General features: G+C 48.1%; 3 protein-coding genes and 1 long non-coding RNA gene across 5 annotated transcripts in view; all 4 read left to right on the top strand.

Moving 5' to 3' along the window:
- Positions 1 to 2,214, top strand: part of LOC144159214 (uncharacterized) — a 7,296-nt gene extending 5,082 nt beyond the window's left edge. The window contains exon 2 of the mRNA XM_077690575.1: positions 2,063 to 2,214. Coding sequence (XP_077546701.1) covers positions 2,063 to 2,214 — 152 coding nt within the window. The remainder of the gene's footprint in view (positions 1 to 2,062) is intronic.
- Positions 2,215 to 2,649: 435 nt separating this feature from the next.
- LOC144169977 (uncharacterized) lies at positions 2,650 to 5,380 on the top strand. Its single transcript, XR_013322548.1, has 3 exons — positions 2,650 to 3,109; positions 3,652 to 3,835; positions 4,960 to 5,380. It is a non-coding gene; the product is annotated as an uncharacterized LOC144169977 (long non-coding RNA).
- Positions 5,381 to 41,836: 36,456 nt separating this feature from the next.
- LOC144148538 (retinoblastoma-binding protein 5 homolog) lies at positions 41,837 to 64,927 on the top strand. Of its 2 annotated transcripts, XM_077680061.1 has the most exons (15): positions 41,838 to 42,062; positions 42,636 to 42,661; positions 43,934 to 44,106; positions 44,240 to 44,380; positions 44,772 to 44,859; positions 44,957 to 45,028; positions 53,102 to 53,211; positions 53,292 to 53,411; positions 54,028 to 54,181; positions 55,178 to 55,249; positions 56,716 to 56,897; positions 57,060 to 57,156; positions 58,170 to 58,278; positions 61,554 to 61,688; positions 64,732 to 64,927. In XM_077680061.1, the coding sequence occupies exons 1-15, from the start codon at positions 42,044 to 42,046 to the stop codon at positions 64,773 to 64,775; spliced, it is 1,542 nt and encodes a 513-aa protein (XP_077536187.1). In that variant the 5' UTR covers positions 41,838 to 42,043; the 3' UTR covers positions 64,776 to 64,927. The 2 variants fall into 2 exon arrangements, with proteins under 2 accessions (XP_077536193.1, XP_077536187.1); XM_077680067.1 differs by lacking the exon at positions 57,060 to 57,156 and having other exon boundaries at positions 41,837 to 42,062.
- On the top strand, positions 45,841 to 47,542 carry LOC144169970 (THAP domain-containing protein 1-like). The gene is made up of 3 exons (XM_077699449.1): positions 45,841 to 45,975; positions 46,693 to 46,891; positions 47,065 to 47,542. Exons 1-3 carry the CDS (start codon positions 45,905 to 45,907, stop codon positions 47,530 to 47,532), a joined length of 738 nt encoding a protein of 245 aa, XP_077555575.1. The 5' UTR covers positions 45,841 to 45,904; the 3' UTR covers positions 47,533 to 47,542.
- Positions 64,928 to 71,045: the final 6,118 nt, after the last annotated feature.

The raw sequence follows: 71,045 nt of genomic DNA, 5'->3' as shown, positions 1-71,045 counted from the left end.
AGCAAGACGCACGGCGCCCGAAATGCACCATACGTGCCGAACGACCGCACACCAATTATAGGGGAGTGTCCTAGATAAAACGAGGCGCACAGCGCACGAAACGCACCAGAGGTGACGAACGACATCCAACTTGAACCAGTCGAGCTGACCACGGCGAACGAAATGCACAGCGCATGGAACGCCACCAAGCCAGCACACACAGAAGAAACTGCTATTCGCGACATCCTCCGCTCGCGCTGCTGCTATCCCGACTTGGCCAGCGAATGTTACAACCTCAGAAATCACGTGGCCACAAGCAACAAAAGACCCAGCGCACGCGGTTCAACCCTACCGGAACGTACGAGCTCTCCGACACCCGCTGCTTGAGCCCGAGTCCAGCGGACGAACGACATCACACTCGTGCAGGTAGGTCCGTCGACGAGCAACGACACGGCCAGCGCATGCGGCATGTCCGAGCCAGAACGAACAAGATCCCCGGCATCCGCGCTCCGACCGAGACTCAGACGATAAACACTATTTCGTACAAGAGGACGCAACCGCGAGCAAGCGGACTCGGGACGAACGGAGCCTGCTTGTATGGGAGATATAGCGATAATAGCATTCTCGAAACAACGGGCAAAAGACGAGGGCTTGAGCGACGACACGGACACAACAAAAACGACAACAAATGAACCCGATCCAGACGAAGGCATCGAATGCCCTAACAATGAAGTCACGCTTGCGACGCCAAGGAATGTGGGACCGAACGGACGGCACGAACTACCCCCGCTTCCCCACCACAATGGTTTCACTTCCGAAACAACCACGGCAACTGCGAGCACAGAGCCGCAATGACTTTGACCGATCAGCCATGCCACCCTACGAAAACGCCACGCTACCGCACACTAAACGAAAAGCCAATCGGCTCCCGCATCATACGCAACGCACACGTCAATTCAAGCAACGTCCTCAACACGCCGAACTATGCCATCCCTACACAGCGCAGCTCGCCACCGGACGTCTACGCCCCCGCATGCATCAAGCACGCGACGAGTTACACGAACACAACTCTCTCTCGCCGACGGAAGCGGCGCGACTAACGCAACGCCGTAAACACTGTCAAGTTCAGGTTTGACGAAGTGAATCCCATGGCACACACACAATAAAAGAAAGCAGATTTGAAATTCACCGAAGCTCAATGAGACGAACACCCTCCTAATGAAGTTTCTAGTGTCCGGAACAACAAAAAACAAACGCCAGCATCGAGCATCTGTGAATAAGCGGACAGTGATCTCGATACGAACGGACGTTAATCTACAGAAACGCTTCATTGTGCCTGGGGGAAGGCACAATTCTGATTTGGAGCACGATTAGGAGAGTATCAGCGCGCCTGGAAACGAAAACGGACGACAAAAGCTGCCACCCGAAGACACGCAGAAAACAGCAGTTTACGGCCACGGCCACAGCGACAAGCCCCGAGCTCCCCTGAGCCCGATCCTGTGTTTTTGTAATCAATTAAACATTTTATTTTTTTCTATTTAGTCTTTCATTCGAGATACGACCTAGCTAACAGTGCAGATAAGTTGATTATTCGTGAGTAATACAAATTAAGTACTCATGAGTACAGATTGACTACTATGAGTGCATAATGAGTAGTACTCATGATTGCAGAATGAGTAGTACTCGTGATTGCAGAATGAGTAGTACTCATGATTGCAGAATGAGTAGTACTCATGAGTAAAGAAGATTGAGTACTCATGAGTACAGATTGAGTACTCATGAGTACTGGGTGAGTACTCATGAGTACAGATTGAGTACGAATACTCGTGAGGACAAATGAGTTTGAGTACAAGTGAGTATGATTACAAATGAGTATTTGATGAGTGAGTACGAGTGATTTTGTGAACAGACCAGCTTTTTGAGTCTGAGTTTGATTGAGTACAGCGTGAATAAAAAAAATTGTGATTGAGTTTGAGTGAGTTCTTTCTGTTTTGCCGACCTATGACGAGAGGTAGACATTAGTGTCTCGATTAGAGACACACATTACAGTACATGCCCTAACTCAGGTCACTTTGTTGTAAAGCTGTCCACCCGCCACCCCAAGTGTCCCCACAGGCTGGCTGCCAGGCGCTGGCTTACCACAATTATGTGCCAAGCCTGGACCCGCCTCTTTCCCCACCAGCGTCGCCAGGTGAGGGCTTCACGTATGTAATACCCCCAAATGAAGCATGCTAAATGCTTCATGTTGCTACAGTTTTTCTTGGTGCTAGAGATCTACTCAGTGATGACAGTGCTGTTTCACAGGCAGCAGCATAGTGACCGTGCATGTATGCAAGTTACATTTCGCAAAATAAATTACCATTTCCTATGGGTGAGTCAAAGGCAGTCTGAATTCCGCCCTTATCCTTTATCGCACATTGCACTTCTATATATTACACTTATTCTGTACATTGCGCCAGGCCAGCCTAAACTCATGCTCGTGGGGACACCTCCTTTTTAAACTGGCAAAGCTCCATTCAAAAACTATCGGTACCACTAAGGCACGAAAGTAACCTTTCAATAAACAGAATTTCAGCAGTAGTGCTTGCCGACTTGCAACCATGAAGACTAATCAAAGTTCACGTAAGGAAATGTTTGGAAGCCAGGAGCACTTCATACTTTTGCGGGCGATGGAACTTTTCAAAACCACTTTTTTTACGGGTTGGGATAACTGTGTTCACAAATTTTAGTACATGAATGACTGTGGGAGCACACACCACAAATGCACAGTTTTTCATTTGCAGCCCTGAAGCAACCTAGCACCAGCCGGACACGGTGGCTGCCTTCACCAAGTTCACCGACAAGCAGCAGGCAGGCATCAACACCCTCGCCACGGACTCCACCGAACCGTGGGCTGCCACCACAGCTCCGCACGCCATCGCACCGCTTCACGCCGCCACGCCGCCGCAGACCCGTTCCTCGGGCTGTAGCAAACCGCCATGGTGGTGTAAGGACAACACGCTTGGTGGAGAGCCTGCACGATGTTGCGACCACCTTGGCAGCAGACCAACGGCACTTGATTTCGATCCAGCGCCAGCGGCTTGCTGCCGAGGAAGAGTGCAGGGCGGCACTTCAGCGGCACCATGAAGCAGTTGCGTACCCAACATTTTATAATAGACGCATGTTGTGTTCACAAGGGCGCAACTGGGCACAGCAAAATGTTGTGACATTAGTTTTTAAGTATGAACATGCCTTAGGTGTCACGTAAACATAGAAATGTAACAGGAAAGCACGCACAGGGAGGCAAATGGCAGCCCCACTGACACTAAAGGTACAGGCGATGAAATACGCGATTTCACATCACTTTTCCGCAGTTGGGCTTTTTGTGCTGAGTTAAATAGCGAACATATCATTTACAACGTAGAACGCCTCACAGGATGCTATTTCATTCCCGTGCAGGTTAATGGCAAAACTGGAGCTTTGAAACTGTGGAAAAACAAGTGCCTTCTATTATACCGCGTGAAAAATCATGTGCTAGTTTCGTTGTTCTTGCTTCGCGCTTTATAAAAATGAACAATGGGACAAAAAACTGACAAATTTCTGTGAGCTACGCAAAGTAATATTGATGTTCAAAATAACAGAACTCTGATGCCTCTCCTCTGTTTTAAGTTGTTCTTTTCTGTTCCTGAACAGGAGGCGGTGCGGAGTGACCAGCTCGCGCGGGCCATTGAGCTGTTGGCCGGTACTCAGGAATGCCTGGCCCAAGCGCAAGAGCGTCTCGCTGATGCTCAAGCGCAGCAGACGCTGGTGCTACAGCAAATGCTGCAAGAGCTACGGGACAGCAGGCAGCCACCGCAAACAAGTAGCACCCGCAATGGTAAGAAAGGTGCTTGTGTGAATGCTAAGGCACAGGACGAGTGCTGCCCTGCCTAGGACATTTATAAATTGGCAATATTATGAATGCAAGACCCCAAGTAGCTAGGTGATAAATTTGTGAACCATCATCGCATGACAGAATGTGTGCAGGTCGCTAGCACCATTCAGGCCTACATTTTGTGCAGAATACAATAGAATCTCGTTAGCATTAACTCAGTTATGATACACTTCATTAGCCTTAACAGGAGATCACTATTTTTATGGCATAGTAGATTCATTGTCTTTTGATAAATCCTCATCTGTAGCGTGATAGCACTTCACTAACATGCCAAACAGTTCGAAGCAAAGTTACAACTTGTAGGAAAGTGCGTGGAAAGAACCTTCACCCACCGTATCTTGCATTGCACATGCCTGCAAAGAAAGTATCTCCACATTTACATAAACTGAAGAAAACTAATCTGTAACTACGCATTGGAAGCCCATTCAAGAAAAACTGGAATATATGTAGAAGTGAAAGCCATGTAATGTGAGTGTGCCTCCCATAGGGCATCACACTGCACATGTTGCTGAAAAGGTATGGCACAAACGTAAATTTTCATTGCTAGACTTGGCATGTGGACTTTGCGGCAGACACTGCCGCGTTCGGAGCAACCTCAACCTAGGAGTATATTATTGCATTCTATCTGCAGTGCTGTAGGTGGTGCAATAGGTAAACCTGGCCCATTTGGATATCACCCCCCCCCCAAAAAAAAAGTTCTCGTAGCCGAAATTGGACCATATATCCCATTTATTAGCTTTCACATGCAACACAGGCAGGGGAATCACAAACTACAGACCTTGCAAAGCAATGTCACATAGTTAAACAATTAGAGGAGTTGCACGTGCCAAGCTAGATCTGGGCCATCAGGCGTACAGTAGCGAAGGGCTTAGGGGTAATTTTTGACCACGTTGGGAGCTTGAACGTGACCCAAAATGTCGACACATTGGTATTTTTATAGTCTACCTTTATCAAAAGTAAGGATACCATAGCAAAGCTGATCATGCTGATTAAACCTCTGCTTGCTCTCGCATTAATAGGAGACACCAACTATCTTGCGCCTAACAAATTATTTTTTGTACTTTTAGGTGGAGACTGAGTGACGCCTGCGGCTACAGCCCACGTCATTCCACTGGACCTTGATAACGCACACAGACCAAGGCACCAATACTTGGCCGTGCCGAAGACGGACCAGCATCACCATTCCCCAGCACCACTTAGTCGTGCCGAAGGTGGAGCAGCCACACCAACACCGTTCCCCAACATCAATGGCCGTGCTGAACACAGGGCAGCACCACCGTTCCCCAGCACCACTTGGCCATGCCGAAGGTGGAGCAGCCACACCAACACCGTTCCCCAGCACCACTTGGCCGTGCTGAAGACGGAGCAGCCACACCAACACCGTTCCCCAGCACCACTTGGTCGTGCCGAAGGTGGAGCAGCCACACCACCACCATTCCCCAGCACCACTTGGTCGTGCCGAAGATGGAGCAGCCACACCAACATTATTCCCCAACAACACTTATTTATTTATTTATTTACTCTCAAGGCCGAAGCATTACTTGGCCGCGTTGAAGACGGATAAGCAACACCGTTCCCCAGAACCACTTGGCCGTGCTTAAGACGGATAAGCAACACCGTTCCCCAGAACAACTTGGTCGTGCCGAAGATGGAGCAGCCACACCAACACCGTTCCCCAGCACCACTTGGTCGTGCCAAAGATGGAGCAGCCACACCAACAAAGTTCTCCAGCACCACTTGGCCGTGCTGAATACGGAGCAGCCACACCAACACCCGTTCCCCAGCACCACTTGGTCGTGCTGAAGACGGAGCAGCCACACCAACACAGTTCCCCAGCACCACTTGGTCGTGCCGAAGGTGGAGGAGCCACACCAACACTGTTCCCCAACATCAATGGCCGTGCTGAAGACAGGGCAGCACCACCGTTCCCCAGCACCACTTGGCCATGCCGAAGGTGGAGCAGCCACACCAACACCGTTCCCCAGCACCACTTGGCCGTGCTGAAGACGGAGTAGCCACACCAACACCGTTCCCCAGCACTACTTGGTCGTGCCGAAGGTGGAGCAGCCAAACCAACACCGTTCCCCAGCACCACTTGGCTGTGCTGAAGACGGAGCAGCACCACCATTCCCCAGCACCACTTGCTCGTGCCGAAGATGGAGCAGCCACACCAACACTGTTCCCCAACAACACTTGGCCGTGCTGAAGACGGATAAGCAACACCGTTCCCCAGAACCACTTGGCCGTGCTGAAGCCGAATAAGCAACACCATTCCCCAGAAAACTTGGTCGTGCCGAAGATGGAGCAGCCACACCAACACTGTTCCCCAACATCAATGGCGTGCTGAAGACGGAGCAGCACCACCATTCCCCAGCACCACTTGGTCATGCCGAAGGTGGACAGCCACACCAACACCGTTCCCCAGCGCCACTTGGCCGTGCTCAAGACGGAGCAGCCACACCAACACCATTCCCCAGCACCACTTGGTTGTGCCGAAGACGGAGCAACCACACCGAGAGCCTAGTACGAGTTGCGGCTACATCAGAATCTGCAGAGCAACTGCTCCCGTTGTTCCCTGCCACATCGTGCCATTCCTGCTGGCCCTCCTCGTTCCTCAGCATTGGCAACTTGCTCGTCATCGGTACTTTCCTCATCGCTGGTGCCTTCCTCGTAATCCCCAGTGGTGTCGGGGTTCGGGGCACTCATAGTGCAAGCAGAGGTTGTGGAGCACTGCACATGCTGCTACAATGGTCGATGCCGTGATAGGTGCATAGTGCAGTGTCCGGTACCTTTGCAGGCCCCGAAACCTAGCTTTCAACAGCCCTATGCAGCGCTCCACAACCGACCGCACTGACGCATGAGCGGTGTTAAATCTGGCTGCTGGAGTCCTCGCTGCGTGGTCACCAGGCACTGGGGTACGAGCCATGGCTCCAGGGGGTATCCACTGTCACCTGTGCGACCAACAGATTAAGATGTATCACAAGAACTGCAAAAGCAAAAGTCAGCCTGCCACAATTTCCCGCATTACCAGGCAAGCCGGTGTGATGGCACCATGGGCAGTGTGTGCAGAAGGAAGAGAAGAAAATCGGCCCCTGGGGCTCGGTCATCAATTTGCAAGTCTCCCAATCAGTACGTGAGTGTGATGTTCTTTCAGAGAAACCGCCGCCTGCCATGTAAGCGCCAAGGAGGCCGCTGCAGGCAAACTGGCGACAAGGATATCCCCTAGACTGATTAGAACATAAAACTATTGTGTACTAATGCACAAGCAAAGCTGACGCTAGTGTTAACATGCTAACTGCATTATACGCAAATGTTTCAAGGAGTACACTCTTGCTTCTTCTTGGTGTGCAGGCGTGACGAGTGCAGCCTTCTGTTCTTTATCTGAGCTTGCCTAAGAGCTTCACGGAGCAAGTCAATTTATTAGCGCTTCACCAGCCCACGGTGACTTGCCTCGCAACATGCTGCCTAATCCAACTGGATAGGCTCATCCACATACTTCGTGGTAACTTGGAGGTTGATATTTAAATAACTGTAGTGTCAGATACACTATGCCATAGAATTGCGTAAAAATGTCTTCTGAAAAGTTTGTTACTGAGCTAGTTGGGATACAGGCACAAAAGATGAAGTCCTTGCTGTAAATAGACATAGATCTAAAGAGCACCGACTGCCGAACTACCTCACCCCTGTGAACGCATTTTATGCAACCTTTTTGTAGCACATGTTCTGCCGTGAAATAATAGGAACTGAGGCAGCGCCACTACTTCACCAGGGGTGTGGATGGCACCTGCGCCAGGACACAACTGTTACCCCTCAGAAACATCCAGGATTTTTGAATGGTTGCATGTGAATAACATGACTGGCATGACGGATATCTGTACTCCCAAAGAAAACTTGGTAGTTTTCCCATGTTTGTTCATTCATTCATTTATTTCATATCAGAAGGAGCTTGCTGCGATAGGACTGGAGTTTATTCAGGCTAAAATGTTGGCCCGCAGTATGTCTGTGACCCTTATCGACGTCTGTTGCACCAAAAACAATTGCCCGCACCGATACACCAGATATGCACATTTGCCGAGATGAAAACACCTGCGCCGTGAAGTTCGTTCAACGCCAAGTCGGTGGTAGCATACTCGAGAGACACGGTCACCAGCCATGCCCACAACTGACGCCACCACATGAAAGCGTCTTTCCACCGGAAGATAAAAATAAAATTCCGGTAATTCATGAGCCTAAGCTATACCTTTGCTACGAGGCACGCCGTAGCGGAAGTTTCCCGAATAATTTCGACCATCCTGTGGTCTTTAACGCGCGCCGAAGTGTCGACACACGGGCGCTTCAATCTTCTACTTCCATTAGAAAGATGGCAGCCGGGGCCGGGATTCAAACCCATGACCTTGGGCTCATCATCGCGGCGCCTTACCCACTGGGCCACCCTGTCGTGTTTCCACCTGGACTAATGCCGGCACGAGCATTGGGTCACCTAACTAAAACCGGGGGCAAAGGATGACCGCCAGTCTCTCAAAACTCACAGAAGGCATTGGTTATGAGTAGAAACGAACTTAAATAAAACCCAAGGGTCTAATCACATGAATGGTCAAACTACGCTACAACATACCCGTGGTTCTGTCTCCGCTGCAAGCTCCGTTTGGGAAACGATGGAGGGCGCTACGCAGCCAAGTTAAAGATCCCCCTCAGATAGGTACGGATGCCCTTCCAGAGAAGTCACGTAAGGGTGCTCGGCGTGGCTCTAGAGTAAAGTGGCAGAGACAAACTAACAATCGCCTAAAAAGAGAACATCTGTAACAATTCCCCACATTATAAAACGCTTAACCGAAAGAAGAGCAGGAAAGAAAGAAGTGGCAGCACTCATTCAGCCACTGATCATGAGCTGGATTTTGTAGAGCTGACCATACCACAAATTTTCCCGCACCAAAGAAAATGATAAAAAAAAACACCATCCTCAGGACAGATTATAGGGCAGTCCTTAACCTCGCAATTTTGACCGTGAGACGAACTGACAACCGGTGGTCCACCAGGGTAACAGAATGAACAGCCGGACATGGTTCTAGAAGGAAAGGTCATTAACTGGATGGTGGGAAGAAATGGCAACATTCGGAGGCAAAGAATGGACTCGGGCAGCGCAGGACAAGAGCGGTGAACGTCAAAAGAGGCCTTCGTCCTGCAGTCGAACTAAATAGGATGTTGATGATGATGACGATGAATAGGCCCTCAAATTGCGTCTTCATAACTGTCTTGAAGAAATCAGAGAAACCACTCTCTTAGCACCAAATGAGCGGCTTAGAAAACAAGATTTGGGTGGGCCATCGTATGGAACACAGGTATTTCTCTGAAAAGAAACGACTGCACGCCTTGATAGACAGGTCACACATTCAGCGACTCCGCATGAAAACTCTCCTTTACCAAAAACGTGAATCCATACCTACACAAGAACAGACATATGGCAGGATCCAGTTCATTTGATGCGCTGCTGAGCACGAGGTCGCGGGTTCGATTCCCGGCCGCGGCGGCCGCCTTTCTGATGGAGGCGAAAAGCAAAAACGCCCGTGTGCACGAGATTTCGGCGCACGATAAAGATCCCCAGGTGGTCAAAATTAATCCGGAGCCCTCCACTACGGCGCGCCTCATCGCCTGCGTTGCGTCGGTGCGTTAAACCCCACAATCAATCAATCAGTTCATTTGATGTTAGTTTCAAACTCATGAGACGACAGTATACACCGACTCTGGCACGTACGAAAGTACGAGGCAGCGGTTGTCGTAGTTGACTACTTAGGGAATCTATGTCATTGGATGGCTCTTCTACGAACGAGAACCGGCGTATTCAGCATGGAAGATACCCAACGACATTGCCAGACAACTGGTCGTCCCACCGCTCCCGCGCAACGTCCACCCGGACCGCAACAATGAGCGGAGGCGAACCAGAGCCCGCGCACTCGCGGAGACGTACGCTACAGACAACACGGCGGTATACGTGGACGTCGCCCAACTCCCGGACAGACCCCACACCTTCATGGCCGTAGTGATCCGCGCCACGGACGGAAGCATCCTGAACGCCTGCAGCCTCTGCGCTCCCGGCGCCGAGCAAGCAGAAGAGGCTGCCATCGCACTGGCGCTACGAAGCGACCCCGACACCACAACCATCCTGAGCGACTCCCGCTCGGCCATCACCAACTTCGCCAGAAGCAGCATCGGGGAAACGGCAGCCCGCCTGCTCCCCACGTGCTAGTCGACCACAACCACCATCAGATGGTTCCCGGCACACGTCGGACCCATCGCCGGAGGAGCGGCCAACCGCAACGAGACAGCAGACGCCGTCGCACGCGAGCTCGCGCACTGTGCGGCGCCCCCCTGCGCCTCGACCGCGGAAGACGTCGACCTCCAAGCGGAACCGCTGACCACGTACGGCGACATCCTGTCGTGGTACCGAGAGGGGCGCCGAGCGCTGCCTCCGCCTCACCCGAGGTTGGGCAGACGCGAAGGCGTCCTTCTCCGACAACTACAGACCCGCACGGTGCTCACGCCGGCCCTCGCCCGACACGTGTGCCCCGGATACTATGTGCAAGTGCAGTGCAGTGTTTGTGCGCGTGAACCAGCAACTCTAGCCCACATCATGTTGGGCTGTGAAGTGCAGCAAGACGGTGCCGAGCCGGACTCACTATCGCCAGACATTGTGGACTACATCAGCTCGCCCGACTCTGCGGCGCAGCTGCTCGCCATCCAGCGGCTCGAGGACGCCCTGGCCCGGCAAGAGCGAACGGGGGACCCTCCCGCGGGAGCGGACTCACCTAGTAGCCGACGTCGCGGCGCAGGCCCACCCTCGAGGTCTACATAGCCACGAGCTAGATAGGGTGCGGAGAAGCCCTGCGTGGCCTGATCCGCACCCGCACGCCGGATATTCTCAATAAAGTCTTGTTCTCTCTCTCTCTCTACGTACAAGAACAAAGAAACGAAAGTTGGAGACATCTTTTTGGCAATCCGACTAGCGGAAGTATCGAATAGAAGCGTAAACACTATCACGCTCTCTCAAAGGCTATTAGACTGTTTTCGGCAGGCAGAATACCTAGACGCTTCTGTAAGATAATACCTTCCACAATTAAGGAAATTAATAACGTCACCTGGACGCCCAGGCACAACGGTCTGGAATAAAACGGGGCACCGACCAAGAGGCACGGGAATTCACATACCGCACTCCTTGCGACGACGACTACCGGGCTCACCTCCAAGAAATATGTGAAGAAAAATGCGAAGAATGTGTCTCATCGTACGCCTAGAAACGATTTTTTCACTCGCTACAAGGGGATCTCAATGGCGAAGAATCGCATACTCTGTCGAGGATAAACTAGCACAGGTATCTACAAATCTATGTGGGCGAAGATGTTTGGTGGGCACATCACACTCAACTTAACTATACTAAAATCAGAGAAACGTCTATCCTCTTCCAAGCAACCTAGCTATGTCCACGGGTATGCTTAGGGGAGAACAACTCAAACATTACATATGCCACTTCTATCAAGACACGGGAGGCAGCTTTGACCACCTCCTTACCTCAAGATCAGCGCGAGCTGATGAGAGGGCAAGGGAAGGAGCTGCTGGATCTGGCGCCCTAGACTTCAGATTCCACTCTTGAGCTCCCTAACAGCTCTTTGCACTCCTTGATGAAAGCTCAACTATTTCTTCCGTAACAAAGATCATCATACACACACTCTTTCTCACTCTCTCTCTCTTCTCAACAAAAGCAAAAATGTTCCGTCCTGTTTAAGCATCAGAGAATAAACACTTTGAGGCACTGACACTGACATTTTCTCACTCAAACTGACAAACAATAAATCCGAAGCCGCAACCTTTTACGCTTACATATAAGCCACAGAAACGCAGAGGGACTTCGTCCCTCCTGGGCCACGGCGATTATAATCTTTCCCTGATAGTCTCTCTTTTCGCTGACTTTCAGTGCTCGTGAAGCTTAGGTCGTAAATACAGACTGCGTTCTAAAACGCTCCCTGGCAGTCGAGGTAACGCTACCGCGTCTTGCATCTTAAGACCCATACGTAGATGTCACCTGCAACTTTTTTTCTTGCGCATCATTTGAGCGGCACGGGCATCAGAAATGTTTACGCTGCTTGTAGGTACCGTTGGCGACTAGCAAAACGACCTTCGCAAAAAGAGGCAGGGGGTGTGTTGCTCTAAGGAGAACAGCGTAGCAGACGAAAATCCTACAGCAGAAAGTTCTATGTGCATGCTCTCCCCTTTTCAACACTGGACACCGGGATAAGGCGGCGACAGGGATCGGTCGTCACTCCACTGATATTGAAAATTTGGGAGGGTGTACCTGGCGTTTTCATAATGGCCTTTGGGGGGCATATTGTCTGGATAACTGGTGCGCCATTGCAAGTAAGCTTTGTGCACCATTTACCTTATTAGGAAGAATTTCAAGAAAAATCGTTTCTATTGAAATTTTCAAGAAAAAACAATTTTTTGAACTCCAGTTTTTTCCCGCAGGGGATATTTTACTCGCCTTTTTCGTCAGGGGAGTTCCCGCCGCCCTTTGTACGGTGCGCAACACCCTTGTCTATAACACTGAGTTCAACTTCAATTGGTTACATCTCAAAACTGCGGACACAAACTTCTCTCAAAAAACGTTGAGGTGAAAATATATGGTCAAGACTTCAGAATGACACAATTGTTTTCATCAAATGTTTTTCGGCCGAGGCAAGATAAGGCTTTAAGTACAAAACCTGTGTTATAGACAAGGCTGTTGCCCTCTGTACGTGCTGGGTTAATGGGCTCATGCGGCAGCGGTCGCTTTGTTCGCATTCGTGAGTGGGGGGCTGGATGCCTCAGGCGGTGCGGGAGGACAGAATTGGGTCCGGAAGTGCGACAGGGTGTAGCCCGAAAGAACCCATTCCCGTTTGACCCCTTCCCGTTTGAACCCATTCCCAAAACGCCCTTCCTGCTTGACCCGTCCCGTGTGCGCCCGTTCCCGAAACGACCTTCCCGTTTGGGCGCTTCCTGTTTCAGCCCGTTCCCAAAACGCCCTTCTCATTTGAACCCGCATCGTTGCAACCCATTTGAATTTCTGAAAATATGCGTTACCGTCTTCGAAACTGTTCCCCAAAATGTGCTTACAAGCAACGGGTCATCACTAAAAACTTGTATGCACCAAATTTTCCGGAATCGACCGATATTTACGGCCGATAAAAGTTTCCGAATGCCTTAGGCCGATACTGCCCTCTTGACACAAAATTTGTAGCGGCGAAAGTGTACTAGAAAGATACCCAATATCTTGAGGAATGCACGCATTGGATTTTTCTGCAGTTGGTGTTGGTACGTGCGGCTGAAATTTATTTATCAGCCGCTCTTATGCTCATTGTTTGGAACGGAGCTTTGTCTTCTGGTTGGAGAGATCTATAGATCAAAGATGTCCGTAGGAGAGACTTTAAAAAAGGCAAAAACGTGCAGAAATCTGAGAATTGGCTACAAATGCCTTTCCTACGTGAGTATATGTATAGGACCAGGTGTAAGACTATGGGAGGTATGAGAGGAGGTGTAAAGAGGTAATACTATCACAGTCGCGTCGACTCGGCCTTTAAGACGTGCCTATATAATGGGCAGATATTTTTATTTATTTACTGATACTTTACGGCCTGGTCGGGCTCATGCAGGAGGGAACATATAAACACATCAGTATTGGTTGGCGTAGTTTAAAAACGCCCCACACAAATAAGTAAAAGACATAAATATGTAATAGACGCAAAGGGTTCCGAACAAGGATATGCATTCGTAATGTATTCCAATTTTAAAATACGACGATTCAACCAGAACACATATTTACAATACGTGGGGAAAATTATTCTAACAATACCGAGTTAACTTAACTGTTCATTCAGTTAACTTATTCCAGTAAGAAATTGCACGAGGAAACAAAGAGAACTTTCGAATAGTAATTCAGCTGATTGGCTGCCTAATAGTCTTACTATGATGTCTTCTCGCTGAACGTCTGAAAGGCCCTTGGAGGTAGTATTCCCGCGACAATTTTAAGTTTCTCTAGTAAAGAAAATTTAGGCTAGATACGACCCTGCGCTGCTTAAGTTTTTGAAGGTTTTCCCTACTATGCAAATTGAGTACGCCAGAGTGACGGGAATAAACAGAATCAATAAAACGCAAAGCTAAGTTTATATTTTTCGCCGCTTCTCATGACTGCGATTTTTTATAGCCAGATGTGGCATATGTATCCAGATACATAGGGTTACTTTATTTTTATACATCTTTTTATCTTTTATAGTTTTCATCTGTTTCTTTTCGACTTTGATGTACACTTGCGCTATTATAACGATTAAATGTGTTAGTCCGCCAAATACGATTTCTTTCAAAGTGAGGATGTTTTTGCGATTTTTTATTTGTGCTTCCGCGGCGCTTTTCTGTTCTTTTTTATTTTATCATTTTTTGGTTTGTTAGTTTAAAAGACTTGTTTGTTAATTTAAAAGATTTGTTTATTAATTTGTTAATTGTTACTTTGTTTGTTAGGCTTTGTTAATTTAAAAGATTTGTGAATTGGTATGACGAATTGTAACCAAATGTCGTCGTCTTTAGATTCAAAAAGTGAAGCCCAGGTCTTAAAAGCAGTCAAGGACTCTGGATGTACTAAGCATGCTATCGCAGCGGCTGTGAACAAACGGGAATAAATGAAAAACAATATGAAAATTTTTATAACATTTCATAAACTGGGTACGTTATTCCGGGAAGGGGCTAAACGGGAGAATATGAAACGGGAAGGTTCTTTCGCCCCGGGTTGAAATGGGAAGGAACAAACGGGAAGGTTAAAATGGGAATGGGTTCAAACGGGAACGGGCCAAGTTGGAAAGGGCGAAACGGGAAGGTCGTTTTGCGCCGGGTTGAAATGGGACGTAACAAGCGGGAAGGGTGAAATGGGAATGGGTTCAAACGGGAACCTCCCGTGCGACAGCGTGCACCCCGAGCTGCGAGTGCACTTGCCAGACGCGGAGGAGCGGGCCGGCGGGCGTCTGCTTAGAGAGCTGAAAATCCGTTCACCAAACGCAGTCGTTTCGCGATGTCTAAGGTGGTGAGACCAGCCAAGGGTCGCCTACAATATTCTTGCGTGGTCGGCTGCCACAACAGTAGCAAGAAGACGAAGGCTAAGAATCTATTGGTGCGATTCTACAGATTTCCTAGAAAAGCTTACCGAAAGGAAAGACGGCAAGCATGGATCACTGCCGTTCGAAGGGCCAAGTAGGTTGCACATTTTTTTGTACTTCCGCAATTTCAGTTTACATTTCCCGTCTTGGAAAATGCGAACTAGTGTTCTAAAATTATTCTGACTCCCCGGCTCCAGTTTCTTAAAAAAATGCGGGCTGCCAATGATTGTTTCCCGATATAATAAGTTAACTTGGGAGTTCTTTAACTGGTGCCGTTCGATAGCGTACATATATGGCGAGTTGATTGCTGTTCGTGCGTTTTTTTATTTTTCCTACATTTGCTAATAGTAATTAAAAGAGCTGTAAACGGCATTGCGAAGGTTGCGGGGACGTCTTTGCCTACACCATGACTCTCGGAAGGAGGCTCCCTCAAAATTCCTTCAATGACAAACAAAATGGAAAGGCGAGTTTGTCAGCGCACCCCTTTTATTGCATGTGCCTCTTTAATGTGTCTCTCATATGAGGCAGCTGATCATTTCAAGGGTTTCAAATAATTCATTAACGGGAATCAATCACGTCTATGTCCCATTTCTGGTGAGCCTCAATGTTCCTGCAGTCCATAAAATCCAAATGTTCAAAGTGCGAACACGTGAAGAAAGTACAGGTGGTGAAGAAAAATGCGCTCTGACAAGTCGCACAGCTGCCGCCTGGACGACAAAAAGACGGCAGCCGACGACCACCCAAGAGCACATTTCATCCTGTGAAACCGCCGGGGCACTCGGCCGTTCGACTGCGCGTAGTAGACGACGCGTCTCTAGCAGACGACAAGACAAGCGCCGGTAAAAATGGACCCAAGTAGCTACTCTCCGTGCAAACCGAACTTGCTGGGCACGTGCTCACGTGCATGCTTTCATAAGTCAAAAGAAAATTTTACCCGGACCTCATCGTAGCGCGAGAAATGCAGCACGCGCGCAGCAAAAAAAGCACGTGCCGAAGCGGCGGCAGCCCCCGCGTACGCCCGCGTAGGGTGCGGAGGGGAGAGTGCGGCGCCCTCCGGCGATCGTTCCGTAGCCTGTTGCTAGAGTGTACTAGAAGTTTTAGAGTGGCCCGACCGGCCTCCCGGAGAGGTGCTCGTTTCGCGCAGAAAATAGCGGCGGCGCTGTAGTCAACGACAACTGAAAGCGAAAGCGGCGGCTGGACGCGTGCACGGCCGCGCGCGGGGCAGGAAACGCTGCTTCTTTAAGCGTGGAGCGCTCGAAATTTGTTCTGCGGGTCGTCCAATTGCTTAAATATACTGTAGGTACAGTGGACTGTGGGTAACGAAATGAAAAATAAACGCTGCAGCTCATTTTGCGTTAGTTTTGCCTTTCCCGCTCGACAACAACACGGAAAATTACGGATTTTCCTTTGCAGCATTCGTAGCGGATTGTAAATAAAGTAATTGCAGCGACATTTTCGCTATTCCAATTTCCCATAAAAAAGTATTTTGCGTGAAATTGCCTGATATGAACCAGTTCATGGTTGCTTTATGATTGTGTCCTTATTGAGCTGCTTGATGGACTTAGTTGGTCGACGCAAATGACATGAAAAAATATATGAGGACTGGGATGATAGCTTCTCAGAAGAATTTTTTATTGTCTTGCAATTTACTCTCGGAATGCAGTTATGCGGGTTAATATCATAAGTTGCGTTTGTTTTTTATTGCGTGAGTTGTTGTTATAGCAGTATTGAAGCAGTGGCCCGCTTGGTATCATTACGGCTCACCGTAGTGGCCGAACAGAAAATGACACGCGCAAGCGAAATAACTTTTTAACTAAAAAGGAGTTAACCCAGCGGTTAGCTTAGTTGTCCCAATGACCGTCTTTCATAGAACTATTCCCGCAACGTTCTATTAATCACACCACCTTTCACCTGATTAGGTCCCAATGGAGTTCAATCAAATTAGCGCAAATTTTATTCACAACTATGCTGATGGTACAATTACACGCACATAAAACAAATGCAAAACATAGATCAGAAAATATATTGACCGCGACAAAAATGAAATATACCACGTCTACTATAGAGGTAACGGTTCAAGAACGCTAACATGGAGGTTCAAATAAATGGAACTGGAACAAAATACATATTTTGTTTTAATTTTTCATAGCCCAGAAAATGAAATGTAACCCGGGAAATAATGCACAAAGTATACACAGGTAAAGGTTTAGGAATAACGCTAACATGGAGGTTTAAATTGACATTTTTGGCCAACGCATTTTCATAACTCGCCCTCGATCATTAGTGACGGCTAAGTTTAGGGTGTTGCTGCCATCTTCGCATGTAATCACGGAACTTGATTAAACCTTTTATATAGAAATGAATCCATAACCACATTTGCTGTCAAGGTCTCACGTGCTGGTCGCAACCAACGCCGTTAAGGTGTTTACTGTGAATAAGGGCTGCGGCACATCCATAACGCTGTCATGGTGGAGCTCCTTGCCGCTGAAGCAACTGGTAAAAACGTCCTAGAGATCGCTAATAAACTTTCAGAAATTCACGGAAGGATTCAGAAGCCCCCCCTTCCCCCCCCTCCCCCCCCCTCCCCCCCCCTCCCCCCCTCCCCCCCCCAAAAAAATACAAGAGGTAGTAAACACAGCGGCATCTTCCCCTGGCATGCAGGATTGGTCATGCAGACTTGGAACTTCATTTTCGGTACACACTTCCTTACCAAGTGCCTGCGATATGCGACATAGCAGGTTAATAAAATAAGAAAGCCCACTAACGACAGTACGAGCATCAACGGCACGGGTAGCCCAGAAGAAAACTCTCGGTATTTTCGTTCCAAATAGGAACGTAAAAAAACAGTAAACTTTTTGCAGCCTATATAGAATGTGCGCCCGCCGCTTTTGCTTCATGCGCAGAGTCAAGAAGGGGAGGGGAAGAACATTCCTGGTGCCTGTCCGTTAAATTAATCCCTCGTTAACTCGAACTCTGCTATCTCAAAATATCTTCTCGAAACTTTTTCTCACCGTATGTTTACCTCCCATAGGCGCTACGCCTTTGCCTTCTTTATCTCGAAACATTTTTTCGGAGGACCACGGAAGTCTCGAAATCTTGACAGAGAGGACACAAGGCAAAGTCCGCTGGTGGCAGCTGATAAGGTCCCCGTTCGAATGATTACTCCCGCCGAACGCGGTCGTGAAGTGTAAGTTCACGAGGACTACGCGTCCCCGTTACCGGAATGCTGTATGGCGCGTACATCATTGCTGTGGACGACGCAGCTGATCATGCGGACGAGGAGGAACCTCCAGAAGTGCGTGCGTACAACGGCAGAAACAACATACATGCTGCGTCTGCTTTGTAACAAGGTAAAATGTAGCGGTGGCGACCACCAATCCATGCGATGCATTGAGGAGCTCGGGTACGCTTTTCTGGGGTGCAGATGCGAACGCGAAACAGCCGAACGCAACACACTTCTTTCTTCTGCAATAATAAAAGTTTCTTTTTCCTGCGAATTATTTTGTCTTTATTACGAAATCTCCCCTGTGCAATAGTGCTTTTGTTAGCACCACTAGTTGTTATGTCAGGGACCTGGCTACAAATTTTCTGCATTTGACTTAACTCGAAACTCTGCGCTTATCTCAAAATTTTCAGCTAATTTTACGACTTTGAGTTAACTTGAGGTTACTGTATATCAGCAATTAACGTTTTCAGAAAACGCATAAAAAATCAGAAAGTATCGTTGGGGAGGGGGGGGGGGGAGGGGGTCAATAATTTTATGTCGGGTCGTACTAGTTTAAAGTTTGCTCAAGCGGAGTTTCTGCGTCTAGTTTCTAAATCAGCTGACCAAAGGCACAGGTTCGATTCCCGGCCGCGGCGGGGCCGCTTTTGTGATGGAGGGTAAAAGCGAAAAACGCCCGTGTCATCGAGATTTCGGCGCATGTTAAAGATCTCCAGGTGGTTAAAATTAATCCGAAGCCCCCCAGTACCGCTTGCCTCATTGCCTGTGTAGCGCCGGCGCGTTAAACTTCATAATCCAAAATAAATCACCTTCGCAAGCGCAAAACACCGCCGCGAGCAACGCAAATATTGCCACGCGCAGGCTGGGAGCTGGTGCCGCGGAGCGCCGGCTGTTCAGTTGTCGACGACAGCAGCGCCGCCGCTATACCGGTTTTATTTTCTGCGCGAAAGTCGACCAGGCGGAGCAATGGGAGAGGCCGCCGCTCGGGCCACTCTAAAACTTCTAGTACACTCTACTGTTGCAGCCTGGCACGGGCGCTCCGATACCGTTGATTGCGGTAGGCGCTGTTCGCTCATAAGCTGTTTGGGTTGCAGCGAGCGAGTAGGACCCCAAACATAGCAGATGTCTCCTCACGGCTGCACGTACGGGCACGTTCAGGGTTTCTTTTCGTTTGGTCTGTTTTATTTTGGTGTGTTTTTGGATGCGGGTTGTTTGCCGAAGTGAGTGACCCGAATGCTTTCACAGCCGGTCCTCCCGGAGAAAGGCACGACGTTGGGGACAACGCGAGGGCGGCACGGTGCGCCCCCTCTCTTTTGTTGGTAGCCTCGCGCGAGAGAAAGAAAGGAACCTCTCCCGCCTCAGGAAAGACTTGCGTTGATCCTCGCGCTGTGTGAAAAACTCCTTTTTTCCGCAGCGTAGCTGTTTTTATTAGAGAGTTTTAGCATAGCGGCTTCCGTACGCTACGCTAAGGTTAGCGGGTAGCGGGACCGGACTGCGCATGCGCGCGCGGGGGGAGTGCGAGGAGGTTGCCCCTCAGCGGAGGGAAAGAACGGGCACGGCGAAGGCAGGCCGCGCGGAACTAATCCACCCCACCGTGACGAATTTGCTCTCCCCAGTCGCGCCCCGCTACCCGCCGCCGTAGCGTTAGCGGACGGAGCACGCTATGCTAAAACTCTCTATTGTCGCGTCACGTAGGCAACGGGATTGAAGGGGTGCCTCATCCTTGCCTGTTTTTCACTGACGGAGATTCATACCCGGGAAACTTTGTGCCCGCTAATTGTAACGCCGCACGAGCCCTCTTGTTCGGCTCGAGAGACTAAGATCTGTTCACGTCAACTAAGCGCTAGTGTGCCGAAACGTATTTCAACATTTTTACGCAAGCGGTGTTCATGTGTGTGAACATACGGTTGTCGTTGGGAGTAAATAGGGTTTCCGCGTTCATATGTGCTACTGATGCGAGTAAATACTGCTTTCGCATTTGTGTGGTTAAGCATCGCGCTGGGTGGTCGATGCGATCGTAAGTTATTTGTGCCCTGTACGCTGCAGGGTCAGAACAGGTTCTAGCTCTGTTGACATTTCCAGAGCGGTTTCATTGCTGGAGGAGGAATGCCTTTATTATCAGAGGGGGCATGAATGCACTGTTGGGGAAGGAGAGGACATGAAGGAAGGGGGGGAATAATCGAAAAAAGATCACTGTTCAAGGTTCAATCACCTGAAATGGTGGATAGCATTTTAAAGTCCGTGAACATATAGTTCGCAAAAATCGTGAAGAGATAGGTGCGATTTTTTATAGGTATCGGTCGAGCTTATTACACCAACTTGTAGAGACCACTGGTTAGTGCGTATTCAATAACTTTCGCAAACACTGAGGGGTCCTCTCGAACGCGTTGCAGATGCGCTTCTTCATCTCCGGGTGGAGAAACGAGGTCCAGTAGTGGCTCGCGACCGGTCCTGAGGTGTGCACAGTGCCATATCAAATGATACAGGTTAGGGATGCACTTCTCGTCACAATACGGGCAGCGTTGGATGTGCGAGCTGGCTCCGTGGGTCCATTTATGTAGTACATGAGGGGTTAGGGCCGTGTTAGCGTAAATCTTATTAGCTACCACCTCCCCCGAGCGTGTGAGCGTCTTGAGTGGGCACAGTACACCCACCGGAGTGGTATTTTGAAGCCTCTTGCGACTCTCTGCCTTGAATGTCCGCAGGTAAAGTTGCCAGTCTGGTGTGGGGCAGTGGAAACCACTGGAGGTGTGTCAAGTCTCTCCCGGGCGGCGGTGTGAGCCGCGTGGTTGCCATGCATGGAGGATGTTGCCATGTGCCCCAGGCGAGTGTCCCGGGGACCAGACGTTGCGGATGGTGATGCCTTCCAGTTGAAGGACTCGGATGGCATGTAGTATATTCGTGGCCGTATAATTAGGTGAAAATGTTCGGTTCAATTAACTTAGCAGCTGAACCATCGGATTGTGTCACGCTATTGATGCAATCGAGTATGCATTCTCCCTGCCCTACACGCTGCAGGGCTAGGACAACTTGTCGTGGTTTGTTGACGTTAACAAGCTGGTAGCTATGACGAAGCCATGGCAATTGTGATATTCGACGTCGAGCCACGTGATCAATGGGATAAAAGGGCTAATGCAACCTGTTTTTACATTTTTTTGGGCTTTGTTGACATTAACAGAGCGAAGGCAATGCTGACAACTTGCCAATTTCATTAGGATCGCGCCACAAAGGCGGTGCGATCGGAGAGCTATTTTTCTGCCCTACACTGAAGGTGCGGGGAGTTTCTTTGTGCAGCTGAACCACCCAGGCTTGGACCACATGATGAAGCGTATTTATGCTGCTGACTATTGTTCCGGACGACGGGTCGTCAGCAGCTGGCGAGCCTGCTGAAGCGGCGCGGTGCAGCATGCCGCCGCCAACCTGGCCGAGGGAGTCGGCAGTCTCTGGTCGCTTTGCGGCCACGGGCCGTCACGGATGTACCGTCACTTGGGCAACGCTTCCTTGGGCTGGCTGGTGCGATTCTTCCCGGATTTACCTCCCTGCAGACATCAGCTGGTGATGACCGGGCCTGCTGTTAGATTACCAGTGGTGGCATTGGACGAGCGGAAGCCGGTGTAGGCAGCACGATGCAGCGACTAACGGTTTAATCGACGAACGAACTTCCATCGCCTCTAGTCCTGTAGTCAGCTCTCACCAGCGTACGCAAGGAATTTAGGACGGAGGGATGTGAGGATCGCGACTTTCACGGGAACCCCTTTCTGGCTAGCTTTCCATCACGGCCGGCGTTGCACAGCGCGCCTCGCTTGCGCGACGGGAGCGCGCCAGCAACCGGACGGTATGTTGTCGCTGGGGTGAAGTCGCCCCTTTTCCCCTCTGCCTTACCCGAGAACCAGTTCTTCCTCCGCACTAGCGCCATTGTTCAGCGCGGTCTGGTGGGATGTAGCATAACGAGACGGCTCTCTTGTCTTGGGATGCAGTAGCGCGCGGACGCTTTGGCACGCTGGTCCGGACCTGCAGAACCTGCACAAAGGGACACTTCCGGGCGAGCTGGGAGACTGCACCCTTGCCCGCACGTGCCGCGCCCCGCTAATCCGGTATTCCATTGGTGAGTCGAACCATGTCGATCGCTAGCGTTGTTTAATTCCTCGCTCCCAATGTTACCGTTATGGCCTAGGATTAGTCTGTATGCAGTATATTTGATTTGCACGTTGCAATAAATGCTGCCATTGGTGTTTTGCCCTTGTCGCCTTCTACATTTGTGTCCCCGCAAACAACGGACCCGTCCGCAGCCGGCGCTCTCAAGGCATATTTGTTGAGCGCGGATGGCTGCGGGGTGGGAAATAACTAGTGTGTGAAATGTAGAATCCCACACACTACACATAAGAGCGTTTTTTAAATGATGATGCTGTCGGTCATAATAACAAAAAAAAAAAACAATAATCATTTCCCTTCTCTTTCAGGAAGTACCGCTACGTTGCGTACCGGCAATTTACATGATGGATTTGGGGAAGACTCAGGAAAGGCGAAAAAAAGGTCATACCTTCTTGTGCAATTTGGATTATCCGGAAAATGTTTCCATCGGAATCTTATACAGGTTTCAAATATCCTGATCTTTTAAGTTGAATGCCTTACAGAAGAGGGGCATGATTGTAGACTTGTTTCCGAATAACTCCTGCCTTTCAGGCAGATGAATGCTAGCACAATTCACTACAATAAGGACAAATAAATTTTGAACAGTTGTATCCGCGCATACTTTTTCCGGCATAGATTCACCTCCACACTCTCACTGCACAGTACAATATTTGAGCAAATTTCCCTTTCGAGGTACACACCACACAAAGATCATTTTGAAATAAAAATACACGGCTGAGAAAAACTAATTTTAAACATTCTTAAAACAATGAAGAGCCAGATTAACGCTAAGTGGCTAAAGCGTGATTCTGAGCTCAAGAACCTGGGTTTGATCACGGTTGCGACAGGCCAATGCTTGGACCACTTTAATTTTTTTTCTGAGCGAACCACTGCTCAGTTCGCGCTCAACCTTCCCCCGAAGGTCTCAATTTGTGGTCTATTTTGTTTAACATAGGAAACAACGACTGCACTTACCTGTTTATTCTGAAAATAAATAAAAACTATTTTCGCCTATGGGAAAATGGCGGCCGATTTGGACGTGCCAGCCAGTGCGAGGTGATCTTGGAACGACGGCGCCACCTGGTGTATGCAGAGTGAAACGGACGATGGGGATTCACGGTAGGAAGGGGCCAAATGAGGTAACAGACGATCAGAAAATCTCTTTCGTCTCTAGTTTAGGATGATCACAAACAGTTCCGTACTAACTGATACCAATCATAATAAAAAATTCCCAGGATTCATCATTGCCAGTAAACGTTGGATTTCTTTCCTCATCGAATTTCATATTTTCTGATGGTCTGCTACCTCATTTGCTTCTTCCTACCGTGGAAGGAGCCAAATGAGGTAGCAGACGACCAGAAAACCTGCTTTCACATTTTCCGATCGCCTGCTACATCATTTGGCTCCTTCCCGCCGTGGAAGGAGCGTGAATCCCCATCGTCCGTTTCGCTCGGCATACACCAGGTGGCACCGTCGTTCCAAGATCACATCGCGCTGGCTCACCCGTCCAAATCGGCCTCCATTTTCCCATAGGCGCAAATTGTTTTTATTTATTTTCAGAATAAACAGGTAAGTACCGTCGTTGTTTCTGGTGTTAAACAAAATAGACCGAAAATTGCGATTTCGTGTAAAGTTTGAGCGCGAACCGTGCTGTGGTTCGCTCAGGAAAAAACTTAGTGTTCAAATTGTCGTCGTAGCACCCTGTATTTAGTACAGTCGGACCTCGTTATAACGAAATAGTATCGGGACAGCAAATTAGTTTGTTATATCGGATATTCGTTGTAACAGTACAGGTAAAAATCGCCTCCAACAAATCAAAAATATGGCTGGCGCAAAAATACTTGTTAAAAAAATCTTTTTTCAGGCCTCGAATCCACTATAAACAAGGTAACCCTTACCTTTCTCCTTGTTCCATTTGTACCTCAATTAACCGAAACACGAGTACGTGAAATTACAACAGAACAAAGTTCACTTGACAAAACAGGTCTCCGTTCTTATTTATTGAATGAAAGATGTGATCTTCGTCTGGTGGCTACTCACGGCACTGAGCAGGATGAAGTTATCCACAGGGTCTACGAACAATGGACCTTTACACATAAGCAGTTTCGGACGACAGTTTTTTTTTTTTCACGTAGTTTCTCAGACTCGTGGTCAAATATTTCTTCGTTATATCCGATATCGTGCGCGGCTGTCTCGTTTTAAGTTTCGTTATAAAAGAATGGGTGTCACTGATACAAATCGTGACCAACCAAAATTTGTATTTAGTTCACAATAGCCTGTAATTCGCTATATCAGTGTTCGCTATAATGAGGTTCAAGTGTAATCAGCTTGCGTTTAACACTCCAGTGAATCCTTTTACTTTTTAACGTCGGTAGTTGACGTTGAGCTTTCAACGAGAGCACAGCCGGACTCGACTCGCCTCCTCCCGCGCTCCCTTTAAGGCCTTCGCATTGGGGCGTCTTGCTGCCTGCCGCCGCAAGCGGGGGGCGGCGCTGCTAGGCCACCGTTTTGTGAAGCGGAGAGTGCATGGTTGCACATACTGAGATGAATATGCTGCCATGCACTGCTGTCCAGTAAGCTGTCAGCATCTAACCTGGTAACGTGGGCTAGCACTCATAGCTGCGAAAACTAATGGTGATGTCATGAAAAGAAACGTCGGTAGGTGGCGTTGAGGGACTGGAAGGTGTCGGCACCTCACGCCAGGCAGTTTCGGGCCCCTTTCACCAGGATGTCGAACCAGAACCGGAACCATACCGAAAACTGGAAATGAACCCGAATTTTTTCCGACATTTTTCAACTGAAACCAAACCGGAACGAATCCAAAGAACCGTTCCGCACTGGTTCCGGGGCTTGAGAACTGTAATTTCTAGTTTTTGTTTATGGTTCACTACCTTGGGCCTGATGATATTTTTACCACTCGCCCGACAGCGCCACCAAATATTATGCATAGTTTGTGGTCCCACAACCCACTAGTTTTTCTTCGTATTATTACCCTCAATTTAATGTAAAGTTGTCCGTATATACTATCAGTTTGTGTTATATACTGCCCACTTCCCCCAATTTTCATTCACACTTGCATCATCTAAGCTTGAGCGCATATTCCGAGGCAACATATCATGGCTTATTCATCGTGGTTCCCATGTACCTTGGGTTTAACATTGTGTAAAGTTTCCGATGATTCGTTAATTCGAATGCATCCTTGCCCCCTTTTAAAGGCCTTCAGAGACACCATCAACTGCTGAAGTGTTTTAAGTTGGGCTAATTGGTACTGTTCCTTGATGGCTAGCAGCGCACAAACTGCGCGAAGACACGAAAGGGGAGAACACAAACAAGCTATGTTGTTGCTGTGAAATTCTTATGCACTGCTCTTAAAACCTGCTCAGAGAACATACCTTCCGGTAAAACAATGCATTGGTCCTCTTCATCCGACAAAAGCAATTTCAGGTTATTGCTCACAAGGCAATCCACCATATCATTCTACTTGAAGCTTTTTTGGGGCCTAGGTGTAGACCGCAAGACGGCATCCACGCACTCCCCGATGCAGCGCTACTTGTCACCCTCCGGAACACGACGAGTGATGTCACGGGCCAAACTAACCTTTTCCACTTTTGAGAAACGGGGCTCAAATGCAAACTTTGGCCTCAAATGCAGAACTTGGCTATGGGGCTCCGGAATCTGCACGTGCACCCAACGCGACCACTTGTTTTTGCATTGGTGGGGATGTTTTCCTGGTTAGGAGGGTAGGCCGGACGATGTACCAAAGCGCTTCCATTACTTGGTCAGCGGAAACTAAAGGTACCGTATAAACCGGATTATAGGTCGACCCGGTATATAGGTCGACCCCCTACCTTGAGGTGGGAAAAGTTGAAAAAAAAAAAATAATTCGGCACATAAGCGCACTCACAATGTCTATATTTTCGACGCCTGTCCGTCACTGCCACTCACTATGCCTGCCGAAGTCACTCGTCCGAGCTCTCAGAGTCGTCCAAAGATGACTGCTTCGCACTGTCATCTTCCACGCCATCAGGCGAGTTGCTGATGGAGCACTTCCTGAACGCTCGTGTAACCATGTCGTCGGGCAGCGACTGCCCAGAGAAGGACACCCAGCTTGACACGGTCGCAACCGGCCCGTATAGGTCTTTTTGTTGTCGCCGGCTATCCACTCATTGTACAGTTCGCGGAGCCTGTCCGCGCATGGCCTCCGGAGCGATCGTGAGCGAAGTTCCCGGACGAAGTTCGCCACTTTGTTCTCCAACTCGGGGTGCACCGCTTGACGTCCACGGAACGATCGGTTTCGGGGGTTGCACGCGCACAGCTTAGCTTTCTGGCTCCGCAAGTAGCGCACACTTTTCTCCGAAACGCCTAACTGGCGTTGCACCGCGATATTCCCATTCTGCTCGGTGACTCATTCGCCGTCAGCTTAAACGCCGCGGTGAAATGGCGTCGACTGCCGCCACTCATCTCGGAACAGAGACGTACAGAAATGTACGCACGCACCCACAATAAACGAGTAAAAGACGAAAAACTAGAGAAAAGCGAAATCAAATAAAGGCGTGGTAGTGCGAGAGAGCAGTCCGACACATGGAGGAAAAAAAAGCTTAGGAGAGGCCCCCAGCTATCCCCGCGCATTGGCAAAAGTGTGGAGGAAGTCACGTGTTTTCGGCGGCCATTGGAAGTCGCGTAGCAACGGCGTCCTAGCAACGGCCCGCCCGCCGTTCGCCAGTCATGGAGGAAAGGCAGTGCCTGCCTTGTCGTCCGATTGCGAAGATTGCTGCTTCGCTTTGCTGCGCTGTGGTCTTGCGGAACTCGAAAAGGATGCTGCGAGTAGCGACAGCTGCGCCGATGTGAATATGTCATTTAATTTCTACTTGCAAGTGCACCTTGTACAGCGTCAAGCTTTTGCTCCGGTCGCGATCACGACGCGCCTATTGAAGTGCAGATATCGTGAACGCGCCGTCCCGTCGTACGCGCGGACACCCGTCTGGTAGATTTTCGGGAAGTGATACACGGTGTGCAGTACGTAGGCGACTTGCAACCGAACGATTCGCAACTCAATTGTTTGGTTATCGCCGCTGCAATATATAGTTTGCTAGGCCGGCAATGCGCGGCAGTGCTTTTGCAACTGTTACAAGGTAGATTCCCAGTTGATATAATTGCATCGTCCTATTACCTTAGTAGGTGTCCGTCTGTTGACTGGAAGAGTGCTGGATCTGGAATCTGGATCTTTTTGTGGTCTCGCTCTGGATTTCGCTTTTCAACGCTTCATACTGCGAGGTTAGTGTATGAACGTTTTCAACTGATATCACCTTGAATTTATTGACACTGAGACAAGTTGAAACTTGGCGAAAAAAAGTTTATTGACGCCACCCACCCTCTCATTTTTTTTTTACTCAATAAAACGTTTTGCCTCCTCCTCCTGCTCCTCCTCCTCCTCCTTCGCAAAAAATTCTATCGAAGGCACGCGAACAACGGTAAAAACCTTCCACAATTTTTTAGCGTGAAATCTGCATGAAGTACGCTTACCTATATATATAGAACGGCCGTTTAATTGACTAGTCATCTCTGGGATTGCCAGTGAAACTGCAACGCAAACTTGGGCACTTTCCAGTCCGGTAGCCGCACGGCGTTCGCCCACTGTTTGCGGCGTTCTCCATCGCTTGGGAACCTATAAACGGCGGCGATTGCAAACAAAGGATGAATGCACACCAATGTACAGCAATACTTGTCAGCGGAATGATGCACTAACCGGTGGAAAGTGACGCCTAATTCCTTGGGTACCGATCGCGACTTGCAGCCTGGCACCGAGCATTGCGGCATTGTTAGAGCGAGCCGCTTCGCAAACCTGCTGCGGCCACACTGAAGACGTGTAACAGTGTAACCGCGCGTTTAGGTTCACGGTCACGCGCTGCAAAACGGCCTTCTACCTGCCTATCAGCTGATTTCCGCCGGCTCGGCGCTGGCAGATGCAGACGACAAGAGAGGCGATACAGGACGGAGGAGGCGGAGAAGGTGCACCGAGAGAGAGAGGCAAAAAGAGTCCGCCAATGGCATGGAGGGCCAATGGTCCGCCATTCGACTTACAGAAATGGCGTTTCCGGCTGCGCTGGGTGTGACGTCAGGGCCTCTCCTAAGCTTTTCTTTCCTCCATGAGTCCGACACGAATGGCGATGGCGACGGACTGCGCTTGCACATTGTTGCCAGACAACGATTTACATTCTGCCAATGACCGTTATATAAGACGAGGGGTGACTTTTGTGCGGATTTTTTTGGAAAAAAACTCGACATATATTCCGGTTTATACGGCCGTCCACTCTTGGTGCGAACATGGCGCAGCGTGGCCGCGCTCCGCGGAGCGCCAGCGCGCAAGCCGCGGCCGCGCATCGAAGCTAGGCGGCGCAGGCGCACAGGGGCTTGGAGGTGGGGCTTCGTGTCGTCTGCTAGCGCGTGAGCACGCTGTGCTTGCGTGGCTGTGAAGCACGCCTATTTTAACTCTAGGCATGCTTGTAGCGTCTTAGAGCGACGCGACCGCGTTGTGTGAATGCGCCGTTTCCCCACTGCAGCACGCGGTGTAGTTTCTACGTACAACTGAGCGCTTCCTCTTTTCAGTTCCACGGTTCCAGTTAAATGCATGTATTGTTGAAGGCATTTCAGGACTTGTTCGGCTCGGGTTGTAGGGTTTAACGCCGCAAAACGATTCTTGCTACGAAGATGCTGTAGGGAAGTGCTCCAGATAACCACCCTAGGTACTTTACCGTGCACTGATACCGCGCAGCAAACGCGCGTTCTTGTATTTCTCCTCTTGAAAAGCGGTACCTGCTACTGGGATCGAAGATTGGCCTCCTTGCTCAGCATAGCCAAGAATCCTAACCACTGAGCCACCGTGGTGGGCCAGGTCAATTCCTGGCGGGTTTCTAAAGACTTCACCGCACCCCAGAAGTAAAGAGGGTCAAGGAACAAAGCTTTATTTTTTGCGTGTGCTCTCTAAAGCTGATGGTCATATGCCCGGATATTCCGTTCGGCGCGCTCTTTTAACAACGGAGATTATGTTACTGGCCGTAAGTTCGCCGTTGCAGAAAAAAACGCCAACAAAATTCCGAACGCTCGACGGCGCGTGCCTCGCGGCGACGGCCGAGCATCCCCGGCACGCGGAGTTGATTTAGCGAAAATAAATAAACTTGCAAAAAACCTCGAGCGTCGAGAAAATGCCGAGCACTCGTGAGCGCATGTCTCGCAGAAACCACCGAGTCTCCGGATCGCGCAGTGGCTTTAGCACAAAAAAAGAACCTCCAGCGCTGTCATCAACCGCTACCACGCATGTAAAAGAACTCGAGCGCTAATGCTAAAGTTGAAAAGACACATTGCTTGGGAGAGCTTACCGCGATCGCCACATTCTCTGGAAGCCGTTATGCATAACGGGAGACATGGCTCCGAGTATGTCAATCCGTCCGAGATGACTTGTAGATCCCGCCACCACTGCCTCTAGTCGACGACGAGGAGCTGGTGGAAGTCTACAATGCAGAGGATGACTTTGCATCCTCTACTGGCCGCGACGAAGATGACGACCCCTTCGATGCATATGACGACGATTACTAGCGCCGAAACTATGCAAACAAACAATGACACTGAAACTTAACTGTATCCGGCAATGCTCACCTATAACAGCTTCGCCATTGAAGTCTTGCGCGTGAGTGCAAGCTTCCCTAGTTTTTTTTGATCGGAGTGTTCACATGTTCGGTCTAGCTCGAAGACGCTCCGGGATTGCTCGAAGAGACTTCGAATGTGATCGACGAACTCATCGAAATCGACAAGAAATATCGTAAATATGAAAAGAAATCAGAATATGTTCAGTCCACGATCCAAGTGTTTGTTTATATGTAAGCCAGTGCTTACATTATTAAGCATATTGAAAACGGATTGAACATCTTGGAGATTTTCTGTCCTTGGCGCTTGGCTAGGCCATGTGTGTGGGTATGATAAAGAGAAGATTGCAGAAGTTGTGGACCTCAAGAACGAAGAAGCTGTTCCACAATTGTGTAGCGTGGAACTGGTGATCAAAGCTTCATTACTCAAGTACGCCAACGCGAGGAAGTTCGGCTCGTGATAAAAAGGAGGATACGTAGCAGGTGTCAACAAAGGGAAGGGCCGCTGTCTCCCAATAACTGGCCAGGTAGGCAGCGCAACGAATGGCATATGCATTATTATGTAGCAGACTAGAGTGGGACCAGTCCAGGACTCGGCCGGAGACTAGGAAGATTGTGCTGGGTGCGTGACCCGCTGGCTGGGCGACTACTTGAACCATCTCGACGATGCGCGATATTCTAATATATGAAAAAAGAAAGGGCCCATCTCCCCGCGAGGGTGACTCGAGTAAATGCGTCGCATAGGGGGTGGGTGTATTGCGTTAACGTTTAGTGTTTGGGGAGTTGGTGGTAGTGAATGCGTTGTATCAGCAGCTTCTTGACGTAGTTTGAATGAGTCAAGGATATAAGGCTCGTTCGTAGCCTTTCATTCTGTGTCGTTTTTGTGGCGCAGTGGGAAGAGCACCATGTACCTCGCGTTCCGCCCACAGGTAGTGAATGCGTTGTATCAGCAGCTTCTTGACGTAGTTTGAATGAGTCAAGGATATAAGGCGCGTTCGTAGCCTTCCATTCTGTGTCGGCTTTGTGGCGCAGGGGGTAGAGCACCATGTACCTTGCGTTTTGCCCGCAGGGTCGTGGGATCGAAACCAGGCGCCGGTAAGTATTATTTTTTTATATAGTGTAGGGGGAGGGGTGCGAACCTGTTGTTGAGAGCGAGGAGGGTAGCGTGATGCGGGAGAGGAGGAGTGGGGGAGAGGGCGCACCTGGAACGGCTGTTGCGGACGCCGAGGCACGCCGACAACGCCGGGGGACATCGTGAGTTAAAGAAATGCTCTGCATTTAAAAGCGAACACACATCGAGACCAATGTCGCGAGATCGCAACTCAGTCTCTGTGACCAAAATACCGCGGAGGAAAAATGCACAGACACCCATGTGCTGCGTTAGGCAAGTGCACATTAAATAAATCTTGGTGGCCGAAATTATACGGAGCTTCCCTCTACAGCGTCTCTCATTAAACCATACGAAGCCAGTCCTGAAATGTTTGCAACAATACATGCACTTAACTGGGAGCGCGGAACTGAAAAGAGGAAGCTCTCAGTTCTACGCAGAAATTACACAGCGCGCCGCATTGAGGAAAGTGCGCTTTCACGCAACGAGGTCGCCGCTCGCCAAGACGCTACAAGCATGCCAAGAGTTATGCATATACTTAACAGCAGAGCGAGGGACGGCGCGCTCCCGCACTAAGCAAACGACACGAAGCCCCGCCTGTAATCACCTATGCGCCCGCGCCGCTTAGCTTCGATGCGCAGCCGCGGCTTGTGCGCTGGCGCTGCGCGGAGCGCGGCCACGCTGCGCCGTGTTCGCACCAAAAGTGGACGGCCCGGTACATCAAAACCATAGCAAATAAACACTTTTTTAATGCGAAATGTTTTGCCTTAGTGTGCAAACATACGTGTGTGTGCGCGCGTGCTTGTGTAGCAGTTTGATGGTATCAAACACGACGGCGGTCGGGCAGACCCTCTGCTACCGAGAGAAATTGCCTGCCCTGCCAAGAGGGCGCCCCCTTGCCAGTAAACTACTTGTCTGCTTGCATTCCTCCCAGCCAGAAGATTCCGGCGAGGATGCGTGATTGGAGACGAGAGGCGGCACGTCACCAGGCACACAGGGGGAGGAAGACGCAATGCCGCACCGCTGCGGCACTCGATACCAAATGGTAGGCATACGGTCGCCTGCTAAGTGGATGGACGGGGCAATGGGAAGCCTGTAGCGAAGGTGCGCTTTGCCAGAAGCTTTAGGCGAGAATGCCACAAGGGAGGAGGCGTAGTTGGCGTCTGTGGCACCAGGGTAGTGAACACAAGGCGGTACCGCGGCGGCTCCGTAGAGTCATGTTCTAAAGTGCTGCTCTTAAGCACCCGCTGCTCACGTTTTGTGTAGTCCCTCAGTGTCGGCCTCGTTTTAACCGAGACAACGAAGAGGCCACCGAAGATAGAGCCAACAGGGAAGGGGAGGATGAATGTATGGCAGAAGTGTGAGGGGGAGGGAGGTATGCCGAAGCCGCGCGAAACATGCTCCCCGGCGGTGACGCGCTACGAGATAACGCCAAAGTATAGCGCGAGCCGTCGTGCGTTCGCTGATGACGAGATCACTTCCTGAGACGCAGGAGCTATACGCCATGGCCGAGAAGACGGCAGTTCGTGCTTCGCTCAACTTTCACATTAGGGAGTATCATAATCGCCAGTCAAATTTTTGTTTACGAAACTGCGGGTTTATGAGCCAAGAATATAATCAAATTGAATTAATTAAATGACCTAAACTAAATTAGTAAAAAGAAAGTTGCGGCCATAATGAGTCATTCTTTCACATTCACACACAAGCAGCCTTAAGTGTCGCTGTGAGCATTTTATATAGCTCCAGTTAATGTTGTAATTGTTGACCTCCCATGGAAAGCATTTTGCAGTGGATTCTGCAGTTAAAGTAACTCTGCAAAACTTCCGATAAACGCTTTCACTTTTTCCTTTGTGTCTGGAAGCACTGCGAAAGCTCTAGCGATCGCAGCACAGAGTGGCACTGCCTGCATTGCTCGTCCCAGCAGACACGCCTTCCGTTCTTGCATTGCTTTTGTGGCTTTGTTTTAGCAGCGGAGCTGTTTGAGCTTGAGCTTAGACCGGTGGCATTAGCAAAAAATACCAAGAAGAAAACCTGCCACAAACACTAAACGTTAACGCAATACACCCACCCCCTATGCGACGCATTTACTCGACTCCCCCTCTCGGGGAGATGGGCCAAATTTTTTCATGATTCTTCGTTGACGACGTTGACCAGCTGTACTGCACTGTGACTACCTTGTCAACTAGGGACAACTGCATCGCCCGAACTCTTCCAAGCCTTACCTTCTCCTTCACCACAATGGGTTCACCCAAATCTCAGAAGGCTTCACCTTTCTATCGTTACATGCTTTTAGGTATATAGCCCAATTACTTTTCTATTCCCCATTTCCAAGTTTGCACTTTGCACCTCCACATTGTTTCTAAAAAAAAACATTCAATTCTCAAAATTTTTTGAGATATAAGCATGCTTGGACGCTCTGAAATAAACACTTGGAAGTCAGCGCCCGTCTACGTCGTTTGTGTCTCTCGTCTTTCGTCCTGTCAGTTCGCGCTGTTGAAGTTTCTAGATCATGAACCAACTAAATCGCACCAGAGCCTTGTTTTCTATGGCGTCACGGAACCTTGTTTGTGCGATTGGCGGTCGCCTAACTGACCTGTCGCGACCACACATGACTGGACGTCTGTAACGGGTCCTCTAGTTCCATTTGACCGCATCATTGATTGATTGTGGGGCTTAACGCGCCGACGCAACGCAGGCGATGAGGCGCGCCGTAGTGGAGGGCTCCGGATTAATTTTGACCACCTGGGGATCTTTATCGTGCACCGAAATCTCGTACACACGGGCGTTTTTGCTTTTCGCCTCCATCAGAAAAGCGGGCGCCGCGGCCGGGAATCGAACCCGCGACCTCGTGCTCAGCAGCGCAACGCCTTAGCCACTGAGCCACCGCGGCGGGTCATTTGACCGCATCACTTGAATGCTAACATGCAGCTAACGCACTGAAAATTATATTTTATTGTTGGCCCGTATGACATCATTCTTGCTCATAACACGTCATTGTGGTGCAAAATTTGAAAGTTTTAAATACTTCTTGCTTTTTTTCGTTAAAAAACAACTTTTGTGGCTGTAATGGAGCTGAGTGAGATACTGAATCCTAGTTCTTTCAAATTAAACGAAGTTGTATTTTCTCTTCATGGCTCCTTTAACTATTGTTGTGAACAAATGCTGAGCGAAATCAAGGAATGACCGCTTTAGTAATTACACACAAGCTGTGCGTTCACCTTTATTTTGTTTTTCGACTTTAACAAACAGCTGATCACTCTGCGAACACACTTTTTGAAGTATACAGTAAGGAAGTTCACAAGCGATAAAAGGTGTCCTTGGAAGAGTGTGGTATCTGATAAGGCCCTCTGATTTCACTTTCGTGCTAAATTCTGCAGGCTCCCTGTGTCATATGATGATGATTCGAAGAAGCGTTTAGTCACGGCCGCGGATATAAATAAGCGGGCGATATATGTAACCGATGACACTTTGGGAAAGCTCCCCTTGCGACAAGACGACCCAGCCGTAAATTCTTTGTGCTGACTCCCGCAAGTAATTTTGCATTATCCATCGTACTTATTGCGTAGAATGTCCGTGAAATTTATGCCACATTGGCTTGTTCAGGGTAGTGATCAATATCCGAGATATGAAGCGTAACTGGCGGGATGTCAGGTATGAGTGCTCCATAGGTTATGAAAGCACACGAAACTGATTTACATTGCACTCTATAGCCGTAGCATGAGCATCTGAACGAACGCTGCTTACGGAGGTACTGTTAGTAAGTTTCAGGGCAGTGGAATTACAATCAGCTCCATGCATATATGCCGGTTTCGTGATGTCGGCTTGTGACACACACCTGGCGCTTATGCGGACCGAATGTACCACAGTAAGATCGTGTCAGATGCATTTACACTCTCGTATATACACCCCATTTGCGAACAGAGTGACTGCTCCACATAAATATGTATTTCCAACGCATGCAAACGGAAAATATCAGTCGCGAACGTGCCTCAAAAGCAACGACGACAGGGGTGAGCGGGCCGGCGACTCCCGCGACGGCTGTCAAAACGGGCCGCTAGGGGGATTTCAGTGGCACCCCTACAGGCAGCGCTCGATCGCTGCGCCGCCTGCCGCCGCTACTCCGCAGCGCTTACGGGAGGGGAGCTGCGTGGCTGATAGAGGTCATGCAACGTTTCGGTTCTCTTTGCTTTTTTTTTTTTTGCCTTTACGCGCCAGAACTATCTTGTTATGGTGATGTCTGTAAGCATGCGGTTCTGCGCGCTTCTTCGCCGCCCGTACCGGCGTCGGCAACGGCGGAAGCATATAACCACTCTCACCTCCGAATACTTCAGCAACAAGTGAACTCTATTGTCGCCTCGTTTAGACCTGACACTGGCACAGTGAGAGCTTGTTTTCGTATAGGCCTACTGCGCTGCCCAGGGGGCGCTGCGCAAGCGGCTTCCGGGCAGTACTTCCGGGTAGTACAAAGCTGCGCGGGTCCCATAGGATCCCGTGTTGACAGAAGCAAAATGAGCTCGACGCTCCCGATTATTTTGTGACGTGGTCACCAGCTCATCCCCGACGCGTCCGATCTATTTCAGCGATCAACTTGGAATTAGGGGAAAAAGCTTTGCAGCGCTAAACACGTTTACAGCGCCGACGAAAGTGCCGGGACCGTGACGGCGTCTGCTACTCGCAGGTTCACCGATAGATGGTCGTACGAAGTGAAATTTTAGGTGAAATTTCTAGTTTAAACGAGTTTAAACGCGCTCTCTGCCTGTGATCGCGCTGGTTGAAGCATCTATACGGGTATACGTACGGTATTGGTTTTGTAGCTGCGTGCAACCGTCGCGTCCTGCTTACTCGTTCTAATTAGCATTAGGACACGGTTGAAGTGCTGGTGTTTAAACTCCATACTCAAGGTGACAAAGACTTCTCAAAAACAGACGATCATAAAAGAAGAGTGACGCAATCGGCGATGATCGCGCTTTAAAAAGCCAGCGAGTCCGGCGGACCGCAGGCTCGCCTGCTGCGCCGCTCTTGTGCGTACTTGCACACTATGCGTGCACTTTCATTAAACAGTGCTCGTTTGCGTCGCCGTTACTAATACATGGTGCAGCGTTAGCTTGCCGTTTTGTTGCGTGTCTCAGTGACAAAATGCCGCGACCGTCAGAACCGTGAAATCTGCTTTGCGATTCCGAAATTAGTGGCCGTAAAACAAAGTGGTCGGGCGAACTAAGAGGCCGCTCGCGTTCCTTGTTTGCTCTCACTTTACTTAATTACGCTCTTGCAGCATACATTCCCAGTTCGCACTTAATAGCCTAGAATGAGGGTCAGCAACGGCCGAGTTCCATGCAGCCGACACGGCGGAGGTCTGGACGGCAAATCGGGTGGGAGGAGAAGGGGGGCTTTGAATGCAACGAGAAAAAATTGAGCGAATTTCTAATAATATTTGACAATAATCTGGGGAAGTGTGAAGATTGGGGGGCAATTCAACTGGAGGACGCCAATTCTCTGTTCTTGTCTTGCTGTCTAACTCTATTTGAAGTCAAAACTGGCGTGTCGGCGTTCAGATTCGACGACCCCTGCACTAGAATACCAGCATGGTCAGTGATGATCGTATGTAAATATTCGGGGCCCCGCGCCGTGTATGCGGCTGTGTTATGTGATGTTATAGAAGTACACATCTCTGCAGGCAGCGGGCGTGTGATTTGGTGCATGTTTTGCGTCCTTTAATAGCGCTTGATTTGTTTATTTGGTGCTATTGCCCCACCCACTCGCTAGTATACATGTACCCTGCCGTTCGTAAATCGTGCGGCGTAAAACGTTACGCAAGAATCATTTAGTTTGCGAAAATACGGAACAAAATTTCCACTCGCTTCCAAGGCGGTGCCAGGCCAGCAGTGTCATCTGAGTCGGCTGCGCAATTCTTGCGTTCGCTTGCATGCTCCTGCTGAAGCAACCTTTTGCAGTTACCTCAGGATATAGGATGAGCAGCGTTCCGTGTTTATGCTACTCGTGAACTTTCCTTTGTCGACCGCACGCAAAAAGAAAAAACTGTAACTGTTGTCAAACAGTTAAACCACCCGACCTGGCGATACTGTCCCACGCCGCGACCGCCGCGACAGCTCGCTCACAAGAAAGCCGACAAATCAGCTTCTTTTAGCGGATATTATTTTGTTTAGCCTCTGCAACTACTTTAAGTGCTATTTCGTATAGTATGCAGTCATTTAAACACGCCACAAAGCGCCACAACCAACTTTCACTATGGCTTGTAATTGAAAACACATGGAGGGCGGCGAGGGTCGTCTGCTTTGTACTACCCAGAGGCGTTGGCCGCTATGGGCGCTGCATCGTTGTGTACAAATGCGGAGCGGAATCAACGAATGAACCTTTTAGTAATCACACAGACAAGCTGTGCGTTCACTTTCCTTTTGTTTTTCGACTTCAACGAACAGATGATCACTCGGCGGACGCATTTTTTGAAGTATGCAGTAAGTTCACGAGCGATAAAGGGGTCGTTGGAAGGGTTTGGTATCTGATAAGGCTCTCTGATTTCAGTTTGCGCTAGATCCAGCAGGCTACCTGTGTCGTATGACGATGGTTCGAAGAAGCGTCTAGTCGCGGACGCGGGTTACGCGATGCTCGTGGGAGATATATGTAGCAGATGATCGATTGTGATCGCTCACCTCGCGGCGACAAGGCGACCCAGCATTAAGTTTTTTTATCGCGTGCTGATGCCTGCGTAGAATTTTGTACTATCCATCCAACTTATTTAGTAGAATGCTGGTGAAATTTATGCTACGCTGGCTTGTTAAGGGTAGGGATGAATATCTCAGGTATGAAGCGTAATTGGCGTGGTGAGCTATGAGTGCTCCGCTAGATTACGTAAGCCCTCAAAACCGATTTACATCTTAGTGTATGACCGTAGCATGGCGAACTGAAGAAACACTGGTTACGGATATGCTGTTAGTCATTTTCCGGGCAGTGCAATTACGATCAGCTCCATGCATACGCTGGTTTCGCGACGCCGGCCTGTGACAGACACTTGGCGCTTATACGGACCGAATGTACCGCAGTAAGATAGCGTCAGAGACATTTACACTCTCGTGAATACACCACATTTGCGAACACAGTGACTGCTCCGCATAAATATGTATTTTCAACGCATACAAACGGCAAATCTCAGTCGTGAACGTGTCGCAAAAGCAGCGGCGACAGTGATGAGCTGGCCGGAGACTCCCGCGACTACTTTCGAAACGGGCCGCTAGGGGGATTTCATTGGCGCCCCTACAGGCAGCGCTCAAGGCGTATAAACGTTTCCAATGAAACTACCTAAGCGTGGTCTCTTGAAGGTTGACAGTATCCTTAGTGAGACGTTTTTTTAAAAAAAAAACAACTGTACCGAGCGATCGACGCCGTGGCAGTCGTAGTCGCATTGCCCCCTACTATAACCAATATTTTGATAATACACACTATTAGTGGAGCGTTGGATGCTGCTCATAAAGGGAAAAAAGCACGCGAAAACTTTTTTTAGAAAAACAGTGCACCCACTCACTGTTTCTCATGGCTGGTGTTAAAGCAAGAAATAGTTTTATGCATTCCAGGCCTATGTGTTTCCTGAATTCCTTAACCAGAATGATTCTATTTAATAAATTTGCTGTTTCTTCGATGAAACGCAAACACCGCATAATGTGCGTGTAGTATTTCTGAATAAAATTTGTATCGCCAACTGTCATCCAAATCAAACGTCAAGTGTTGTCGCTGAAACCAGCCAAAACAATATTGCGGCTCCAGATCGAAGCTGATTAAACGCTTGAAACTTCTACGCAGAAAGTTAACCTGCTAACCAGCTTGAGCTGCTTTCTTCCTATCACCTAAAGTTTTCTGCATTGCTAGCAGCGGCTCCCTGAAACAAGAAAATGCAAGGAAGAAACCCAAATCGCTAAAACATTAATTGCAATGCTGGTTCTAAACTAAGGCGCCTGGGCAAGCCTGTTGTCTGTGAAATGTAAGGTGATGGCGAGGATGTCTCGAAATCACAAACTGCCCTCGCGGGGTCGTACTTGCAATCAGCTTTTGCTGATATGAGCCCATATCTGAAAACGCTTCCGCACAACGCACGGTGCGCAAAGCAGAGAAACGGTCATCAACTGTGGTAGGCTTTAAAAACAGATTATATTAACATCTTACTGCTGAAATGAGTTATGCCTGCGCCCTAACTCCCCCCCTCCACGATTTGCTATGCAAGAACGTAAACACGAGTAAAATAAAATTATAGTAACGTTGTTTTCGTTCCTTGGACGATTAAAGGGACACTGAAGTAATATGTAAACATTGCGGGGTTACTTGCGCAAATTGTAGTCCGAAGTCCCCAGGCCATGTTTTGACCACCCTGGGCGCGTTTACGCGATTTTATTTAGTAGAAAAATTAATTCGAAAATGCTGTCCTCCTCTCTTTACACTCGCCCATTTTGTGCGGCGTTTTCGTGTGACGTCAGGAGGGGATAAGCTGGCAATTGGCTGCGCTACTGCTTGGCTCCCCGACCTTCAGACAGAGTCAGTCGGCCCAGCGTTTCGTCCGCCGGCCGCCGACGGGTCGTCGCAATTCGTTCGCTCAGTTGAAACGAAGCCAGGACACGTTTGTGAATGGTAGAATTTGCCTTTCTTTACTTGGTTAGTTTGTACACTGTATCTAGCTCCAAGTCAAGGTCGCTTCACACAAGCGCACATGCGACGCTTCGCTGACTGGTATGCCAGTAGGAAAATATAAGGCCTCTTGAAGGCGGGAGAAGAGTCAGCGAAGTCAATATAGGTACGAAGGAAATAAAATCAACTGATATTTTTACCGTACAGCGTAAAACTAGGGTGCGGGAAGCACTTTTTAGCGCTGGGCGAACAAGCACAGCGGTCAGCAGCACGACTACGCATCTGCGAACGCTTTTCCGTCTACGAAATGCAATCGCTAGACGTGAGCTATTGTGGAAACTCGGGGGACGCTTACTGCACGAGCGCAATACAACAAATAGTCACTTAAGCTGCTTGAAATGCCAAAACTAAAGAAAAGTGTAAACTGGTTGTACAATATATACCCTATATTACCAATGCCAGCGGAGCCCGCTCCGTGGCCGAGCGGTCTGGGTTGCTAGGTATGCCACCGCAAGTATTCTGCAAGTCACGAGTTCGAATCCCCGCGGGTACGTGCGGTCTGGGTTGCTAGGTATGCCACCGCAAGTATTCTGCAAGTCACGAGTTCGAATCCCCGTGGGTACGTGCTTTTGTTTTTTTGTAAGTTAACTTTTTCGTTTTCCGCCGATGTTTTCTATATTGAGTTCACCTTTTTTGGGGCCGCAACGTTCATGGCTCCACGAACTAGTTCACAAAACGCGCGCAGGCTGGCACTGGCGCGCTAGCGAGTTCTCGTTGGCGTGCTGTTGCCATAAGCACCGACTGCTTGCAGGCAGTGGGCACAGGCCAGAATGAACAGACCCTTGGCCTGGTGCGAACACGCTTTTTACGACACAGGCATGAGGGAGGCCAGCTCCAAATATGGGGGAAAAGCGCATGACATTTGGGCGTCTGCGGGTACGCGGAGGGCGTTCATGCACTGCGTAGGTTTCGGCTAGTGAATGCTACGATTCCAATCCGTCCTAGGAGGCTTATCTTTATGCATTTTTACAGCTGACAACATGGCAGAAGCGCGGTACGATGATTACTGAGTTATTGAGAATGCCCATCCAACAACGCCAACGGTTGGGTTTTACAGAACCGAAACCGAAACCGAAACTTGTTTGGTTGCTCACCTTGGGCATCGTCCAATCACGGTATCCGCTCCTCCTAACGTCACAGCTTTAGTTGGTGCGGCCGCCGCAAACCGCGCATGGTAGTTTTTCTTCTTTCGCGCTTTGTAAAATAATTACCGATTTCTCAACCGAATAAAGGATGAAAAGTGTGCTAATTTGAGCCAATCTACGCAGCGCAAGCAAAAACGGGAGCTTGACAAATTCACATCAGTGTCCCTTTAAGGTGACGGACATCTGCGACGTGGAACTTCTGATATGTATACAAGTGAGGGTGACGGAAACTAAAGGTGTCCGCCCTGTAACGGCAGAGTTATCGTTAAGACGAGTTGGTACATACTTGCTAGGGTTTAAAAGCATTCCACGAAGACGAGGGACTAAAGCATCCCAATACACAAGATGCGCACTGTTCGGATCCTGTTTCGGTTTCTCGTTTCCGTGCAGCGCGTTGAAACCTCGTGCACGCGGAGCATCAAGCCCGAGAGCCTTAAGTCATAAGCATTCGGTGAATGTTGTGCTTGTTATCGCGTGAAAACGGTGTCAAAATGGCTGTAATATTACGGGCGAACGCTGACGGCCAACATGCGGGCGTACAGGCCCTGATGTTTCCGACGCGCGCCGATCCGATCTTCCATAGACTGTTTTCTCGTCCTGTCACCGCGCGGCGTCACCATCTACGCGCCTTGCGACCTTGCGAATTGCCAAGCTCGGACACATTGGCCACTGAGGATTTGTCGTGCTTGAACGTGGCACTTTCTGCTGCTTGGGATATTAATTAATCGCTGAAATGTTCTGATCTATTGATTTTAGTTCAGCTGCGGTGTAGCTCTTATCTTTATTTTTATTAGCCTTTTACCTCTGGCAAAACTTTGGCCAAGCCGCATCAACCCAAGCCGGGCAATAAAGCAATCCAAGCCTGTGGTAGCTGCCGCAACGCTGGGACGCGGGTATGCTCGCTAGTAGGGCTGGTACGGTGTTCTAAAAGCGTTCTAGTTCACTGTAACGCTGCTAACGCTGCCGGTCACTGCTCTTGACGGTTTGCCAAAGTTTGCGAGTTTTCAGTCGATGTGAATAGGCCCCTTGGAAGTGCTGGCAAGTAGAAATGAACCTTGAATTATTAGGTGAGTACATGACATGCTAAGCTTTGCAAGATCCAGGCCTGTTCGGTCGCTTATTGGAACTGTTCGCGTATTTTAGCCGTAACATAGTTGCAGTTACATTTCTCGAGTTCATTGTGACTTCCTGAGCTTGTTTGAGGGGGTTATGTGTGATAAGATTCGCTCGCTCAGCTTATCGTGTCCCTGAAGTGTATGCGCGCATGAGTACTCAAGCGACTCAAGTCATTTTCGAACGTCGTTGCTTTATTTTACATTTAACAGCGGCGGAAATGAAAGTGCTTCCTGCACAAAATTTTTGCCTTTGTCTTGCTTGTGATCAATTGCTTGCTCTTTGCCGTGATGAACAGTGCAAAAACTAAGCAAGTAATTTGTAGTCTCATCAAACGTGCCCTTTTAGCCAAAAATTAAGAAAATATAAATGAAACGAATACGAAGTTTAGGAGCTAAATTCAAGCTTGGACGAGCAAAATATTGGCAAAAAACAGCTTTTGATTTTAAATGCATGACATCTGTTCGTTACTGTTGAAAACGCACCTTGTGGTGATTGAGCACTTATTAATCCCTTTTCATTTCCAGAGTCCTTTGGGCAGAACTACCCTCAGGTTAGTTTGCCCGTCTTTCCCCTTTTATTATCTTTATTGTAAACTGTGAAAATTCAGGAAAACAAAATGGACACCATATCTCACGTACTCTCCCTCCCTTTGATTGTCGTCCACTGTGAAAAATTGCCTCGTGTTTCCAACTACAGAGGTAGCTGTATGCAGACACCACAACTATTAACAAATGCATGTCAATGCACAGCCTTTGATGCATGACCCACTACTTGCAGATAGCGGAATGCGCAATCTGCTGGGGGCTTTGGTCAGCGAGCATGTGCGGCCTTTCCTTTGTTTTAAAGAAAATGTGTACAAAAGTTCCCTGAGCCTCCTTGAAAAATGTTTAAAATGCTTGGTCGTAGCTTTGATTCTGCCAGGGAGGATTCCACAGTGAGCGGATAATGCATGTCTGGTGCTCCCAGTCAAATTTATGACTGAACAAGAGACTATATGGGTTCACTCAAGCATTGTCTGACGTGTCGTTTATCGGCTTAGTGAGCTTTTACCTGTGCACGAGAGCCAACTGCAATGATAACGAATTCCTTAGAGGCGCTAGCGATTGTAACCCAGCGTCCCAAACAGTGTCATCTTAGGTTTCACGTGGCCAACTACCACAGTGCATGATCTCACTCATAAGGCTTATGACTAGAGGTAGGTTGCTCTACATTGTTGGGAATGAGTGTGGAAGACTTAGGAGTAGGCTGCACTACATTGTTGTGATTGAGGGTGGAGGTCTCCATGGTTAAACCGGGAAGAGGGCTGGGAGGCAACATTGAACGTTCGAGAAGCGCAATTTATGAAGCAGTACATGAACAGTTGTTGGAAACCATGCTTGGTCTGCGCAACTGGCATGCTGTGGTGAGGGTAGACTCGATGGTGACGTCGAGAGCCTGGTCACCTGGCTGGGGAGCAGGGAGGAAGCCAGCAGGCCCCACACAGGCGCCACATGGCACATGGCTGCCAATGTGGTGCCAATAAATGGCCCGATTTCCTTTTCGCTCAGCTGGTTCCAATCCAGTTAGCTAGCATGGGAGAAAGGGTAGGCCGCCATTGCTGCCATCTTTGTAATTCCCTTACGGCACGTATTGGAGGCCATATGCTACCGTGTTGTTCTCAACAGTTGTGAGGGTGATTGGGTGCACATGTGTAGTCTTCTTTGTTGATTTTCACATATTAAATAGCATCCAAGTGTTCGTGTCATTTTTGTAATGATATAAAGATTGGAATTGGGATGTACACAATGCCTAAATGCCCTTGATTCTCTTTCCTTCCCAAAAGGAGTTCGATGGAACACTGGACTGCATCAGCTTGGCAGTCACGTGTGCCTTCAACAAGCAAGGAACCCTGCTGGCCGTTGGGTACAACGACGGCCGCCTCGTCATCTGGGACTTCCTCACTCGGGGCATCGCCAAGGTCATCACTGCCCATGTCCACCCCGTCTGCTCCCTGTGGTGAGTAGGACATTGGCAGCCTTTTCATGTAGAATTCCTAGTTGAACGACTCTTAGACACTAGTACAGGGGTGTATGAGCTGGTTCTTGTCACGTGGAAAGCCTTTGTCTGTAGGCGCTCTCTCTGTTCCCAGCTTCAGCCGAAATGGCCACAAACTTCTGAGTGCGTCGACTGACAACAGTGTGTGCATCTGGGATGTTGTGAGCGGTGACTATGACCAGAAGTACAGATTTCCATCGCCAATATTAAAAGTCCAGTTCCATCCAAGAAATGAGTGAGTGGAAAAACCCTTGCGGTGTTTGTGGCCTGTGACCACTATTTGCATGCTCAAAGGGGCATGAAATTTCGTCGCTCAAAACATCGTGCTGAGTACTTTAGTAGGTTGTTGTTCGTTTTGTCTTTATTGTTGCTCTCCCAGGCTAGGCTAGTCGGGAAGTTGCTTCTGGCAGTGCAAGTTAAATGTATCACAATGTTTTAGGATTACTTCAGTTAGCTGTTCACAGACCAAGCAGTTAAGGTTCTGGCCAGGGGTAATAAGATGTCTTTGTATACTTGCAAACTGAAGGGAAGGCAACCACTCGTTTCAACACGGCCTGACAAATGTTTAGAAATGCTAGGAACCTCATGTAATTCTTTACTTTTTTTCTATATTCTATACGTTTCAGCAAAGCATTTCTGGTCTGCCCTCTCAAGCATACCGCAGTTCTGGTCAATGTGGAGGGTGTAAACTCTACAGTTCCTCTTGATAATGAGGTATCTGCCTTTATCCACCCTGGGGGGGGGGGGGGGAATTGCCATTCCGCTTCTTTTTCTCTCCTCTGGTTTTCACCTGCTCTTGTCGCATTTCCAGTCAGATTTGAATATTGTCGCCTCATTTGACCGAAGAGGAGACCACATCTACACCGGCAATGCAAAAGGAAAGGTATAGAACAGCCTCTTTGATTCTCGCGCTGATCATACACCCTTGGAACACTAACGAGGTTACTAGTTGGTGCACAGCGTCAGAAAAGTTCAGGCCAAACATTTAGACGAATGGGGAAAGGCGAAGGACGTGTCCGTTTGTTGGTGCACCTTAAGCCTATCTCTGACCAACGGATTTTTTTTTTGTTCTATTGGGAATTGAGTAAAGTCAAGATAGCATTAATCACATGGCAACTGCTGGGGCATATTCAGCTTGTTTCTTAAGTTTTCGTTGAGGCACTGACAAAAAGGGGGACTTCAAAAAAAAAAATAATTACAGCGGCAGTTCTGCCAAATGAAGACTGGTAGGGGACCCAACCAAGGAGGTTGTATAGAACTTCTGGAGTGGAGGTGGTGCTCGAAAACTGACGCCGACGGCCGCCATCTTCCCGTGGGCAGAAAACTTGTTCCGTCGTAGCAGACGCATTGCATTCGTCGCATAATGTGCTTGTTTTTGCGGCGGGTTACGTTATATTTTTGCTTCCGTTCTTTGTTTTGTTTTGTTTTGTTTTGTTTTGCAAGTTGATTCTCTCATGCGGCTACCTTCAAGCGCACCGAGCGTGTTCATTTCGTCGCATGTGGTGTCGGTTATGCTGCCTTCTCCGTGTTTCTAGTTAAGCGCTTCGCAAGTCTCACATGCGTGCGCCGGGGGGCGCATACATCTGGTAATTATTTACATTCTTGGGCGCAAAAAACTAAAATAAACAGTAGACACAATAACATTTTTTTTCTGCCTCATGTGTCGTTCTTCCGGGTTCTCTCTCTTGCCAAAAAGCAGAACTCGTGTTCGTTGGATCCTCGTTCGCGGATGGATGCTCCAAAGGTGTAGAAAGCAGAAATGGTCTGCTCGTGCGTCGCGTTCGGCTGCGCTAATCGCGCGACGAAGACGTCGGGGATCACCTTTCATCTGTAAGTACTGAGGGTATCTGTTTGTTTTTGTTTCGAGGGCGTTACTAGTATTATAACGACACTTGCCCGCCGTTTTTGCGTGATGTAAAAGCAAAATTTGCCGTAGCACCTACCGTCCGCTTACTGAGCATACCGTACGCGCTTGTTTACGCAGATATGCGAATGTTTTCGCTCGTAGTTGTGGTGGTCCTGTAGTCGCTTGACTGCGCGAAATCATGTTTGTAAATATGTGGGGTGCAAATTGTTTTTCCGCACTAATTTAAATGCAGAGTATTGCTAAGGCAGTTACCGTCAAAAATCAAGGTACTCTTGTTTAATATATTTCATTTACATCCGGTCATACGTGAATACTCTGACGTTTCTCGTTAGCGCTGTTTCGTAGAAGTGTTTGATGCACCACAATGCTCTCCCGCGTTCTTCGTCCGCATGATTTTCTTATCAATAGCACGCTGCTCGCGTACGAACTTGCGCGGTCAACGAGGTTGTGAATGTGATTAAGTAACCTCCTGCGCGTAGTTTTCTTATCAATAGCATGCTACTGTCGTGCCAACGTGCGCGGTTAATGTAGTCGTGCATCCAATTAAGTAAACATCTGGATTTCAAAAATAAAGAAAGTAAATGCGAGTCAGACATGTACGTGTGATGATCATGACAAACGCATGATGTGTTGCTCTTTCTCAACCATATGTAACATATGCACATTTGTCCTTGTCGCAGGTTTCCTAAAGATGAAGCGCTTCGTTCTGCATGGGAACGGGCTGTTAAGCGACATAACTGGAAGCTCAAGGATGGGGACCGACCATGTTCAGCCCACTTTGAAGCTGAATGCTTCGACAGAACTGTACAAACGACTAGACTGCGCATTGGGAGCGTACCTACGCTGTTCCCAGCGTTCCCAGCGCACCTCCAGCAGCCGGTGAGTTTGGGATACTAAAATAATCTCGCAGTGTATCAGCACCATGCAGGTGTCTCTTTTGTATACGAACTAACAGTTAAAGTACTGCTCGACTTGCACGTAGGCTGCAAAGCACGGGCAGCTTCAGAAACATGAATACTAGAATGCTCATTTCCTCCTGTTTCTTTGTGCAGCAAAAACGAAAACGAGAACCTCCCAGGCCCCGGACAGTTGCACCGCTTGACAACTGCGCTGAACCAGAAGTTGAAGAAGATCCTGAGCCGGCATCACCAACGCAAGTGTTTTACAAGCAAAAGGCAGCAGAGTCGGAAGACCAGGTTCAGCAACTAAAGAAAAAGGTGAAGACTCTCCAGCAGACCAGGCGAAGGCTGACAAAACGCTATGATGCGTCTAAAGAGCTCCTCAAGGAGCTAAAAGGTAAGCAGCTCTTGTCGGAGAAAGGCTTAGAAGTATTTGAATCCACCTTTTCACCAGACATTCACCAGCTGCTGTGTAGGTCTGTTGAGAAAGAAAAAATACAATATCCCCCGGAGCTGAGAACCTTGGCCTTGACGCTACATTTCTACTCTCCAGCTGCGTACGAATATGTTCGCGCAAAGTTCAACAACGCCCTGCCCTCACAACGAACGCTGCGGGAGTAGTATAAGTCAGTAAATGGCGAACCCGGGTTCACATCTGAAGCGTTTACGTTTTTGGAAAATGTGGCTCAGGGGCACAATGACCCACTGGTGGCAGCCCCTATGGTGGATGAAATGTCCATAAAGAAACATGTGCAGCTTCTCGGCAACAAAGTCGTCGGCTACGTTGACTACTGAAGGGAGTTGTCTGATGACAGCCTTCCCGAGGCTACAAATGTGTGTATTCATTGTAAGTGGCCCTGAACACGAGGTTGAAGGTGCCCCTGGGGTACTTTTTTATTGATTCGCTCTCGGGGTCAGACGGCAGAGCTCATTAAAGAATGCCTTTTAAGAACGGCAGCTGCAGGAGTTGATGTTGTGTTCCTTACTTTTGATGGAGCTGCCTCAAACTTCGCTATTTCAAGATGCCTCGGTGCTGAGTTGAACTTCCGCTCAAGCACATTGGAAACTAGCTTCGACCATCCTTCTGGCTCTTCAAAGAAGGTCCATGTGATGCTGGACGTTTGCCATATGGTAAATCTAGTTAGAAACTGTTTGGGATCAGCCAGTCATCTAATTGATGGTGATGGCTCGCACATTAAATGGCAGTACATTGAAGCGCTATAACTTCTACAACGTCAAGAAGGCCTGCACCTTGGTAACAAGCTTACTAAGGTCCACCTTGAATGGGCAAAACAAAAAATGAAGGTCAGGCTGGCTGTACAAACGCTGAGTGCTTCGGTAGCTGACGCCCTTGACTTTTGCGAATTCACATTAAAGTTACCTCAGTTTCAGGGCGCACATGCCACAGCCAAATTGATACGCATTTCTGACAGGCTTTTTGACCTTCCAAATCCAAAGAACCCGCTAGCCAAGTCGTACAAAGCACCACTGCGCCGTGAGAATTCTGCTTCGTGGAAGGCGTTCCTGCAGGAGACAGAGCTACATTAGGGCACTGGAGGAAGCAAGTGGACGTCCTTTGAAAGTTTGAAGAAAACTGGACTTCTGTATAAGTACCATCGAAAGTCTCTTTGATGAACTCGTACTGACAGGGAGAATCAGGTACCTTCTTACGCACAAACTGTCCCAAATCACTTAGAAATATTTTTTGGTTGCATCAGAGGAAGGGGTGGTTTCTGTAATAACCCAACTGCTTCCCAATTTAAAGCAGCATATAAGCGGCTGCTTATTCAGACTGAAGTAAAGTCCTCAGATGCCGGGAACTGTGCTGCGGATGTTGTCGCAGTGCTAAACGTGTCAAGTGCTGTCAGCAAACTGGAGTCAACCGCAGTCAGCCAGGCCAGAAGGTGTGCAGCACAGGACTCCTTCGATGACGATACCGACTACACGTGTCGTATCGATGTACCGCAAAGCCTGTCGGCTGTAGTGGGATCCGTTGTGCCCTACATTGCCGGATTTGTTGCGCGAAAAGTTGTGGCAAGTACACATTGTGAGGAGTGTGTTGCTGCTCTGCAGTCAAGTGAGCTTCCTGCACTCATCAAAGCAAAAACTCGTGGTGGGCTTGTGGCACCTTCACAGGATGTATTGCAAGTTTGTGAAGCTGCAGAAAAGGGTCTCCGATTGCTGCAGACTCAGTGCGAAAACGTGCGGCAGTTGCACGCGAAATGTGCGGGATTGGTTATGCAGATATTAACCATGGTTTTAGAGAGGGCGTGGTTTGCTGAGCTTGTGCCACATCTCCTGCATTGCGATCCACTCGACAATCACATCTACAAGCTTTCGAAAATGGTTGCAGAGTACTACTTCAAGATTAGGCTTCACCACATCACCGAGGAAACCAACCTGGCGAACTGCAAAGGGAAGGTGCGGACAATGCTGTCCCGACTCATCATTTTCAAAAATCAGTGAGGAATGTTCAGTACAGCAAGGTTCCGATGTACACCCAGTGGGTACACTAAGTGTGTGCTCAGTTTCATACTTGGTTTTTGTAAATTACTGCCCTATATTTCCCCTTAGTTTTGCTGTGTTTTGTGTTTCCTGAGAGTTCCGTGTATATTTTGGTGTGCATTGGGATTTTTTTATTTTTTCATATTCTTGCGGCATTTCATAATTCATAAACCTTGTTGTAAATACCTCCTGTACATTTCCTCTAAGTTTTTCGGTGTTTTCTGTATATTGAAATTGTATTGCTCAGAGTTCCATTTATATTTGTGAGTGCAGTGTGATTTTTTACTTTTAATCTTCTTGCGGCATTTCATAATTCCTGAGATTTGTTGTAAATACTTTGTTTTATGTTTCCTTAAATTGTATTCTTAGAGTAACAGGTATATTTTTGAGTGTCATGGCATTTTTTTTGCTTTATGTTCTGACGCATTTCATAATTCCTTATTTTTGTCCCATGCCTTCTGTAAGGTGCACGCAGAATAAAAAAACTGCTTTAATATGCTTCAGTGTGTGCCAAATCCATTTTGCAACATACGATTGAAAAGCTGGAAATCGACCCGCCGTGTTGGCTCAGTGGCTAATGCACTGTGCTGCTCATCCCTAGAACGCGGGTTCGATTCCCTGCCGCGGCGGCCACTTTTCTGTTGAAGGCGAAAAGCGAAAACGCCTGTGTGAACGAGATTTCGGTGCACGTTAAAGATTCCCCAGGTGGTCAGAATTAATCCGGAGCCTCCCACTACGGCGCGCCTCACCGCCTGCGTTGCGTCGGCGCGTTAAACCACACAATGAATCAACCAATCAATCAATCAATCAAAAGTTCGTGCTTAATTTGGTCTTCTTCGGCAAGGGCAAAACTGGGCATGTTTAAACCAGAAAACGTGCATTTGCACTACATATAAAGATTGCAATACCCTGATGGATATGATTCTTGCAGTACTGCCTAAAAACCATTCGAACCGCTACTGCGTTATTATTAATAATCATTATTAATAAGCATTCATTAATCCTAGCAACGCCACTAAAAGAAACAAGCGTCAAATAATCGCGCTTTCGCGTGCCCCGCACTTCCAGCGGGAAATCACGGCTAATAGTAACCTTATAACACGGTAACCTTATAACACGGAATCTCTTGCCATGGCGTGCAACATGAGGTAATTTTAATGTTAAGGGGGCGGTCTATTGCCTTAGATATACTGAATAAACGTTTATTTAAATAAAAGCATAGGTGGTGCCTTTAGCCTAGCGCGACGCGTTTTCCCGCATCGACAGCTCTGTTGACCACCGTGAGATGTACACACGCGAACTCGCTGCTTGTACCATATCTTACGTCAAAACCTTCCGCGTAAGGCAAAATTCAGGCTGCCCTCAAATATCGTAATCGATAAACTAGCTTACTATCGTTTTCTCTCTTGTAAAACAAAAAAAAAAAAAGAAACGCGACCGCACTTCAACGTCCTTGCCGGCGCAGCGCCTTTTCTGCCCACGGCAATATGGCCGCCGACTGGTTCGCCCGGCTTCACCTTCCCGCGTTGCCCGCTATGGGCGACCTCCGCTCCAGAAGTTCTATACAACCTCCTTGGACCCAACCCTTTATTCGCAACTATGAATCCGTGTGGTCACATTTGTAGCCAGTTATGGGGCTGCAGGAAAGTCTTAAAGGAGCCATGAAGAGAAAAAAAAAGTTTGTTTTATTCGGAAGATTAGGTGTTTCATAGTACCCTAAGCGCTTTCCCGGAAGCAAATGATGCTTTATTCACTGAGAAATAAGGCAATTTAAGCCAAAATTTTAAATCTCCCGCTAAATTGCACATTTCGTGACGGGAACAATGGCGTCATACGAGCCGGTCCATGAAACAGATACTTAGTATGTCGACTCCATATAGCACCCACACGCGGGAACCAAACAGGAACGGGAACTCGTGCCTAAACCGAGACGGCGGCCATTTTAAAAATACTAGTAAAACCTAGTGCACCCGCAGCCCTAGTCATGGAATCGCCTGATCCGGAGAACAAAACTCTCGCCGAGAAGCTCGGGGTTGCATTTAACAACCTCACACCACTTGAACGCTCAATGCTTCTAAGTGCACGAGCGGCAGGAGTTGTGGGATACGCGGATGGACCGGAAAGCGACCATTCCGCGATAGCCACAACACGAACGCCCAGCCGTCGGCACCGCTGCCTCGTCAGCCCCGTCGCGACGGACGAATACAGACTGCTACGTATGTGCCGTATTTTTATTACGGTTAATAATAGTTCAATTTCAGTAGCAGTATCGCTTATACCAGTTGGCCCCGTGTGTACGAGATTTCGGCGCACGTTAAAGATCCCCAGGTGGTCAAAATTAATCCGGAGCCCTCCACTACGGCGCGCCTCATCGCCTGCGTTGCGTCGGCGCGTTAAACCCTACAATCAAATCTATACCAGTTGGCCGGTGTTGTGTATGGAAAGCCGTTCGCGCGAGCTCCCTGCTCCGACGAGAAAGATACGAGCGTCAATGCGCGGTGTGTACGGCATTTTTTCCCCCAAGGTCAGAGCGCTTTGACGGCGATTTTACGAAGTCGGCGACGAGCGCCAGCATGTCCCAGGAGTGAGCTAACGTAAGGGTCCCTGCCGTAATCACTTCCTCGGAAATGAAGCGAGCACACTCGTACTTCATTGAGCTCTCTTTCTCCTCCGTTTGCAAAGTTCACAAAACGTAGCCACTTGCTTCGCCGAGGTTCGTCGTTGGGCAGCACATGAAAGGAGATCTCCCCACCGGCGGGGATGTCGCACTCCCTCGACGATTTTCCCGTTTTACATTGCCATTTCAAAACGCAGCAACGAAATTTCATTGTAAAGTACTAGAACAAACTGAAGTTTTCAGTGGTGTAAACTGTAAACGAGCTCGTAACGACAGCAGCAAGCCAACACGACCTCCATACTGAAACCTGTGCGACGAGTGGCACTATCTCGTTGCTGCTCTCTGTTCCTTACTCCCCTCATTTCTATTTTTACCTTTGCTGGTTGGCGATATGACGGCCAACCTCCTGTGAAGGGATTACGATACCAAGCAAGGTCGCGGCTGTGCGGGCTGGGACGGTTCGTTGACCCCGAAAAGCCTCGAACCCGAAAATTCGTCTGCGCGACGGTGGCGACGGCGAGATGTCGAGCTCGGCTGGCGGTAGTTTCGTACGCAATGGCATACACGCTTTCGTGTTTATTCGGAACTTCAACCGTTTACTCCGCCGTTCTTAGTGTCATAAAAGGAATGTGCAGTATGTTAGAATGTGCAGTATGGAATGTGCAGTATGCAGTAGGTTAGAATGTGCAGTATGGTAAGCCCTGCCTAACTTGCGTTTGCTTTTGCCGGCCTCCGCCATTCGCAGAGCATTCTCGTGTGACATCATAGGTTCTGTTGCGGGAAATGAGCTGGTGGGTCGCATGGTCATTCCCTTTTTTCCTAATTATGTGGCTTATTTGAGCGAAGTTTGTGTTAAAAGTGGTGTCAGTATGGTTCTAACGAGGCAATCTTTCGAATGAACCAAACTTGTGTTTTATCTTCATGGCTCCTTTAAATAAATGTGCTGGTTGGAAGTCATTGCTAGTTCGTGCGTGTATATGCAGTTTATGTTTGGACTTTTAGAGTATTTTGTTTGAATGCATTAAACCCCAAATTTGGATATACTGCAGCTTTGCTTCTTGTTTCCAGGTGCTTGTTGTCTCAGTCCCAGACTTCGCTATGAAGGCATCGTTTCGAGTCACGACTGGAACATCCAACACCACAGCCATCAAGTCCATTGAATTTGCCAGGCGGGGCGAGTAGGTTGCTCACCTGTGTTAGGCTTACTCAGTGTTTATAAAATGCATTTGTTCAAACAGAACACTTCTCTTTTTTGCAGCTTATTTCTGGTGAACACGGCCGATCGGATAATTCGAGTCTACAATGCGAGCGAAGTCATTTCGTTCAGTCGGGATGGAGAACCAAAACCACTTCAGAAGTTACAAGACTTGGTGAACAAGTAAGTGGGGTCTTTAATTAGGCGAGATATACTAAGGGAATTCCTGAAACTTTTGTTTGGAGCGGCATTGTGTGGTTAAAAACGTGTAACCCTTTATTTGACTATTCAATAGTCGAAGCCTGGTGCTGTAGTTTCCATGTAACATTAGGAAGAAAAAGAGGAGGAATCATTTGTGGCTGGTCGCCTTATGAACTATAGCAGTGGCGGCACACCAATTTGCAGTGCAACCTCAATCTTGAAAATTTTGATGTTGACCGATGTTGCACGTCAAAGACAGAAAAGGGTAGTGTCTCATTAAAATGAAGCTTTAAGAGGAGAGCAGCTCAGCAGATGGCAGGTGTACTACGTAGTTTGAGTAGATTAACGTCACTAAGACGCTTTGCACCAATATCTCGCTTATACTTCCCAATGAATAACTGGTTTACAAGAAAACCTAAAACTGAACTGCCTGCAAGGTGTCCTAGTGTGCATCCCTTACCTTGATTATGTGTAGCTCTTGAGCAGTCCCAGTCTCAGAGCATCCTAGAGGACCGTGGTAATGTCTCGGCCACCCGCTCCTCCCCTCCACGTGCTCCCGGGAGTGGTTATGTTGTTGGTGACGCCGTCTCTTCCCCAGGACCACGTGGAAGAAGTGTTGCTTCTCAGGAGATGGGGAGTACATCTGCGCAGGGTCCGCGAGGGAGCATGCACTGTACATCTGGGAGAAGAGCATCGGCAACCTGGTCAAGATCTTGCATGGCACCAAGGGTGAACTGCTGCTCGACGTCGTGGTCAGTCTCGCTCTCACACTCCAGGGGTGCTGAAGTGAAGCTCCTGAGATTCTCAAAGAGCCTGGGCTGTGCTGGTTTCCTGTAACAGCAGGGCCTCATAACAATGACACGTGCGGTTTCTTGCCGCACTAACCTGAATAGAATTTGGAGCTCCGATTTTGCATGGTGCAAGGGATACAGTTTGTAGACACTAGAGTGCATCCTGATCCTGCTTTGTACGCTGGAAACCACAAGGGACTATGTTACAGCACAGCCTCAGGGGGAGGGGGGAGCTATTTGTTCGTGTGCGGTTGAACAGAGCAAGTAAGCGCATGCTCAAGAAGGCTGGGATCATCAAGCTCACTTCACACAGCACGTCGGCTTAAATGCGCACGTAAATGCGCACGATGATTTGGATCAAAAGGGGGCCAACAAACATCTTAAGCTTACGATCCTCTCAATATAGGGAAGTTTTAGATGCGCTTTTGAGGAAAGCTTGCTCAAGGTTTGGGGCAAAACGGCAGGAATTCAATTCACAAAACTGACCACCCGTCAATTTTGTTCTTGACATTGCACTGAAAGTGCCCCCCCCCCCACACACTTATGCACTTGTAAGAATTGGAAAATGGGCTGGACAGAGCCATTTCTTTTTTTTGTCACATAAATCTTGCACTTCGTTGCATTATAATTGAGGGTGTTTACAGACTTACTGCAAGTTTGACACTTCTATAAAACTCGTACATTTATTACGCTGTGGCTGTTATGGAGTGGGTACTAGCTTGTGTTCAGTCCTATGTATGAAAGGCTGCACTTGGTGTAAGGTTTTCTAGCATCCCATGAAAAAGTGAAGCTAGAGTAACGTTGTCAAATCCTCCAGTGGGCATCATCTGCTGGACTTCGGCTCTATCACATTCTGGGCAGAAATGGCATCCGAATGTTAACTGCCAGGTATAGTGCTTCAAATATTTGGATTCAAATTGCACCCCCATTCTTGTCCCCTCCCTGTCTATTGTGCAGTGGCACCCGGTACGGCCCATCATAGCGTCCATATCCAGCGGAGTGGTGTCCCTTTGGGCCCAGCAACAAGTGGTCAGTGCCGCTTTAGCCGTGACCTATTGCAAGCTGTCAAGGGAGGTGCGCAGATAGGAACTGGCATGCCTTCGCATCGGCCCGAGCAGAATGGCCAGATGTCAGGTGGTGGGTGAGACTGGTGGATGCTTTTCAGTGTGGGTTTGCAGTGTACAGGTAATGATTGAAGTACGGGTAGGGATGGAAGCAATTTTGGACATTTGCATTTTTCAAAGCCGTAGGACAACCTTTTAATGTGAAGACTGCGTACATGTATGTAAATATGTATGTATATAGGACCCAAATCATGCATCTCCTGTCTATGCAATGAGCCTCTTTTTATGACGAATCCACAGAGTCCCAGAATACTTTCCATGAAAGAATGCACTGAAAGTGCCGGTTTTATGTGAGCGTTCACGTATTTTGTTTCATTTGGTAGCTTGTAGGAAAGTGGAAACATCCTAGGTAGATGATAAAAACCTGCGGTTCTTTTTATTCCACCTTTCATGTGAATCTCTTCGCTTCCTCGTTTATTTTTTTCCATCCCTTCATGCTGCATTCCTCACTGACTGCTGTGGTTGTACGTTTTTTTCCTGGCCTGTTCGCTCTCTCCACCTCCTTGTTCACTTCGTTATTGTCTTTATTCCTGTTTCCCTTTGCCCTTTGTCTCATCACATTTTTTTTCGTTTCCTCCCTTTGAGGCCTCTAATCTCCACAGTGTCGTATCGCTCCTTTTTTAAACAGCGAAGCTGTTTAGGAAATCGTAATTTTTTGTGCCCACAGTTAAAAATACCAAGAAATTACCGATCGCACGCACGTGAGTGTGGACCTCGCGGCGGCTGCTAGGTAGCTAACAAAACCAAGAAAATGCTGAGTGCTCATGTGTGCAGGCCTCGTGACGACCGCCCAGCGTCCCTTGCGCATGTTTTTCAAGCCAAGCCTACACACTTAGGGAGGTTGGTCAAGATTGGTAAAAAACTCCAGCATTCACCGTAATCGTGGCAACACTTGCTCGGAACGACAAAGATACGTCATAGCTTACGCCCCTCCAAGGTGTTGCGCCATGCTTATCATTTCTAAAAAAACGAAGGATGCGCGCACTAATAGCAACAGTGATAGAGTAAAGGTCGTTGTGGGAGCAAAGAAAAAGCAAATCGGCTGCAATCGTGGACTTCAACATTCATGATGGCCGCGAAGGTTGTGTACAGCTTCGCTACCTTCAAGTCTTGCGTGTTACTGTGAGCTTCCTTCATTTTTTCCTCCATTCTTTGGGTTTGCGATCTTTCTGCTATAGATGCATTTACACACATACGCAAACGTGTATGGTTTATTGCATTGACTGAAATGTACCACCAGGACATACTCAGACACAAACCTGTAATGCTTCGAACATAAAAAGCACGGGGAAGGGTTTTGCACCATCTCACGGTCATTCGTAAAAGTCGATGTGGTCCGTTTTATTCTGTAATTTTTTTTCAAAACAACAGGAAAACTGGAGTGCATTTGCACCCGACTTCAAGGAGCTGGATGAAAATGTGGAGTACGAAGAGCGCGAGAGCGAGTTTGACCTGGAGGATGAAGATGCCAGTCCTCCGCGTCACATGGAAGAAGAGCAAGACGGGGAAGTGGACGTTGAGACAGTGGAGCCCATAGCTGCATTCTGCAGCAGGTGAGCCTTGACGGATGGTGGGCACCTCCTGTTTAAGAGGCGGAAAATCTGGCCCATTCGGTACTCTAGCAGTGGCTGATAATCGGCAGGGTGAAGTTTAATTGTGCTGTTAGTGCTGTTTAATGAGGTTTACACAAGCTTGGCCATGCGTTTGTTCTTTAGTGACGAAGACGGGGAAGATCCCGGGGCCCTGCTGTACCTTCCCATTTCGCCCGATATTGATGAACCAGAAGAAGGCTGGGGCCAACCGCCTGAACCTGTGAGGTTTTGCTCCTTGTGTAGATTAAACCAGGGGGTGGAATTCTAAGTTTTTTTTGTTTAAAACGAATCTGCTTTGTGTGTTGGAGCCTTTTGTTGTGTGACTGAGGTGAAACAAACAGTAGAATTGGCAGGGTGTCCTTATGGCCTCTGTTGCAGCCGCTCAGAAGGAAGCTGCTTTTGTAGTGGCAAAGCTCTGAATACCACAGCGGCTTCATTGCATTTGCCGTTTATTTTTGTGGTTGACAATGTATTGAAGTTAGCGTTATGCCGACATGCTGTTTATATGATTGTGATTTGAAAAAGGCACATTGTTGCATTTATAGTATCTCACATCATGCCCAGCTGTCGTACTATATCAAATGTGCCTGCACCATGATGCCTGTTCTTGCTTAAAACAAACAAGCATTGGTGAATGGCAGTGGGCCATAATGCATGTTGAAAGCATGTTTGCTGGTGTCCTTGGCTGGAAAGTCATCGTCGTCTTCTGCCATCTATACAGTTTGAGCGTTACAGTATCCTTTCATGTAGCTGGCGAGATTTGGCAACCTGTATTTTTTGCTGTAGCGATCCAGATAGACCCAAGTTTGCTTTTGGCACTGAAAAACTTCTGCAAAGCAGCTTGATTTGTCTACTACAGTTTATGCTACGTTGAGCTAATTGACTAACACAAGAGTTTGTTTTTATAGTGTGCTTTTCCTCTTTGGCAAATACGAGCGAAGCCAGTAGACACGTGCCATTGTTGGTATAAAAAAATCACATTCAGTTTTGGGTTTGCTTTATAAGGTATGTCAGAGCACTAGCGGATCTTATTGGAGCATGTGGCATTTATGCGCGTCTATCAGAGCTGCAGTTACATGGCGAAAGCTCGGTGTAATGTGCAGTTCAGTTTACAGTGTGAACACGTTTTTCCTGTGATATTGCCTAAAATCCTACTGTATTTGTTAGTTACCTGGACTCAGTGTGCTTCCATTGAGCACCCGAACCTTAAATCCATGATTATCTGCATTCCAGGTTCTTGGGGAGCTCTCTACGAAGCGGCCCAGCTCTGCCGAGGGGGACTTGCCAAAAAAGAAGAAGCCCAAGACTTATGACATTGAACTCAAGGATGCTCCGATTGGTGGTACAGGCACTGCTTGCTATGTGGCTTTTGTGTGTCACTGAGAGTGTGTGTGAAGAGCACTGGGGAAGCTTTCCTGGTAGGGGGGAAGTACCCTAAGAAAAGTGCATCTGCTGAGATGCAGACAGGCACAGCGGAGAGTTAAGGAATTCACCGCTTGTTATTCCGCATCATGTAAACTACCTCTTGTTTGAGGAACTGTTTTGCACCATATCGGCTCTGCACACACTGCCTCTTGTGTGCATTGCCTTGATATAACTGTTGACTGATGTGAACTATGATATGTTTATTTATGTAGTCGCATTTACTTTCTCTGACTGTTATAATTTCTTGAACATTTGAAGGCCTGGCAAAGCCAGAACTGCTGAAATTTTTTTGTGTGTGCCCTATTCTAGTGATAAATGACTGAAAGGGGCTAAACATATTTTTCAGCTCGCTTTGTGCTGACTAAAGTACGGCATTAATGTGTGCATCGAGCACCATCTTGCACTACACTTCTGGGTACTTTTGTTCATCAGGCTTATGGGAAATGTGTTCCAAGAGTAAGTCCGAACCTGTTGATCCGTTCTCCTGTGGTTGCATCATGAGCTGGCCTTTGTCACTATCTGCTTAGAAAGAGTGACTGATGCTGCTGGTTGCCTGTCATAGAAAGCATGAAAATTGCCGATATGTGGCACGGTTGCAATGCAAGCAGCTCTTTAGCAACTGCTGGCTTCCTAATAGGAGAAAAACGGACAACTCGAAATCTGGGCTGACGCCAAATTTGCATCGGCAGGTGCCCTGTGCAGTATTATTTTGAAACATGCATCAGCTGGTGGCATCTGGCAGTTTTTCGGGCATTTGAAGTCACCTTTGTTAGATGTGTACTTTGGCACCTGCAAAACGATTGGGCTCAGCTGCTGCAGTGGTGTGGCTGTCATTAAACCCTCTTCAAATGTAACCACTTATTTTTCCCTCTAAGAAAACAGGTAAAAAGGAGAGGTAGAGAAAAAAATGAAGGCACTATAATATCTTTAAAAAAATATGGTAATTTTAATTAAACCAGTAAGCATGAAATATGGGATGGTTTGTATAGTTCCATGAGTACTATCAAACTATTCTTTTTCATTTTCTTGCAAAATTTAAGTGAATAACATCTTCATGTATAGTGAGGATTCCATCTTTCTGGAAGCGGCATGGCGGTTAGTGTACCAATTGTGAGGGCGTGTAATTCCAAAGGTGCTCAAGAACTGCAATCTATGTGCATGTGCCCTTCCTTTTGAGAAGCAGTAGTTATTGTTCTTCCTAACTTTGTTCTGTTACCGTATCATGTAAAAAGGGATTACATAATAGGAAAAAAGAGAAGCAACAAAGTCTGGTTAATTCCTGTGGGTAATGTTGGTTTATAAGAAGTTGTGCTATAAGATAAATGTTTCCGCAATAATTTGCGGTCTAACAATTTGGCGTGTGTACATCAAAGACATGAATTGACCAAACATAAACTGGGAAGTACTCGATGAGCTGTGTGTGCAACCAACAGTTCTTAGCATTATTTTTTCTCTGTTCTGCTGCTCTATGCAGTTCAGGTTTTGTTGCTACTGTAAGGCAAGGATGTCCAGATAGATAGCAGTATCCACGTAACAGGGCATTCACAGGGTACGCGTACTTTGTTTCTGCATCATGTTATAGCCACCAGAGTACCAAAGTGCTGCTCACAATGTTGAAACCTGTATAGTGGCAGCTTCTTTTTTGTTAGCACTTAGTTGTTATAAGGCACTGATGGGAAAAGAGGATAATTTAATTAGCACCACTTATCTGGCAGCTACTGCTACTTTTTTCAATCATCGTCAGCCTACAAGTATTTTTCACCTGAAAAAATGTAGGCACTTTCAGCGAGGCTGCTTTAAGAAATGCGCTATAAGTAACTCGTAAATTCTTCCTTCTGGTCTATAAAAACTATTGAACCGTCACATCTCAGAACAGAATCTTGCGTCTTCACACGTACACAATGTGGGGTAGAATGACACTCTTGTTAGTGATAACTTATAATATGAGCACTGTGATAAGCATCGCACTGCCAAGCATGGGTTCGGGATCCCTGTCTGTAAAAGGGACACATTCACTCAAGGTTAGTGAGCAAGAGCTTGAGGAGCGTAACTGCATGTCCATGAATACACCTGTTGCCTGCTATCATATTTCATGTTCTCAATAATTTCTTTGGAAAAGGATTTGACCATGGATTCTAACATATTACATTACTTATCTAATACATGAAGGATTACATATTGTTGAGTGGCTGCGTTCCCAGTCTGGCCCAATCATTCTAGGAAGTATGGGCCACTGTTAGGATAGGACAGGATGACGATTGCACCAGTTGATACCCGCCATATTCCATGTTGGTACCAATCTTTTCGGAAAGGAATTTGGCCCTTTATAGTAAAATGCCCTGTGTGAAAAAGTAGCCACTTCCTCAGCCTTGCATAATCATCTTGAGTGCATGTTACTGGGGGTAGATGGCGATGATATCAATTGATACCTAGCATCACATTGTGTGTTCTTACCAAGTTTTTCCAAAAATTATTTTACCTTGAGTTGAACAATATCATTACTTATAAAATGTGTGAAGGGTTTCATCGGGTTGATTAGCCATTTCCCCAGACTTGCAAAACAATACTACTAGATACGTGCCACTGCTAGATGATGATGATGATGATAGCAGATATTTATCATATTGTATGTTTTACCAACTCCCTTGAAATAGTGTTTGACCCCTTGAGTTCTAAAATTTTTTCGGCAATGCATGAAGGATTTTATCTTGTTGATTACCCACTTCACAGCCTTGAATAATCATTGTAGGAAGAAGTACATGTCACTGCTTGATGATGATAGCACTTGATACCTGTTGCATCAGTTTGTTTTTGCAAATTTTTTCAGGAAAGGAATGACTCATTTTACGTAGTACATACCACTGCTAGGTGATTATAGCAGTTTCTATGTTCGTGAATCTTTATAGTTCCTGCTGCAGATAGCAGATTCTTATTGTTTATGGCAGAAGAGACAGGTATCATTGGTGTTTTGGGCACGGCACTGCATCGAAACTATCCTTTTTGGTGTCATCAGTGCTATGTTGTACCAAGATTGACCTACCTTGGGCTGGAGGGTGAATGGGAGGGGGTGCTATAGTGGTGGGTACTATGAAGCCTGATAGGGCATTCCACTTTCCCCTCTGCTCATCCGAATCTGCCAGTTCATCAGTGGCAGGCCCCGTTCGACCTTAACAAGAAGATTCCCTGTTTCAGAACTGCACCCCCTGCTCAGCTCCAAGAGGAAGGGCAAGAGCCAGCAGCCACGCAAGCCACGCCAGAAGCCCAGCAAATCTCAAGGGCCTCCAAGAGCCAAATCACCAAGGACCTCCAAGTTTTCCAAGCCCAAAGGTTGGTGGACCGGCATTTTGTGCCAGTGCTGAGGATCGCCAAGGTAGAGCTCAGTTTTTATAGCTCAATGTTGCCTTTAGAACAAAGCCATTAGTGTTCAGTCATGCAAATGAGGGGGTAATCTTATGCAGTGAAAGAGGGGAAAATAAAAACGTGGACAGGACGTATATAGGTCACTAGTCCTAATGAACCTCTTTCACCTATTGCCACACCTGTGGCAAGTGCTGTTGCACAGCAATGCTCCCTTGACTATCGTGAAAGCGGATTGCGGCACTTCCCCCTGCCTACTTCGCACGTGCCGATGTGCCAGTGGGGAGCACTCCTGTTACTTCCCTCGCTGGCACTCCTCCTCACCCATGAGCAGTCTCTCCCACCGTTAGATGGCACATTTCACCCGATGAGGGTGAAATGTGCCATCCATTGCTTGATGTTCCACGACGCTGCCACGATAGTGGGGGCTGACAGCTTCCGGTATTGTCGGGGCAAGGCTTCTCCTAGGCCTACCTTGCTTGCAGCCCTTGTATGACTTAGCAACCTTTCCGAGTGGGCTAGCTGAAAGTCAAGAAGTCGCATGTTAGTATATTGCGATTACTTTAGCTTTTATGTTCAACTATAGCTCTTTAATTACTTGTGCTTCTTGGCTAATAAAGCCATTTATTCATCCAACCCTTTGAAGCCTGCGTTCGCCCAGTTGGACCGAACCCACTGCTGCATTGACCCAATGCCAATAACTCTTAGTAGACTTCGGGGTGCTGTTTCTAACCATGGCTAGATGGCTAGGGTTTCAGTTCTCTGCAGCAGCTTTATTGTCCCGAACAGCGGCTACTGTTTAATAGACCCGTGTAAGGTCCACTGATGAGGTCAGGGTCCAAGCGCCCGGGCGGCGCGTCAGAACACGCCACTCTGTCTGGTGGCTCAGCACTGTAGACTCTACGCTGCAGTCGTCGCCAATTCGTCACGGCGCGCACGGGAGACGGATTGTCTGGCCCACCGCATACCACAGGGATAATCCCCCATTGAGAAAGCAGACGGCGCCACCGGATTCCGGGAACCGTCGACGCGACGCGCGGAGGTGGTGGGATTAACGGCGTCGAAGCGCGCGCCGCGCGAGACACCATTGTTAACGCGCCCCGGCCGGAACAGTGCACCGTCGCTGCCTTTCGCTCTCACCCCGCGGGGTCGCGCGCCCCTGCTCGTCTGCGAGCGTGCCGTTGACCCAAATATGGCGGCGCCTCATTGAATATTCCGTAGCGTGCTGAGTGACAGCTGTATACGTGAATTTGGGCACTCCCTTACGCGTGTACGAACGCTACAGGGGCGTTCCCGAGAGAGTGTGATCTCGAGCTGTTATAAGGCCGAACTTGGCCGTTAGAAATCGTTCTTGTCTGAGCGCTGAGCTGGGCAGTTCCCGGCGGGACAAGGAGTCTCGACCGTTAACGCTAGGTTGGAATTTGTGAGCCCCCTAGGTTAGAGGTTAAGATCGCGTCGGAGGTTTAGGGTACAGCGCCGTACCGGGCAACTAGACGGATCTTGCGGCAAGACAGAGTCTCGGCCATCGTTTCTCGAGCGGTTTGTGTATGCTCCGAGGTTAGGAGAGTTAGACGAAGTTGAGAAGCTCAAGTGATTTGTGCGCACTTGGAGCTAGCGTCTAGCGGAAGTTTGAAGTTTTTCTTTTTATTACCCATGTACCCAGTTTTCCTACTGTAAATAGCTGTATATAAACTCTTCGTTTCACGTAATCAACCCCAACGCCTCGAGTTCGTCAATTCGACCGCCGTCTCCAAGAACTTCAACACCATCGCCCTGCCAGCCTCCTGCCAAATCAACCGGAGCCCGGGCGATTGGGTTCCTGATCGACACCGGACTTCGGGGAAACGAACCACAACCATATTTACTACCTGCTAACAGAAATACCAGTCATAATAAACAGCAAAAAGAATGTGTGGCACACACGTTTCTTGCATTCAGGTCAGTGTACTCACATGAAAGTAAAAAAAATGATACCTCCGGCAAGAAGAAGGCAACAGGCATGTTGCTTGTAGATCCTTCCTATACGTGTCATTTTTATGTGCACCGTTTTCACCTGGCTTAAATCATGAACAGGTGAACCCATAAACAAATACTTCTGTGGTCTTAATGTCCCCATCAGTGTGACCGTAGTCGACGTATCCTTCACGTGGCCTTATGGAATAGCGCAGATGAAGAGAGCCCTCATCACAACTGCAATGATTCTCCAAGGGCACTGGCTCAAAAGCGGCAGTCATGCCCGAGTGGGTTGATGCGGACATAAGGGAACTTAACACCTCGATTGCAAGTGAAGCCATTGGTGGTATCAAGACTTGAAGTGCGCCAGCCTGTTTACGACGTTGCTAACGGACCGAGCGGCCTGGCGGCAAGCTTTAGTGGCTCACGTTCATCAGGTCCTCCCATCTGTATAGAGAATTTTTTTCTTTCAGAACCCCAGACATTGGGGTGTCTTTTTTGTAGTAGTAAAGTTTACCAAAAACAACATTTGTGCAGTAAAGTGAAGCAGCAGTCTGCAAAAAAACTAGTGGGAACTGAAAAGAGACTAGAACAACCAAAAATGTTCTTGGTCATTTGCTTGCATTGCATAATCAGAGATTTGATGAAATGCAGCACAGCTGTGGTTACTCATGTCTTGGTCACATAAGTAGCTGTGCTTACCTTCTGCAGCATCACACAAACTTGCTTGCGTTGAGGAATAGCGCAGTGTCAGATGTTTTGATATAGCTGTGCATGTTTCAAGCCTTAACACAGCAGCTAATAAAGGATGAGAGACAGAAAAATAAACCCAATAATCCACTAGTGGGCCTATGAAGTAATTGGAAGATGGGTTTATGAATTTAGGTAATTTCCTCCAGGTTATCATTTAAAAATGACTGCACAGCTTTTTTTCGGAAATATTTACTTGACGAACCCTTGTTCCAGTCACTTCGGAAAGATGTTGCACAAGTTTCTGAACTGCGGTTTGGGCCAAGCGAAACGCGTGATAAAACTTATTCCTATTTTTGTTTCATTTCAGATATCGACGGGGGCAACTTCGAGGGCTCCAACTCAGCAGCCTGACCTTCAATGATTTCAATGCATTTTTACTGCTTCATCACACCCACAAGCGGTCTCCCAGAAGCATTCTGTAGTATGTTTCGCCAAATGTTTTCTTTTAACCTGTACACATATGTTAAATATATGTTTTTACCCATGCATGTAGCATATGATCTATTTCCTAAAATCTTTTTTTAAGGAAGTCTGCTCCATTTCTCAAATATTTCTTTTTTGCTTTAATGAAATGCATAAAGCACAGAAAAGACGCTGTTTACTGTTGGTTGACACACTGGCTATCAAAATGTGTTTAAATCAAACTCGCTTCTGAAATTGCCTAGTACAATATGCTAGATGAAAGAGTGTTGCTAGAAAAGTTTCAGGATAAAAAAACTAGGAATGTGGGGATGGGACTCAAATGTTTGCCGTTGCAGCCTCACCTTATTGCAGTATGCGGAGCTCATTACCGATTTGTGCAGCTCCACCTAGTGTCGGTGTTAAGCTTGGGCTAGACAAGATGCACCGTTCCCACCTAGGCCATGCCATCACGACTTACCTTTTTGAAGGATGATGCTGCATTTTTATGTACATTTTTGGGGACAGTGCGCCTAGCTCCATGGGCACCTGCTTTCTGTTGGTTCAGGTAATTGGAAGTGTGCCATGCCTCTGATGAGCTGCACAGTGGCTGACCACTGATGGCAGTGACTGCAGAAAATGTTGCTGCTGTGAATGTTGTCACAAAAGAGGACCCTTTGTTATTCTGTGAAGACACTGCTACTTCTCTTAACATTCTGGCCATCCTCGATTTATGAGTCCTTGATAGGCCATGGCCAGTCCGAGGACTGCTTTCCCACAGACTATCTCATAGAAATACATTGTAAAATTGAGCCCGGTGTCATGTTTCAAGTAGTCAATGGATGGTCCCAGACTGATGAACGTGGAGGTCCCATGAGGAGGAGGAGGAGGAGAAGGAGGAGGAATAAACTTTTAATAAACATCAAGGTGCTGGTGTCAGGGGCACCAGCCCGGTGAGAGGAGTATAATATGAACATTGGCTCACCTAACATTCTTTATGAAAATTCTCATTGGAGTGGCAGTTCTTTATGACTGCTTTCACACAAGAAAAGTCTCTTTAGATTGGTTGCCACGTAGTCTTACTAATGCTGAAAACTGGACAGATGGGAAATGGTGGACAGCGACGTTCCATCCATCCTTTATTGGAGACCCTCAGCATGTTCAAGACAATGTCACTGGTGACAAAACTTGGGTATACCAGTGCGATCTGATTTCCCAGGGGACAAGAAGCATTGGTAAATAAACCGTGGCCACTTTTTTCTTGACAAGTTGCAGATTACTTCAATTGCTATGGAAAACCAGAGAACAGTGAGTGCAGAATGGTACACAATTGTTTGAATGACGGCAATCGTCTGCGGAATCGATGTAACGAGAACTGGGCAGCAGGGATTCTTGCTCCACCAATACAATGCACCAGCTCCCACGGTTTACTAGACTATCTATTCCTGGCAGTGACTCAAGTCAGGTTCAAAAAGATGGCTTGGTGGGCTAATTGGTAATTCATTTCAAAAGGGGGTACGGCGTCACATTTCACAGAAATACACTGCTGACTATAAATGCATTTTTATTCGGAGAAGATTCACATATATGTTGTTAGGGCTAATGGGAAGGGTTACAAAGCCAAACAATCATCATCTGGCCCTGTGATGCTACTAATCTATTTACTTTTTTCGGCACGATGATGCATCTATCTTTAAGACAGTTCATTTCAAGTGCCTTGATCATTTCACGTATGAGCGGGGGGGGGGGGGGGTATGAGAAGAGAATTTATTATGAAACCACATATCAGCACGCAGCGACTAGTGGTAACAGCGCTGCCCGAAAAACACACACACACAAAAAAAAACAATCAGTTTCCAAGTACTCCGGGCAGCCTACACTTTGCACAACAATTATCTGTGGTGATGAAACAATTAAGCTACTCTCAAATCAATGCACACAAAGTTTATCCTTCTCTTTTGGAAGTTTAGAAGTGGCAGCGAAGCACCAGATGAGTGATTCTTTCTGTTAGGCTTTTTAAACCTTACTATTGGCTGCTACAGTGGTATATGTTAACTTTTTCAAATTAAAATTAACTTTTACTCAATACTGTGTCCCGTCTTCCTTCCTTTTTATGTCACCACCTCAGTGCGCTGTACCCTGTTTTAAGACCAAAGTGAAGCTTGTCTTCTACTTGCCCTATGGTTCAAACTTCGCACTTTGCTGCGCCCTATAAAAGAACAGCTTAGTGGTTTCTAATGGCTGAAGGTGCCTTGGGTGCATGTGACGAGTTCTTCAAAACCCGCCGCGGTGGCTCAGTGGCTAAGGCGTTGCGCTGCTGAGCACGAGGTCGCGGGTTCGATTCCTGGCCGCGGCGGCCGCTTTTCTGATGGAGGCGAAAAGCAAAAACGCCCGTGTGAACGAGATTTCGGCGCACGTTAAAGATCCCCAGGTGGACAAAATTAATCCGGAGCCCTCCACTACGGCGCGCCTCATCGCCTGCGTTGCGTCGGCGCGTTAAACCCCCACAATCAATCAATCAACGAGTTCTTCAAAAGAGTTGATGGGTCACAGTGGCAACTGACCTTAGTTCAGGAGGTGAAGTCGCTGTATCAAGTGCGAGGAACGGTACTGCAAAAAAGGAAATAATTGTGGTGAAAGTGTTGTACACCAGCGGCAGGTGTGTACACTCTTCTAGGGAGCCTCAAAACGGTGAAGGGCTCCAGCATCAATACTGACCCTGTATATTAAAGGCGAAATAAACTGCTTGTTACAATGGCAGATAAGAAAGCGGTGCCTACTTAGCAGCATACGTCTTAACGGCATGTGACGAAAGGGCAAAACAAAACGGTACTTCAAAATGGGATGCACTAGTAGGACGCCAAGAAGGGTTATTATCGTTTGTCTGAAGGATAACAAATGCCTGAGAAAGTAGAAAATGTTTGGTGTTTTCCTTCCGTTTTTTTTTTTTCCTGCAAAAAAAAACGAGAAAAAATAAAAAAGTCGGGTGCCTTGATGCCAGCGCTGCCGTACGGCGGAAACGCGCGTGAATCGAGGCACCCTACTACTACGTTTATAGAACCACGTTGCCCTACTCCACGAGCGTTCTAAGCGGAACGCGAAACCTATCTAGTGGAACCTTTCGTTGCTGTTGCCGTTTGACTTCTTAAAATGCTGCCAGAAGCTATAGTAACGCGGGCAACAGCAGGCTATGGAGTAAGTTTTTTTTCTGCAGTGGTATTTCATTTGCTATCTCAAAAACCAAGCATCCAAAATTTTAATAAAGGAACGCTGTAATTATCACATGTATTTATCTTCTGCCTTGTATTTGCGCAATGTCTTGTTCTTGTTCAACGGTGTTGACAAGTATGAACATTGCCGCCGGACTTACATGTTTATATTTGGCTGTGGGTATATAAAACTAATGCGCAGCTTTTGTTTCACTTTGGCCGGGTGGCTGAATCGAGTCACAGATAGAAAAATATACAGACAGACCAAAATTTCTGCGTTAAAGGAGCCCAAGAAACGTGTAAGACGGTACGTTGAAGCAGCCTAGCTACCACCACAGAGTGACAGGCAACGCCGGATTTTCCTCCTCGTGCGGCACAGAAGGCTTTTGTGTCTATCTTCAACTGCGAACACCCAAATAAACAAGGTGTTGACACGTCGCGACCATTAACGTTTCAGAACTTTTCAGTACGTCACTTGCCCTCTCTGTGCGCGCTGCATATGATGGTGATAGTAATGACTAAAAGCTTCTTTGATTTGGGGTGACAGTATGCCTCTCGCCCGTGTAAGTAGTTATCTGAGTTACGTACCTTATTTTGGATAAGTGACCGATCTATGATAAGTATGTTACCTAGGTTACCTACAGTTCTGGAAGACCGCCCACGGCGCCACCGCCTCCACGAGCGCCCTCCCGCCCCACCCCCCCCCCCCCCCCCCCGCCCTTTTTTTGCTTCTCTGCGCCTGGTGCAATTGCAGCATGCAGAGAGGAGGAAGGGAGAGGCAGAGAGGGATGTTGCTGAACAATCAGGGGAATGGCATGCTGGACGCTGTCGAGAAGCGAGTGGAGAGGGTGTGAACCCAGCTCGGCTGTTCGAAGACCGCGCTCGGCGACGTCATAAGTTCTGATAACATGCCAAACTATGTATGTACGGCGGAAAAAAACGCCATACACGAAGTAGCAATTTCAGCGAATAGCATAGTGTTTCACGTCCGAGTAGAAAGTGCTTAGCAGTGCATTAATCTTATCACGAATATACGCCATTTGGGGTCTCCACGCTTCTTAAACGCTTATGAGTTATATTTAAGATTCTTTTGTGCGTGCGGGTACATTAGCAGCGCATATGTCAATTTAATTCGTGCAGCGTTAGTAACTATATAGCTGGGCCACGGAGCTAATAGGTGGTTTCGAAGAGCAGATGGTACAATCGCGTCATTAGGTCGAGAGGGAGGTTTTATAAATCGGGCTAATTATGTTTTATGCCTTGCGTTGTCCCACCTGCGAAGTATATTTCCTAACGTTTATAACACAAAGCTTATGGAAGCACCACGTATTTTTTATTATTTTGTCCCTTCAGACAATTGCGATAATCATAGTTCCCCAGATTAATTATGCCTAACTAGAGTAGTGCTGAAGCATCTATGGGCGACGTCACACATAAGATGAAAGTCGCCTCGATTCGCTTAAAATATCACCAATAAAGATAACAGCAGCAGATTAGCTTCGTCATGGTTATTTTACGCCATTGAAAAAATGTGACTACAGCTATAAAACTGGCCTCTGTTTTCTTTTTCTTCTACGAGCTATTGAGCGATCGATACTAGAGAAATTCTCAATTCAAATGGCGAAATATTCGCTTCATATTGAAACTATGCGATAAAAAATATTATTCGCATCTTGTTTCGTATGGAAGCAAAAATCACTGTTCGGTAAGTCATAGTTAATTGCGCCGTGAAAGTTTTGTTTTTCACAAACGATGGAAAAACCAATCTTCGTTATTCACCAGGGACGTCACTGAGGATTAGCTGACGATTGTTTTTCTTATTCTTTGTTATTTTTTATGTGAGAGCGTTATGTGCCGCATGTGGCGAAGACCTGGCGTTGTGAGCAGCGGATTGCACCACAACTCCACGCGCTTTCTCGAAAGAGGATTGAGGCGGCACCTGCCGTCGCCCGCGAGAATATCTACCGCGCGTTCTCCGTCTAGGCGTCGCCGCCTTTACCGGGTGAAGAACTACTCATTCCCTAGCCACACAAAGACATTTTAAAACGTTACCGCCTCACACGTCGTACCATACCACCGCCCCACGATAAACTGAGAAAGAAAGTGCCAACGCCGTATCGCCGCGTCCCAACTAGAACGTACCCCCACGGCACCCTCCTCCGCACTCTCCTCCCCACCTCCTACCCCGCCACCTGCAAATTCAGCCCCCAGCCCTGCACGCTCCACCACATGGCGTGGGAATGGTCCCTTTAAAGGCATGTTGGCCAAATTTCGCCTGCGTGCCAGCCTTTCGGCTAGCGCTACGGTTTAGCCCTTGCACTGGTTAAGCTTCAACGCGAGCTGTCGCCTGCGTGCCACCCTCTCGGTTGTCGCTGCGGTAACGCGCTGTGGCTTAGCCCTTGCACTGGTTAAGCTTGAAAGCGAGCTGTCGCCTCCTTGCCAGCGCTTCGGCTGTCGCTGCGGCTTAGCCCCTGCACTAGTTAGTCTTGAAGGCGAGATGTCGCCTGCGTTACAGCTTTTCGGCTGTCTCTGCGGCTTAACCCTTGCGCTGGTTAGGTTTGAACGCGAGTTGTCGCCTGCGTGGCAGCCTTTCGGCGGTCACTGAGGCTTAGCCCTTCTGGTTAGGCTTGAACGCGAGCTGTCGCCTGCGCGCTTTCGGCTGTCACCGCAGCTTAGCGCTTGCATTGGTTACGCTTGAACGCGAGCTGTCGCCTCCGTACCGTCCGTTCGGCTGTCACTGAGACTTGGCCCTTCTGGTTAGGCTTGAACGCCAGCTGTCGCCTGCGGGACAGCCTTTTGGCTGTCGCTGCGGCTTAGCCCTTGCGCTTGTTAGGCTTGAACGCGAGCTGCCACGTGCTTGCCATCCTTTCGGCTGTCGCTGCGGCTTAGCCCTTGCACTGGTTAGGCTTGAACGCGAGCTGTCGCCTGCGTGCCAGACTTTCGGCTGTCACTGCGGCTTAGCCCTTGCACTGGTTAGATTGAAGGCAAGCTGTCGCCTGCAGGCCAGCCTGGT

This window comes from Haemaphysalis longicornis, unplaced genomic scaffold, assembly GCF_048455015.1.
Source record: "Haemaphysalis longicornis isolate Haplotype H1 unplaced genomic scaffold, Haemaphysalis longicornis Haplotype H1 scaffold_1, whole genome shotgun sequence".
Classification (NCBI taxonomy): Eukaryota; Metazoa; Arthropoda; class Arachnida; order Ixodida; family Ixodidae; genus Haemaphysalis; species Haemaphysalis longicornis.
This window is presented reverse-complemented; position numbering and strand designations above follow the sequence as displayed.

Excerpts from the sequence above, each read along its gene's own strand:
- LOC144148538 (XM_077680061.1), top strand. Across the intron at positions 45,029-53,101 it reads CCGGCAATGCAAAAGGAAAG|GTGCTTGTTGTCTCAGTCCC; the intron begins GTATAGAACAGC and ends TCTTGTTTCCAG. Across the intron at positions 54,182-55,177 it reads AACTGCTGCTCGACGTCGTG|TGGCACCCGGTACGGCCCAT; the intron begins GTCAGTCTCGCT and ends TCTATTGTGCAG.
- LOC144169970 (XM_077699449.1), top strand. The coding sequence starts at position 45,905 with ATGGTCTGCTCGTGCGTCGCGTTCGGCTGCGCTAATCGCGCGACGAAG. Across the intron at positions 45,976-46,692 it reads TCGGGGATCACCTTTCATCT|GTTTCCTAAAGATGAAGCGC; the intron begins GTAAGTACTGAG and ends TCCTTGTCGCAG. Across the intron at positions 46,892-47,064 it reads CAGCGCACCTCCAGCAGCCG|CAAAAACGAAAACGAGAACC; the intron begins GTGAGTTTGGGA and ends TTCTTTGTGCAG.